A 58,303-nucleotide genomic window follows, 5' to 3' on the forward strand; every position below is an offset into this window, starting at 1 on the left:
CTTCTGGCGATGGGATTCAGGAGGAACCAGGCGAGGTTCAACTGATGCAAAATGAATGCGCTATACCTGACCCGATGTTCATCCAGAAATACCTTCAGTATTCTGGATTTGGCACTGGGCAGCTAATTCAAATAAAATAGTAATAACTTCCCTTCTTGTGTCACATTGGAAGGTATAATTTAGTGGTAAGTGGCCAGAGATTTGCTGGGCAACCTGTCTTTGCCTGCCCCACAGGATCACACTGGCCAGCTTGCTTCTCTCCCCTCAATAAAACATCCCCCCCTCCATGAGGCATGCCTCCTCTGATTATAAATTTAATTATTACATTTATTGGCCACCCATCTTACTATGGGGTTACCCTTACCACAGGTTAACTGTTGTCACTTGCCTGGAAACAGCACCTCTCTCCCTCTACAACCTTGAGGGCATTAAGCATGGCTGTTCTCTCAGGATGTTACTGACTAAGTTGTGTGAACTCATCAAACTGGGTGTGTAAGGGGAGTTCATTAGCCCCCAGCATGTGTGTGCATGGGTGCTGTATATTGTATTTTGATACTGAGTTTACAGTTTGAGCTGTAAGCAAACATTGTCTAGAGAGGAAGTCTGTCACATTTTCCTTCTTTAAATTTGTTACATCTCCCCCCTGGTATTTTGATATTATTAATCCTTTGTAAGCCACGCAGAGTTGGCCAGATCTGTGAAAATAGCTTTGGAGGACCATCCAAAAAGGATCTTGCAGTAGTCTACTTCTTGAAGTCTACCATTGAAATCCTGTTGCCGATTCCTTAAAAAACTATGCTGTGTATTAGATGTCAATGCTTTAACGAATTTATTTACAAAATACGGAGGATGACAATTTTCTACAAAGGGAAGCCTTTGATGTCTAGATGGGCACGTCACGCCCTTACTCTTAGCATGGCGAAGTTGTTTGTGGAGATCTCTTCCCTGCTCTTTTTTCCTTCTGCAATTGTAGCTATCACAGAAATCAAGCTTAGCCGTATATGAACGACAAAGGGCACCCTCAAACGAGCTTGCTTCCCGAGTTAAAAAAGAAAATGAGAGGCGAAGGGGTCGTTTTCCGTCCACGCCCTGCCTGAACTGACATGATCCTGGTCTACGAAGCGCGTCATCCACCAGCTAAGCGAGCTCCGCCAGCGCATGTCCTCCTTTGTTTCTTCAACCGGAACCCTCTCACCCCGCCACCCCAAATGGACTGCCTCGAAAGCCGGAGCGACTCGCTCTCTCTCTCGTCCCACCAGGCATTTTGTTTTTTCGTCTCCCATTGCTTTCCAACCGGGCTGATCCTTTTTTTTTTTTTCCAGTCGGCGATCGTCAAAAGCTGGTGGAATCAAAACGAGATCATCGTCACGAACAGGATTCGAACCTGTGCGGGGAAACCCCATTGGATTTCGAGTCCAACGCCTTAACCACTCGGCCACCGTGACTCTCGGGCCAGGGTTGCGTAGAGCTTCAGTTAGACAGATCCATCGAGAAGCTGGATTGGATTTTTTTTTTCTCCTTTTCAGAAAGTGGGGAAGAAAGAAGAGTACGCCGCGATTAAAACCTTCTTTTCGGGATAGGAGAGGTGGGAAGGCGAAAAGCTTTCCCGCCAGCCCCAGCCAAAAGAAAGCACCGTTGGTTTTTTTTTTCCTCGGCGGCTTTCCGCTCAACTCCTTCTCGCCTGCATGGCTTCTCTGCCTGCCTGCCTGGCGTAGTCGCAATACGGACTCCATTTTTGAACTTCACTCGCCTGTTCCCAATTCGTCCTTCTTTTAACTTTTTCCCCGCCGTCTTATTCTCCCCTTCCTCAAGCTAACCTTGTTCTGGTCTCCTTTTTGCACATGTCTTCAGATTGCCCCCACCCCCCATTGATCCATGTCTAAGGAAGCGTGCGTTAGTACTCGGGGAGAGCTCCTGCGCGTGTACAGAGTGCCTTTCTAATCGTGGTACGGTATATAAAGGAAATGACCTGACAGCTGTGGTTGTCTCATCTTTAGGACGTCCCCTTAGAAAGATTGCCCGTTCCTTCTACCAGAGCAAGGGAAACCCCGGTTTGTTGCAGTTGAGCCTGAAGAGATGCAGATAAGCAACGAAGGAGGACGTGTTCGTTTGGTGCTAAAACACTTTGAAGGGGGGGGGGGGGATGACGTTTTCTACACAAAACCAGACTGATCCTGCCCGGAGGCTTCCAAGGTGAAAAGGCAGGGAAGGCTCGTGAAAACAAACGGATTTGGGCGCCAAGTCTCACGAAGACGACTTGACACTTGCGATTGCGTCGCGCCGAAGGAGACCTTTTGGAATCGCACCCAAGACTTGGGGGGGGAGGTTTTCTTGGGATTGTCGCTTCCCCCCAAGCGATTTCCAGCTCATCATCTTTATGATACCCTAAAAACGTTTGGGATGATCCTTTTCCTTCTCGTCAGTTGTCACACGGTCATTTTTCAAAATCAATTCCGTATTTCTTTCTTGAGGTGGGAACAGAAATTCGCCGGCGATCCTTTCCAGACGCGATCGCCACAGCTAAATACAGTAGTTGGCTGTCCTGCCTTCCGCTCCAAAGCGGAGTGTATCGGAAGAAAGCAAGAATGGTAGAAAATGCAGGGTGGCGCCGATTAAAGCCTAAATGTAAGGAAACCGTCATGATTTAGCCCCCCCTGCCTGCGCGCGCGCCACACACCCGCCCTAGAATTAAAAGAATTAAAAGCACACAAAGAACAAACAAGTTCCTTTTATTAAATTAGCAACGGGCTGGAAAGAAGGCTGTTCCTTCACAGCAAGAGCATTTCCCGCCTTCCACTCCGTGTTAAGGCATCTTCGGCCCAGTAGGAGGCGAGGCGGGCGGCCAGGCTTTCTCCTCCTTTTTTTTGCCGGCAGAGGTCGCTGCTTCCGGGACTTTGGGAGTGCAGAGCGCTTGGCGCGGCCGGCCGGCAGAGGGCGCAGCGAAGCGCTGGCGACCGCGGTGGCGGCGGGCTAAGGGAAGAGAGCGGCGCGGCCCAGGCCGGCGGCGCTGGGAAAATGGCGGTGCGGAAGAAGGACGGCGGCCCCAACGTCAAGTACTACGAGGCCTCGGACACCGTTAGTCAGTTCGACAGCACGCGGGTCTGGCTGGGCAAGAACTACAAGAAGGTACCGGCTTGGGCCAGGCCTGGGCCTGCCGGTGCTCCTCCCCGCCGTTTAGGCGACACCTTCTGGAAGCTCCCGGGGGAGGGAAAGGGCGCTTCTCTTCCTTCCCATTCCCCTCCCGGCGCAGAAGCCAAACTGCTCGCCATCCTCCTCCGCCTCCCGGCCCGAGATGCCCCGCAGATAACCCACCGCCTTCTCCTGTCTTTCCCCCCACCCGCCCCAGCAAGATGGGCACCTTCGGGGGGAGAGGGGTGGCGGAGGAAAGAGGCGGGGGGTGGGTGGCGATGATGGCATTGCCAAATTGGGAAGGAGGACCGCGGACCCGAAGAGAGAGGCGAGATCCCCCTCCCCTGCCCGTAGATGATGGGATTTCTGTTGACCCCACCCCAATTCCCGGAGGGTCCTTTAAAGCCGCGGCCCCTCTTCTTCCAAAGTCCCCTTTTCGCTCCCTCTTACTGCTCCGTCCCGCTTTCCTCTGCCAAAAATAAAGCATCGATCTTTTGGCATCGACTCTGTCCTGATAGAATAGTAGATCCTCCTTTTTTTTTTTTTTTCCTTTTTGCAGAGGCGTCTGGTGGTTTGCAATGCCAGACTGGTTGCATTACAGGCTGACCTTTTAGCACCGGCTTGCTTCCACCTGCTGCCCTATTGTCCTCTGGATGCTAACCCTTCTTTTCCATTGAAACTTTCCTTCCACTTCGGCTTCTTAGAAGCAACCCCAATAATTGACTTCAGTGATTTATTTCCTAATTATAATAAGTGTGGCCTTTGGCCTGCAAAAGATTACAGGTCATGACGCGGCTTTCTTTTGGAGATGGATGGGAGGCTGTGCTTGTTCCTATTTTTCCAGGAGAAATTCTTTTAATCCTCCCTTTAATCTCCTTCACATAGTCAGCTTCGCTTTTGTGTATTTCTTTCAAGTGGATTCTTGTTTGCAAAAGGTGGTCACAATTTTACATCTGGGCCTCATTCTTGCAAGAGAATTCTTGGTCAGGAAGACAATTGGGAATTATTGCTTTTGTTCTTTAGTGCTATGTTCAGTTAGTTGCTCCTTTCATGTCTTCTTTTCAATCTCTAGTCAGGTGAAAGGAGCTGAAAGCTAAAACACTAGTTTTAGAATCCATGGAATTTATGTTGTAGACATGTGCATACATATATCCATTTCTGCCCATAAACAGTATGGACAGGAAGGACTCTGAATCATGTTATTAAGTTTGATAAGAGGCAGGTGAAAATACTCTCAGTTCTATATTATCCTCAGATCTCTTCTGTTTTGGTGACTGCAGCCTTTTTGCAAGCAGCACAGAATCTTGGTTCCCAGGCTTTTTTTACCTTCAAAGTGAAGGAGAGTGGCTAAATCATCAGGCAACATTTTTTTAGAGTGACAGCTTGTATCCTAACAGTTTACCATTTTCCTGGAAAATCGTATCTTTTGCCCATTTCCTTTCCCATTTGTATCCTAAATTGTTATTACTAAAATTAGTAACAGGCAGTCCAACATTTGGAAGCTAATATTTTCATTAAGTAAATTCCATTTAGGCATTTTCCCTATCAATATATATACATTCCTATTTTCTAGCCAAATGACTTTCAGGAAATCCATATTCTACTTATGAAGGAAAGTTGCAGATCTTTCTTAAGGATAATGCAATAGTGTACTGTTATATAACAGTGCTATATAATTGCTATAAGTAATGTTATTTTAAAAACATATTGGTAAAATACATTTATTTTTAACACTTATACTCCAGTATACACTTGAACAGAATAAATTTCTTTGAATGTGGATGAAATTCTACATAAATGTATACAGAATTAGTTTTTGGTCTAGTTATATTCAGTACCTGTTTTCTTTCCCATCTCCCAAATTAAAATTATGTCATTTTTCTTCAAAGAAGAAAAGAAAATTCCTCATGCATCATTTTCCCTAACTGACATACTTCCTTAAAAACCAGTAGGATAATAGACAAGGGTACTAAGAAGTAGAATTTTAAGCAGGAGGAATATAATAGGCAATTTGTCATTTGCAGTGTCTCCACACTGTGGCATTTGCAATGTCTCCACACCGTGCTAATCAGTCCTAATCCATTGGTATTCTAATATCAGAAGCTGTTCCCACTAACAAACCAGAAGAAAAAAACTTCCTTTCCTATGACTCCCAGATTTTGCATCAGGGTCCCCCAGTCCTTGGAGGGTATATTTATACAATTAATATGTAATTGAGGATATATGAAGGATTGCAAAAGGAAAATGTGTATATAGTTTTATATGACACTGGATTCTGTTTTTTCATGTCAGGAAAGATTTCTAAGAATTCATATGTGAAAGAAATCCTCTTTCAACTATTGAGAGATGAAATGAGCATTGAGTAACATGAACTAGCTTACATCAATGTCAGTAGCATCACCTGAGGCCAAAATAATGCCCTTTAAAAAAATAATGCTGTATCCCACATAATCTGATATAAAATTAGTTTCTAGTAAATTGGGGGATATGCTATCCATATTGTAAAATTATGACCAGTTTAAATTAAATAAAAATGTAATCAATAAGGTAGTAGGGGTTTTTCATTTTTAATTTTTTATTAAAGATATTTATGTTGATAACCAATATCCACAGTTCTATTGAGAACTTTAAATGTAATGGTTCCACTAAGATTTCTTAGAAAGTATATGTGTACTATGATTCTAAAAAGGAAAATTCTGGTGCTTTGTATGTAGATCTCTCAAGGAGTACTGTTTCTTCCCAATTTTTAATCCTAGCAGGTGAAATGGGACTTGGTTTTAATGTTTTTCTATATTACCGCGAGTTCCCTTTTCTCTATTTCCTTTCTCTTTTAAAATAAAGAAAAAAGTTCTAATCTCATTTTAGATTAAGACTTAACTCACTATTAGTAGTTTCAAGCCAAAATTGAAGGTGGTGGATGCTTTTTGGGTATTGCTTGGTTGTGACTTAGAAGCTACTAGGAAGACTTGGCTTGGATTTACCTAGCCTCAATTCTTTTGTTCCCCCCCCACAGTACATTCAAGCAGAACCCCCTACCAATAAATCATTATCCAACCTAGTGGTACAGCTGCTGCAGTTCCAAGAGGAGGTATTTGGGAAACATGTCAGCAATGCACCACTCACAAAGTTACCAGTAAGTGCCAAAGTTGTCTTAACTTTTAAGAAAACAATATTCAGTAATTTGGAAGATAATATTCAGCAGAACAGTAGTTTTTTGAGTAGTCTAATAAGAATTGAGTAGTCTAGTAAGAATTGAGTGATCCATTAGAATCTTCAGAATGTAAGACCTTTATATAAAAATATTCCTGTAAATATGGGGAGGGCACATACCAAACCTTTTAAACTGATGCTATAGAGGTGTTTATGTAAGGAAACATCACCAGACAAAATTTTGTTTCTAATTTGAAGTTACAGGCAAAAAATAGAATTTGAAATAGAATTTGAAAAATTCTAGAGTTACATTCTGTATAATTTATGGAACAGCTCTGAGATCTTCTACGTAGCATAATGGGGATTGCAGATGCAAACCATGTATTTTAATGGGAGTTCTTTGTGGAATAGCGTAGTGCATAGCTGCTAAGGCAGGCATAATACATATCTTATAATGCAGTCATGTTAATTGCAATCATGTAATGTTGCTCTTTAGAGAAACATACACTGTCTATTGTGTTCACACTCAGAACAGAACTGTTTTATATTTTGATCAAGGTTGACATATTTTTGATGCTAAAATTATTTTTGCTATACTTTCATAGTTCCCTTTACTTCTTTGCAGTTTACTTTTTAGATTGTTGTGAAAATACTATAGGAAACTAACTTTTCAAGAAGCAACCAGATGTCACTTTGAATCTGAGCTGAACCTTCTTTTCTTCCTAACACATAGTGATTAGGCATAGCAAAAAAGAAAGAAAGGAAAACATTGTGCAAATTCAACTTGCAAAGTGCAAGTTTGTGCAAAGTAGAATTGCTTTATTTTTTTAGGCAGAATCAGAGAAGAATCAAGGCCTGGCAATTAAAAAAATAAAATTAATTCTAGACTCCTTGGTTAATGTGGTCTCCCTGAACATTTTCCTTTCAGTTGTGTTAATTAAGCTTTGGGAAATAAATGCTCCATTTGTTTGAAGAGCAAAAGGCAATAGAAAGGGACAGAAGGGAGGAAAAGGAATGAAAATGTTGAAGAGAGAAAGGGAAAGGAGAATGAAAGGGAACTTTTTGGAACAGATGAAGTTGAATTAACTCCTTGTTTTGCTTCCTCTGCCTGTTATAGATTAAATGCTTCTTAGATTTCAAAGGTGGTGGTGCCCTATGTCACATTCTTGCAGCAGCTTATAAATTCAAGAGTGACCAAGGATGGTAAGTCTTCTATTTATTATTCTCATATGTTATGAAATAATAGCAATCTGTGTTTTTATAGAAGATCCTGTTTCAAGTAGAAATTAATGATGCAGTTGGAAAATTTTAACCTTTAAGAAGAAGAGATTCACTGTACTTGTGTTAAGAGTGTTGCATGATTGCTTTACATTCCCTTTCCTAAGTTGAGGTTATTGGCATGTCGGGTTGTAATTGAAATCATATATTTTGTCTTCCTGATGACCTCTTTTAAATGTCTTTATTGTTTATTTTATAGTATTTCTAGTCCACTTCCTTTAATTGGTAGGGCAAGGTCAAAGTTACTAAAAGCCCAGCATGCAAAATTAAAATAACTTTTTTTTAAAAAAAAGTCAACAACTTTCTGTGCCACAGCCCTACAGACCAAGAAATAGATACCATGTAGGCTTAAAACTATTTTCCTTAAAATTGACTATACCGTAGTAGCAGAACCTTACAAATCTGAATGAGCTTCCCATCCTTCTTCTTTTGCATTTAGGTAAATTTGGGGGCTGGGATAGGCTATCTGAGATATCTTCATAATCTTCCCTGCTTGTTCAGCAATTACCTCCTTTTACCTTAGTAGTGGGTCTTCCTTTTCTCTGCCAAGGCCATCTTCACTGTCTGTGTGTGGTTTACACCCCATGAATTTCTTGAGGAAGGGAACCTGAAGTAGGCCCTGTCTTAATGATTATATCAGACAGGCAAATCCAATTTTTACAAAGTGATGCCTAATGTATGCCAGTGCTGCACTGAAAGGGGCATAAAAAGTAATGACCATCATTCTGAAGTGTAATTGGAAACCAATTGTCAATCAGTGCAGTGACATCAGGATAAGATTTATCCTATCCTGGCAGGGTTGTTCTGTCAGGAGTCTAGCTGCTTAATTTTGTACAATCTGTAACTTCAAGGTCACCTTTGGGGTCAGCCCCACATAGAGCATATTACAATAGTCCAGTTGAGTGATGACCAGGGAATGTTACAACAGCATTTTGGTCCAAGTGAGGTTGCAATTGGTGCATTAACTGGAGTCACTAATTGCAGTGAAAGCAGGCTGCAGGAGAATATCCAAGTCATAAATTAACCCCTGCAAGGGGAATTGACTCCATTAAGAATGACTAGAGTAGCCAGTATTATTAAGTTGCTCAGATATCTGTTGACAAAATTGGCTGGATTAATCTGAGCTTCTTTTGCCCCATTTAGATCCTCTGGGCACTGATTTAGTGCTTATGATCCATCTATGGCTTGGCCCAAGTATTACTGTATGCATAACTATATATTATTTGCCTATTGATGACACCCTGAACTACTGAATGACCTCTACCAGTAGTTTCATGTAGATATTAAATAACATGGATGGAAGCACTAAGCTTTGCGATACTCCATGCTGGAATCCCCAGGGATGGCAGTTCTGATCCTCCCAACCATGACCACCCATTAGAACTGAACCCCCACTGAGGGTAGGAGTGGGACCAGCATAAAGTGTCCCCAACTCTCCAACCTTGCAAGTGATCCAGAAAAGTATCAAGGTCAGGGGCATTGAAGGTGAACAGGAGGTCTAATAGGAGGATCAAGTGTGGTACATTCTCCCCATCTAGGAAAGAAAAATTGTACACCAGATTTTCAAATCCTATCTCTGAAGTGATCCCATTAGTCCATTTCCTGTTCCAAAGTAAAGACCATACTAGGTGTATGCTTCCTCCGTGTTAGAGAGACAATTCCCTGTGACAATCCTGTGGCATTCATGGGTTAGCTTGAAACCACCTTTAGGGCATGGAGGTTTTAGTCCCCTTGAGAACTCCTTCAGTCCCAAATGCAACATGAGGTTCAGAAGGTTGTAGAGGGCCACAATTAGGCAGCAACAGCAACTTAGCCTGTGATGCAGTGCTTCCCGTCATCACAAGAGTCTCAAAAATTACAGCAACCTTCCTTCGTCCCCAGCTTTAGCATCATAGCTCTTATAAAACATAAAATCCAGCCAGTAATAGATACCAAGTATATATGTTTGGGCAACACCATATCATGATAGGAGGAATCTTATTCTTTTTTTTTTTTTTTTTGGTAAAAGTTTTATTGATTTTAACAACAAACAAAAACACATAAAACATAACATAAGACATAACATAAAAATATCATCATCCTTCATAAATTTACAGACAGTGTATCGGTTGGTTTACCACTCCTTTTTGTGCATCCATTCATAGTCATCATAATAATTATATTACATAATAACTCATATTATCAATCAACAATTATATATCCTAATATCATTATTAAACAATCATTTGACTATAATTTTACTAATTCATACTTAAGTGAGATAACTATAATTTAGTTAATTTATTTTATAACAATTCATAAAATCATACCAAATCTATCTTAATAAAATATTCTAAAAATATTACCAAAACCAAGAAAAAGTGTATATTCATTATTTCCTAAATTTCTAAATATTCTATTATTATATTGTATTATCTAACCATTGATAAAAAAGATCCCAAACTTCATAAAATTGTTTATCTTCTTGTTCTCTAATTTCAAATGTCAATCTACTCATTTCAGCACATTCCAATATTTTCTTAATAATTTCTTCCTCTGCTGGTATTTTCTCACTCTTCCAATTTTTAGCAAATACAATCCTAGCCGCTGTTAATACATTTACAATCAAATACTTCAAATTTTTATTATATGTATCTTATTCTTTATGTCAGGAATAGGAAACCTTTTTTTTTTAAAAAAAACAAGTTTTATTAATTTTTAAAACACACAAATTGTCATTATTCATTACATGTTTAAACCTTTTTTCATTGTCAATTTAACAAGTCAGATAAAATTATAATTCTGTTTTAAACCATTTCCAAACAACATACCAAAACCTCTTATTCAATTTCTCTTTACTTCTCTTTACTCTTATTCAATATCATTATTATTATTTCATCTGTTTCTTTCTGACTTAGTTACCATTATTCTCAATCTATATTTCTACAATTTTTAACTAATTCTCCCCCCAAAAAGACATATACACACAACACACAAAACATAAAAAAAAAAATCTTTTTGGAAAGTAACTTGGACCTAGGTATCTCTCTCTTCATGGACTTCAATTATATTCATGCTCATCTTACATATCATTACTTATTTTATTTACCATTCTAAGCCTTCTATATTAACTTCCCCACATATTTCACACTTCTTACTTCTATCTTAATCATCTTAATTTGAATCATTATATTTATATCTTTTGTCCATTTTTTATCATCCCTTTGTCTCATTCCTTATAAAAAAAAAAGAAAATAAGTTTCTCCTGAAATCATTAATCAGAGTATGATGCCTTTCTATCTCCCCCCTAAGTTAATCAAATTAATCTTTAAAATAATGTCTAATACCCAATCCGATTTTGCTTGGTACATTCTATCTAACTAATACATCCAACATAATTAAGTACATAATTAGACAATAAATCCAAATATTAAAAAAAGATACTATAATAAAAATTGTTATAATAACATCAATACCATAATCTTATTAAACTCTTTAATTAAAACAATATTCTAGACCTCCCCTATTATTAGATTTTAAAGCCAATCATTTTTAAACATTTTAACATTTTAATCTCTTATCAACTCTTAAATCATTACAATACTACCATCTCATCTTATGTACCTTGCAAAATCTTTTTTTTTTTAAAAAAATTTATACTTTATCCATTATCCAAAAAAAATTTCTTTTTTTCATTTAATTTCAAAACATTGTAGCTTTTCTCCACCTTTTCCCTTTCTTTCTTCTCCCAACAAACCATTCTACCCCCTTCTTCTAGCCTCTGCCTTGCCAGCTTCCCTTCTCTGTCGTATTCCTTTTCCCTTTTGTTTACTATCATCATATTGGTTTTGCACCTTATTTTTCCCTTTCTTAAATGTTTTTTAGATCTTAAGTCCTTAAGTCCTTTAATTTTCTTCTTTTCTCTTCTTTTCTTTTCTTTTCTTTCTCTCTTCCTTCTTTCTGGATCAAGTTCTGAGATTCATTAAAAATGGCTCCTTTCTTTCTTTCTTGTTCCTCTGCTGTCTTCATCTGTTGTAATGTTTGTTGATAATTAATAGCGCCATTTCTAAGAAAAGGAAAGCTTCTTCCACACCATCTTTACCATTTTTTTTGCTTGTTCATATTCTTTTCTTAGTTCCTCAACAGAAAGAGCCATTATAAATCTTTCTTTTCTTTTCCCCTTCTTTCTTCTTACAACAACCAGAATATTAAATAAAAAATAAAAAAAATAAAACAATCCCAAAGTTATCAGTCAGTCCAAACCAAGGCAGAGTTCTCACTTTCTCCTTCTGGGGTAATATCAATCCAAGAGAAAGAAAGTCCAAATCTGTTTAAAATCTTATTGCAATATATTCTAGTCTTCAAATCCTTAAGGCATCTGCTCCAACAAAGTCTTAGCATACAAATGTTTTCTTTTAATCCTCTCTCTTCCCACTCATCGCTTAAAACCAATTTTCACCTAAAAGAAATAGGTTTCTTAATATCCAGTTATTTATTCCGTAGGAAAAGAGGGAAAGCTATCCTTTCAGCACCTAAGCCGTTTTTTTCCTCTTCTGGCAGCCAGTAGAATGTCTTAGAGTCCTAGGAGCCAAGAAAAACTTTCTCCTCTCAATCACTTTCTCCACTTCCTCCTATTCTATGTCTTTTGGGCATTACACCGCTGCACCGTCCTCATGCCAGGGAGGAATCTTATTCTACCCGGCTGGGTTGGAGCCCCAAAACGGCTAGCGCGGCAGGGATCGCGCAACTTCGCAAATCCCTGCCGCTGCGCGAAGCCGACAAACCGGAAGTTCAGGAATAGGAAACCTTTTGATGATTGAGCCTAGTGAAATACATTCCTTAAAAAAATTAAATCTAACGTGAGAGATAGGTTGGGCTGAGAAAAAGTGATTTGTTCAAAATCATCCATTGAAATGTTTAGTTTAGTTTACTTTATTGTCATTGCACCTCGTACAATGAAACCAAACACCATCTTCAGTGCACATCATGACCATGACCATGAAAATAAACACAAACACACATCCTTCACCCTTCACACATTGAACCAGAAACCCCCGATACCACACTAACACTGCACTATACAGCAGAATTCAAAAGAGCTACTGCCTTGGGATAGAAGCTGTTTTTCAGCCTATTTGTCCTTGTTTTTATTATTCTGTACCGTCTGCCAGGTGGTAATAGTTCAAAAAAAGGATTCCCAGGATGTGATGGACCTTTGAGAATGTTTTGAACTTTCTTAAGGCAGCGGGAGCTATAAAGCTCTTCCAAAGAGGGGAGAGGGCAACCGGTGATCTTCTGGGCAATGACATTAACCCTCTGGAGTGCTTTCATATCTGCCACTGTGCAATTGGCAAACCATACAGAGGTGCAGTAAGTTAAGATACTCTCTATGGTGCAGCAGTAGAAGGTCACCAGCAGTTTTTCATTCAAGTTGTTGGACTTGAACTTCGAACTCCTCAGTACAATGCTATCTCTAACCTGGCAAATGTATCTTATTTGAACAGGGTTATTCTTGTGACACAGGTAGTAATTGGTAGAGTTAGAGTTCTATGGCTGCTTCGTTTAGGAGAGTATTTTATGATACGGGATGCACACTTTTATTTGCTTCAGGATTAGAAAGAACAGTCTTCATGTAGAAGTCAGTCTGTTATCCAGACTGTAATAGCAAGCTTGCTCTGTGGCCTTACTGGGATGTCCAGTCTCAGACATTAGACTTTGCGAAATGCGTCTATCCTGCCTACTTATAAAACAGGTTATTTACAAAATGTGAATTGTGCTTTTCATTGAAAGCTGTTTTTCCCCCCAAAAAAGGCGACGTTTTGATTTCCAGAATCCCTCACGGATGGACCGAAATGTGGAGATGTTTATGACTATTGAAAAATCTCTGGTACAGGTAAAGTGGCCTCTTTAAAAAAAAAACAACTTCAGGTAGTAAACTTTACTGAGTACAAAACACTAATTTTCTCTCTCTCTTTTTCTTTCTCAGAACAATTGTCTGTCCCGTCCTAACATTTATCTGCATCCAGATATTGACCCCAAATTGCAAGCCAAGCTGAAAGACATTGTCAAACGACATCAGGTGGGCAAGACATCAGAACAGCTTAGTGAGGGAATGGCAGACCTTGGGCCTCACCGCTTTCCATTTCTCTTGATATATATTGCAACCTTTTCCCGACTGAGCATCTTGCATATACAATGGGGTTTCAAGCCCCCAAACACCAGCAGTTTCCTGTTATTTACAAACATGGAAGAACATGATGTAGTTCTACTTCTAGTTGTACTTCAAGATATGAAATAATGCTGACTCATAGAGTGAGGTACAACTGCTGCTGACTCTCTGAAGAGAGGCCTTAATTATTTTTTCCTTTTGCGACTGAAGCAACAATTTATTGTCTAGTTGCAATTGCTCAACATTATTGTATTGGAAAACAGTAAATAATTAGCAGCAAAATAGGATGATACCTTAGAAATGAGGTATTGCTATATGTCAGGTTGTTTTATGAACTTGTAGTCTGTTCTTACCTGGCATTTTGATCCTGTACATAAGTTTGCAGTTCAATAACAGTTCAAAACTGTAGCTGAACAACCTCAGAAAGGTACTGGAGTATGCATTGTGTACTGTATTGCATCAGCATGGTTCCTCAGAAGAGTCAATGGCACAAACACTGAATATTCAAGATTGGGAAAGGTATTTAACAGCAAGGACTAGCCCTGTGGAATTGTGCTTGATTAGCTTACAGCAGTGTTGATGCTATACATGATTCATAGGCTAAATCAGAGCTGGGCAGTGTTCCATGAGCTAGGGAAGGCATAAAAGGGCTCCTGAAGGGATGAAGAGCATGAATTCTGTCATTCTGGTAAATGACAAAGGGTAAAGATTTTAAATCTTTTCAAAGATTATATCTGTTTTATTTAATGTCTTTTCTAAAGTGGTGGAAAGCAGGGTTGTCAGGTTTTGGTTGTATGAACCATACTTCAACACCACAATCAAAAGTAGCATTGAAGGCATTGATAAATCATTTTCAGTAGCAGGTGGCCCCTGTATGGTTTAAATTTTGAGGTTTCCATGACTTTGTTTCTTTTCTTTTTTTCCTTTTAGGGAACCATAACCGAAGATAAGAGCAATGCCTCCCATATTGCCTTCCCTGTTCCTGGTAGCTTGGAAGAAGGTAAGATTTCACTCTGATTTTGGCCAGAGCGATTACGAAGTTTTGAGTTTAAAACATATTTCTCAGTGGTTATTGGTTGTCTAAACACTGGTTGTTTACATACAACTATGCATCTCTTTAAACAAGTAGTACAGAAGGTAATAATATACTGTAGTAAACCTTCAATTTAACAGACGTTAAATACAACGGACAATTTATTCAGACTTCACCTCTATTTGATGCATCAAGATTTAAATTGAGGTTTTACAGCAAATCATGCCATTTAAAAGAGTCATGTAATTATGCAAATGACAATACATTGAGATAGATTATGTACTTTTGGATTTAATGAACAACCCTGACCATAAATAATCTGTTAAATTGAGGTTTTATTGTACTTTTTAAAAACGTTTTCAAGGATTTTATTTCCATTGGCTTTGTGGGTAAATGGAATAAGTACAATTGCAATGAAAGAAATTCCATTTTAAAATGACAGTGACCCTGAAACACTTGTCCATAAAGATAGGGAGCTTAAGTTATAGAAAAGGAAAGTGAAACACTTCCATTCTTTTAAAATTAAAATTTAAGCTCTTACTTTTGAGTGTTACAATATCTTTAGTGTCTAAGATGCATAACAATTTTTTTCTTTCCATATCCCACAATGTACATTTTGTTTTTATTGTTGTTGTTTAGCTTTGTCTCCTAATAATTGTTAGTCATGTCTGATTTAAGGACACTGTATTTTTTTCCTGCTGGCTTATATCTTGAATTTACTTCTAGCTTTTATTTATATATTTTCTTTTGTTCAGTTATTGTTCATGTCCTCTCCTGTCCATAACTGTTTCATATAAACACTATGGTAGTTGTCATGCCCCTGTTGGAATCTGATTCCGAGGGAGAGGTGGAACAGCTGACAGGGAGTGGGAGTGTGGCTCAGGTGGCTGTGGAGGAAACTGGGGAAGGGCACAGTCCGGCTGGGCATTCAGAGGAAGACCCAGGCCCACCCCCTCTTCATCCTAGGGTACTCAGGGAGGAACAGATAAGGGAACCATGTGGGTTACGGGGAGAAAAAGGCCCTGATTTCCTTAATTAGCTGCAGCTGGGAAAACAGGATAAAGAGGGTGTTTGTGCACAGCTCCTTGCTGGAAGCAAAGTGTGAATTATTTTGGTTTGTCAAGTCTTATCTGAATTGTGGTGTCCTCCCAACTGTGTGTGTTTCGTTGTCTTTTGAAGTCTTCAATTCCTTATCCTGCCCTGTCTCGTTAATTGCTGCAGCTGTGGTTTGTGTTGGTTTTTATTTATAATTTATATGTACTTTGGGTTCGGATGGAATTTCTTCCCTTTAAAAACTGTTCTTGGGAGAGTTTTTTCTCCAGCTGATGATAACTGGACATTGAGGGCCAAGTTGGAGGTATTCAAGGGACTTTACCTATTTTTGTGACATTGTTGCTTTTGTGCCATGCCCCATTGGGTCATCACAGCAGTAGATGGAATTTGTCTGTGATTTTATCTTGTAAAGAGCTAATACAGTAAATCTAAACCACCAAATAATAATAGCATTTCATATAGAGAGCGCATAGAGAGCAAGCAACAGCATCATTATAAAGATCAGTTTTCTGTATGGAGGGAAGATTGTGAAATATGGTTCTTGATGCTTAAGAATAATTCCTTAATATTTTGTGAAAATAGGTTGTCTTATATTATCTGAATATGTTCTCATAGAAAGCTGGCAATGAATAGAGTTGAATTGACCTCTTGCCCTGTGTCTATTAAGTGGGCATCTGTAGAAAAATGGTTTTTCAAGTTAATTCGGGGAGCATTGTTTTACCAAATGGTAATTCTTTGCTATTTTTTTAACTTATTTTAATATGCATTAGAATATTAGATACACTTACAAACACACGGAATCTGAAGATTACTTCTATGCATGATCCGGTTCGTTTGGGTATAGTCCTTCATTCCCATTTTGAAGAATTTGCCCTATTACTCTTATGAGAACTTGAGAGCAACAATGATGCATTTGATACATGTGAAATAAAGTGTCATTTATACTTGGGTAATAATCACTCCACTTTTTTTTTTTTTTTAGAAGAATGGGTTCGTCCAATCATGAAGAGAGACAAACAAGTTCTTCTTCACTGGGGCTACTATCCTGACAGGTTTGCCTCAGTCCTCTATAACTACCTTAGTTTATGGAGAGAAATGCATATGGGTAGTTTTTAGATTATATCCTTTCCTTTATTCTTAGCCACTACTTGTAAATGTAAAATAAATAAAGACCGATTGTAGCCGAGTCTTAATTTTTCCCTTACTGCTATAGTGAGGCACAATATATGACTTAACTGATGTGATTATGATGTGCAGTGAGGCTTTAGAATTGAATGTTTATTCACTATGTGCTTTTTTTTTACAGCTATGATACTTGGATTCCAGCCAGTGAAATTGAAGCCCCTGTGGAGGATGCTCCCACACCAGAGAAACCCCGTAAGGTAATGTGATAGGACAGACTTTGAGGTTGGACCATTGTGGCATTGTCACAGAAGAACTTCATCATCATCATCTTTTAATGACCCCATAATCCCTTACGGGGTGGAGTCTGGGCAACTGAAGAACTTAATGATGCTTGCAGAATTACAAGTTCCTACTTTTTAAATCAGAAGTGGGAAGTAACATCTTACCTTTTTCAGTTCAAGTCATCCGGTGATGCTCTTCTCTTCTCCTCACTCCCAGGTTCATGCAAAGTGGATCCTAGACACAGACACTTTCAATGAATGGATGAATGAAGAAGACTATGAGGTCAATGATGAGAAGAGCCCTGTCTCCAGGAGAAAGAAAATCTCTGCCAAGACTCTCACTGATGAGGTGGGATTTTTTTTTTTTTTTTACTAAAGCTTTTAGTCCTTTTTCTTAATAGTATTTGGGCTGAATGTTTTAAAAAAGGAAGGAACAAAGTCAACCAAAATATTAGTTCTCCCATCTCAGGAATGGGCAAGGGGCAGGGATTACCATGCTGAAGGTGATACCTTCAGCTGGAATGCAGACCAATTCTAGGAGATTGCCAAGAACGCTCTATCTGTTCCAACTGGCTGTTGGAATTTTTACAATACGTGAGGAATTAGGTAGATTGGTCAAACCTGGCAGGGCACTTGTATTTCTAAATTAGTATGTCCAGCATTTATCACAGGATTAGTTAGGCTCTAGCTCTTAAGTGATTCTATTAATTTTCTTTTGGATATTTAAAATGGTTCAGTGATGAGCACAAGAGATTCTTAATGTGGTTTAAGGAGGCAGTTCAAGGCTGCTGGCAAATTGTGTTGACTTCTCTCTTTCCAGGTTAACAGTCCTGATTCAGACAGAAGGGATAAGAAAGGTGGAAACTATAAAAAACGGAAGCGCTCCCCTTCTCCTTCCCCTACTCCAGAAGCAAAGAAGAAAAATGCCAAGAAAGGGTGAGGAGAAAGAAATGTTTTTCTTGAATATCAGGGTTTGAAACAACTCTATCCAGTTCCTACCATATATTTCTTAAAGTGCCTCACTTCTTAAGAAAAATGAGCCTGTTCTACTGTCTTATTCCTGAGGGCAAACATAGTTTCTTACAAGAGGCTGGTTTGAATTACCCAAGATTGGAGTATCCTCTCTATTTTAAATCCTTTCCTTGAACACACCAACTTCAGGAACAATTTTCAACAATGTTGCCAATTCTACACTGTGGATTCACTTCATGAAATCATTCATAGGGCATTTTCAACCCAGCTTTCTTTGCTTGAAATCTATAACAGAGTCTATTCTATTTATCAGAAATAGTGATTTAATGGTTTGATGTGGTATCCAGGATTGAATAATGTTGTTTATTGTATCTCTGCTTTTTGCTTGAGATTGACTCAGCCTCCCTTCCTTCTGAGGTCAGTAAAATGAGGACCCAGTTTGTTAGGGGCAATATGCTGACTCTGTGAACCGCTTAGTGAGGGTTGTAAAGCCCTGTGAAGCAGTATATAAGTGCTATTGCTATGCTATTGCTTTCCATCTGCAGGCCTTCCACACCGTACACCAAGTCCAAACGTGGTCACCGTGAGGAAGAACAAGAAGATCTTACAAAAGACATGGATGAACCTTCTCCTGTCCCTAATGTTGAAGAGGTGACGCTGCCCAAAACAGGTCAGATTTAAAGCTGTTTATGAATTCCATAACCATGATGGCTCTTTGTCACACTTCATATATTTGTTGGAGTTGTTTGGGGTGGCTTCTATCAATTATAGCTCCTTTAAAAACTACCATTGTTGCATCAGCGTGATGAGTAGAATATTTTCTTTTAATCAATACACCTCTGGTCCTTACAGCAGACAGTGAAAGGTAGACAGCTTGTAGTGCACATACCGTACACTTAATTTACAACAGTCCGCTTAGTGGCCATTTGAAGTTACAACGGCATTGAAAAAAAATGACCCATGACCGTTTTTCACACTTGCAGCATCTCCATGGTCATATGATCAAATTTTTATTCTTGGCAACTGATTCATATTTACGATGGTTGCAGTGTCCTAGGGTCATGTGGGTCACCTTTTGAAATCTTCTGACAAGCAAAGTCAACGGGGAAGCTAGTTTCCCTTAATAACCATGTTACTAACTTAACAACAGAAAAATAGAGGCATTAAACCTTGTAGAGATTTAAGACAACCAAAGCACCCCTCGGATATGTCAGACACTTTCAAATTTTAAGCCTCACGTTGAAGAAGATCACCATACTGATGTTAACACTTTGCCTTAAGGCCAAGCACAAAAGGGAAGTATAACTCCTTGGCCCTTCAGATTGATTCCTGGGGAAATTCTTTGAATAAAATATTCCTTCCTTGCTCTGTCTTCCATAGTCAATACAAAGAAAGATTCTGAATCTGCTCCTGTGAAAGGCGGTACCATGACTGATTTGGGTAAGGGATACTTTATTTTGTAATCCTTCTTTTACTACAAGAGTCTTTGATAGACTAATGTTTATGCAATAGGAAGATTAGATTCCTTCTCCCCCTCCAAACAATCAGTTGTGGACAGGTGTCATCTTATATCTTCTGATAAGAACTATCTATAAGATGATAAAATCAGTCCAGCTTCCTTTAAGCTGTCAGAGCAAAAACACATGGATGTTACATGATATGATATTTCTGGGTTTGGTTTCAGGGGGAATTTGCAACTCTTGGTTGATAATGTGAAAAAGCTGGGGTATGTAGCACAGGCCTTTTTGTCTATAACTTCTCTAAACATTTCTGCCCTGCCTTTCTACTTACAGTTTATAGTTCAGAGCAACTTAGAGCAGTTAAAAATAACAAAGGACAAAACAGTAATAAAGCAAGGCAGTTAAAAGCAAGGCAAAATCAAAATCAGATCAAATAAATATAGTAAATGAGAGCCATTTTGGCATAGCGTTATAGGTGACAGGCTACTCCTGCCTTAAGTATAGTATTAGCATAGGAAGAAGGCAAGGTTAAATAACTTCCCAAAATGTTGGTAAGAATAATTGCACATGGGCTGCACACACGCACGCACGCACACACACACCACACGTGCCCACACACATACACACACATATAAAGCATCCAGTATTAATCATTAAGTATTTCTTGAGTGTTGGATCGAATGAACGGGAAGTGTTGAGACGCTGTACTAATGGCTGTTTCTTGTGTTGTGTGCGTTTCTTGCTGGGATGTACATTCATTTCAAATTTGCTATTATATGGGCAAAATAACAGATGTTGGAATATTTATTTGGGACAGACTGTCTTCTGCAGTTTTTAAGCCAAGCAAAACAAACTCTTTAAGGGGTCAGTCACTCTACTCCTCTCAACCACGCTGAGGGGGAATGTGTGTCTGGAATCATACCAGCAGAGTGGGCTGCAAATAAAAAAAAAGTTGAAATGATAAATCTGTTTAATTTCAGTAAACCATCGGAGTATATAAGCAAGCAATAGGCTTTTTGGGCAGAATCTAGAAAATCACTTGGTAATAGTTTATGGCTAAAGGAGCTTGAGACTTGTTTTTCTCAATATCAGTCTCCCAAGTGACACAATAAATTTGAAAAGATCTACAAGAAGGATGTAGAAATAGATTTTAAGGAAGATAGGTAGCTCCCATTTGTGTTTCTGGGCAAGCTTCTTCAATCGTTTGTACATAAATGTCATTGGGGAATGCTGCTGTGTGCTCATTCAGATTCTTTTACCTTTGCTAAATTCGGCTTTGTTCTTGCCGATTCTCCAGATAGCTGTGGAAGAGCAAGTGGATAATGTAGAGTTTTCTATTTCTGATTTGGGGTGCTTGCTCTTCTTGTTTTCTAGACGAACCAGAGGATGAGAACATGGAGGCGGCAGGCAAGGTGAATCAAATGCTTCATTCTGACTATTGACTCTTGTTATACCTTAAAAAAACAGCCCTACTCTTCACACAGGGGCAGGTTGGGAAAGATAAACCGGTGCTAAGGGAACAAAAATGACCATTTACAGGTAGTCCTTGAATTGCAACGCTAATTGGGACAGGAATTTCTATCTCAGTGAAGTGGTCAGAAAGTACAATGCCACATGATCGCATTTCTTAGTGATGGCAATCCAATTTCATTGGTCATTAGGAAAGGACCCACCCCAATCCAAGCCATTCCTGGCTTGGTCCCTCCCAGCCTTGAGCCTCAGAAAGGTAAGAGGCTGCCTCTTCTGCCTCCTTTTCAACTCCCCTCCCCCCCACAACTTGTCTCTTCCTTTATCTTTGTCCTTTTGGCCACCCTGTACAGCAGCACTCCTTAGCAGCCAGCAGCAGCACTGGGGTTGAAACGGAGTCCTGGGACCTTCAGCAGTCTCCAATGCCTATCACCATCCCCAGGCCTCTACTTCAGCCCTAGTGCTGCCACTGCCAAGGAGTACCACCTCAACTCTGTTCCCTCAACAGCCACCTTAGCACCATAGTGCAAAGCTCCTGGCAACTGCTGGCTGCACCAGGCCTGCTTCTCCAGGCTACCTGTGCCATTCTCCAAGTAACCCCCACTGTTCTCTTAAGAAGCGCACTCTGTTCTCGTGATATTTCAGAATTTTTCTGAGGCCTTCCAAAGCATTGCAAGAGCAGCACGCGTGATCAGGAGGGAACAGTGGGCGTGGCTTTCTCATTAGCTTTCAGAAGGCCTCAGAAACTTTTCAGAGGACTTTCCAAAGCCTCCTGAGAATGGGGCACGTTATTTGGAGAAGGGCGCGAAGGAAGAAAGCCTAGCACAGAGACAGTGAAGGTCAGTTGGGCTGGCTGGGCTTTTGCGCCGTAGCACTGGGGTGCCTGGCAGAGATGGCGAGCAATAGGGTGAGAGGATTTGAAGCACCCTTCAGCTTGTAAGTGTAGGCGAGCTGCCAGGTGCTTGGAATTTGTACACCTGACTGCAGGACCACTGCTATAGCTATAGCTTTGAGAACCAGGTGTAAGTACCATTTATTCAGTGCTGCTGTAAATTTAAAGGGTCCCTAAACAAATGATCATTAAATAAGGACTTTCTGTAATCAGTAAAAGAATATTCAGCTTTTGCTAGGTCTGCTTCTACTCTTCTCCCTCCCCTCCCCCATACTCATCTCCTTTCTGCTTTTCTTAGTGTGATCCCAGTAGAAGTGACCCCCAATTCAGTTATACCCAGGCCTCATCATATTGACAATCCTTGGAGACTTGTAACACCACCCATAGTAACCTTTGCGTCTTCGTGCTCTCCTATGGCAAATCTCCCTTGATTTCTATCTCATTGCTTAGCCATTATTTTTTTTCCTGTGTGCCAGCCTCCCGTCATTTCTCGAACTGTGTCTGTAATGTATTGGAATTAAGACTTAACACTGAGAGTTTCGGGTTTGGATTGCTGCGTGGATGGAATTGTTCCAAGATCCCGGGTCCTCTGATTTAAAAAAAAATATGGAAGATTAGGGGCCACAGTCATAAGAACATGACAAGCATGCCCACCGCCTACTGAAGAGAATTCTGGTTTCAGGATGAAGAGGAGAATAATGCTGGGAACAAAGGAGAGCAGGCCAAGAACCCTGACCTGCATGAAGACAACGTGACCGAGCAGACCCATCACATTATCATCCCCAGTTACGCAGCCTGGTTTGACTACAACAGGTGCTGGAGTGCGAGCTTTTTGTCCCCGAGTTCCTCCAGCCTCCCCACCTGTTCTTCATATTTTATCGTGTTTCTTCCACAGCGTCCATGCCATTGAGAGGAGAGCCCTCCCTGAGTTTTTCAACGGCAAGAACAAGTCCAAGACACCAGAAATGTAAGCATGGTCTTATGCGCTCTGGTATCTCTACCAGGATAGCAAATGTTGCAGCGTCTTTCTTCTGCAAGGGTGAGAGTTCGGGGGACATTTTGTGCCTTCAGTGTTGTAGGAGTCGATTCAGACAGGAAAGGTTCTGCATTGGCCTTTAGAGGCATTTAGTAAGAGGACTAATGGAGCTAATCAGGTGGGAAGACTTTTACAAAGCGCAATGACTTGAGTTGAAAGTGGTTCTGTTTTCTTTTCTGTTTGTTGCATGCTCCAGCTACTTGGCTTACCGCAATTTCATGATTGACACATACCGGCTCAATCCTCAGGAATACCTGACTTCCACTGCATGTCGTCGAAATCTGGCTGGTGATGTCTGTGCCATCATGAGGTATGTTAGCTGAGCATACAGAAGCCTGGTAACAGTCTGCAGCAATCCACTTTAATTTTATCATTTGGTACATGCAGCTGGATTTTTGATCTTATGTCTTAACGATCACTTTACCATAAGATATGGGCTAAATATGATTTCCTGATCTACTGAGAAAGAAATCGTGGTTGGTGCATCTTTTTGAGCTTAACACAGTCCTCATTCTTACGTATGTGACCTAAAAGTTTTGGATAAAAACTCATATAATAATTCAGAAGATTTTTAAAATTAAAATATGAAACCAGAGATCTGGAACTAAGGGATAAGCAACAACAACAAAAAAATCATGGAACTTTGTTTTTATATAAGATTACTGCAGCAAGATTACTATATGTTTAAAGGTAGAAAAGTTCAGTCATGCCCACAAGGGCATTGTGGGGAATTGGAATAATTATTGGAGAAGATGAACTTGCAGAGACAGCTAAATTAATTTCTTTGCTTAGAGAGAGAAGAATATATTTATGGATACCTGGAAACCCCTTCTTGATGTTCTTGCATAAAATGGAAAAAATGCACTTGCGATTTGTGGTTTTGATATGAAAAAAACAACAGAACAGAGTGAGCTTTTTTTGTAATCATAGAATAAGAGATAATTTCGTAATTGTACTTATATTTGCTGTAAAGGAAATTTTAAAAAAAATATTCAATTTTTCTTTCTGCAGTCGTTTTTTTCTTCTCTGTTATAATTCATTTGTGTTAATTTGTTTTAGTTTTTTGTTCTTTGTAAGACTTTTAATAAAACTTTATTTTTTTTAAAAAAAGTTCTTAGATGGCTGATGTCTTAATCCATAGCTCTTTTGCCACAGATTTGATCTAGAGCTAAAGATTCCTTTTTTCATTTTCCTTGGTTGCAGAGTCCATGCCTTCCTGGAACAGTGGGGACTCATCAATTACCAAGTAGATGCTGAGAGTCGACCAACACCGATGGGACCACCGCCCACTTCTCATTTCCATGTTCTGGCTGACACCCCTTCGGGACTGGTGCCATTGCAGCCCAAAACACCCCAGGTAATATCCAGCCACCTGAAGAAGAAATTTGAACACACATCATTTTTTAAAATTTATCTGCATTGTTAGAATTTCCGTAGCTATAATTAAGAATGAATGGCTCGCAAAGCATGTTAAAAGAAATATATAGACCTCGGCTGAGAATATATCGACATTTAAAACATCTGCTAAAAATAAACCAGAAACTATATTAAATGAGAAAAATCAAAGGGGAAAAAAAATTCTTCAGAAAATAAATGTCAGAAAGTTGCAAAGGAAGTATCTGAAGGAGATTTCATCCTAAAAGAAATCACGTGTTTGTGCATGCTGGACATCTTTAATAACTTTGCTTTCCCAGATTAAAATAATGTAAATGAGAGAGGGCAACAGGACAGAATTTTGCTTACACTTCAGGGTCGTCAGAGTGATAGCGATACCAAGACTGGACGAAAGGGCAAAGAGATTGAAGACCTTGTCACAGAGACAGTGAAAGGGAAACCGGAGCTGGTAAGAGAATTCCCAGTGGAGGCTGGTGTTTGTGGGAGTCCAAAGAGGAATGACACCTGGATACTTTCCTCTGGAAAACTGTGGAACTCCATGCAGCCAGAAACTGAATCAGGTCAATCTGCTGAGTTTTTAAGGATGAGCAGGAATGGAATTGTTCCATTTCTCCCTATGTAGTTTGTTGCCTGTAATTCCCTTATAGGCTGCATCGCTGTATGTTCATTGTTGCAGGCCCAGGAAGATTTGTAATGGGTCACCGAAGACCCAAATAAGAGAGATGCTGTCCCGGATGAATTGCTAGAAATTCCAACATGTCTGGGTGGGCCTAAGATTGACATATGCTGTGCTGTAGCTTGGCCCCACCAAATAAGATCTAGAGGTGGATGCCTGCTTGTTCTCCTTATAGGTGGTAGTGATCTTTCAAATAGCACTTCAGAGGTCTTGAGAGTCGGGCTTTCTTTACATCACATGAAGCTTGTTCATCTCTCTTCAAAGCAAACCACAGCTTCCCAGCAGATGTTAAACTTCCCAGACAAGAGCAAGGAGAAGCCACCGGATATGCAAAACTTTGGACTCCGCACTGACATGTACACGAAAAAGAATGTTCCTTCTAAGGTAAAAGAGGAAAGACAGTGGATGTTTTTCATGCGTCTGTCCACTGACTAGTCAGTTCTGACACACACGTCTTTCCCCACAGAGCAAAGCTGCTGCCAGTGCTACTCGTGAATGGACAGAACAGGAGACCCTGTTGCTGCTGGAGGTGAGTGAATGGAAGCAATTCAAATTGCCCATTAAAAATGTGCTTCTGACAATTGCTCCTAAACTTTCTTTAAGTATTCCTTCTTCTCTCGATTTTATTCCCAAATCTTCAGCTTGTTTTCATTCCCAGCAGCTCAAGTATATTGGGCATCGGCTTCTTATTTTCTGGCGTGGAAATGTTAATTTTAAAATTCGATGAGTAAATTGATAAGTTTTTGTTTTCTCCAAGCCATTGCACTTACCTTGCAACGATGATATTTTAAGTCTCGATTTGTTTTATGGGTTTATTCCATGTCTTTCAGAAGATTGTAAAGACATTAAGGAGCCATTGCACATCAAGGAGAAAGCCTCAGTTGTTTAAAAATAACATACGAATAAAATGTCTGAGGATCCTTTTATTGTTACACAGAAATTGGGATGAGGTGTAGACAGTGCACTTAAACAGAAGCAAGTCACATAAAATTATTCGAACATATTTAAACCAAGAATATGGAACTACTTTTTCTTTCAGTGCCATGTTAGGAGTCATACATACCCCCAGGAAAATAAATCCTAATAATCAGTGGCTTAAAAATAGTTAATGAAATTATTTTCCAATTGTGGATTTAATAATGTTCCCCTTACATTGCAAGGTAACAATATGATAACAACTTTGGAAATTTCTGGGAATGGATTCTTCCCTGTCACCTAGTGTGATAACACTTCTGATTCAAACCACAGCTGCAAATTGAGGAAGGGGCCTGGTTCAGTAGTTGGAGAAAATGTTAAACATGGAAAAAGTATAGTGCCAAGACTGCATTTTCACCAAACCCTGGAAAGTCACTACAGGTAGTCCTCGACTTTTGACCACAATTGAGCCCAAAATTTCTGTTAAGTGAGACATTTATTCCCCCTTTTACGATATTTCTTGCCACAGTTGTTAAGTGAATCACTGCTGTTTGTAAGTTAGTAACCTGGTTGTTAAGAGAATCCGGCTTCCCCCATTGACTTTGCTTGTCAGAAAGTCGCAAAAGGGGATCACATGACCCCAGGACGCTGCAATGGTCATAAATACGAGCCAGTTGCCAAGCATCTGAATTTTGATCATGTGACCCTGGGGATGTTGCAAAGGTGGTAACTGTGAAAAACATAAGTACACTTTTTTTCAATGCTGCTGTCACTTTGAACAATAACTAAATGAACTGTTGTAAGTCGAGGAACACCTGTAGTAATCTTTGTAGACAGTATTAAGTTAGGTGGGCCAATACCAATTGTCTCCTTTATTCCTGCAATTACCCACACCAGGATCAGAATCCATTATTTGAAGTGACTTTGAAAAATACACTTTTTGTTATATAGTTAGAGAGGCATAGCCATTTCTGCCAGCTGGCTCTATGACAGCTGTAAAGAGAAGCTAACCATTTCTTAACTTTCAGTTAGAGTTCCAGGACGCTATGCAGAACATAATGAGATAAGTTAATTAAACACAAGCCACCATTTCAGATTGTAATGGAAATTCTTTGTCTTAATCACAATCTCACGAATGGTCCAAGTACAGCCATCACGTTGAACATTTTCAGTTTGGAGAGATGGTGGACATTTTCATTTTCATTGACTCTTTTTTCCTGCAAGAATTTAAACGTGGGAAGGATTTGTGCTTAAATAAATAGCCACCCTGTAATTTGGGATATTGTGTAATTGTACACAGGCGACGTTTTTGCATCTCCAACACATGAAAAAATGTAGGAATCAGGCGCTCAGATTCCGGAAGGGTCCCTGAATAACTTCTCACCTGTAATCTGTACTCTGGTGTTCCTGCTCATTGCTCCTGTTCTTTGTTTGTATCCCAAGTGTCGCCATTTCTATGAATTGCATTTTAGGCCCTGGAGATGTACAAGGATGACTGGAACAAAGTGTCCGAGCATGTTGGCAGCCGTACTCAGGATGAGTGCATCCTGCACTTCCTGCGTCTTCCCATTGAAGATCCTTACTTGGAGGATTCTGAAGCCTCTCTTGGACCCCTGGCCTACCAACCAATCCCCTTCAGCCAGTCAGGCAACCCTGTTATGAGCACAGTGGCCTTCCTGGCTTCAGTGGTGGATCCCCGCGTGGCATCTGCAGCAGCCAAGTCAGCCTTAGGTAACGAATGAGGGCATCCAAAAGCAGGCTGTGCTTGGAGAAGGAAAGGATATTAAACTCGGGATGGGGCTGGATTGTGGGGGTCGTAGGGTGCCTATAAAAACACCCTAAAGGATAAAATGCCATATCGCTATCCAACAGAATTCTGTGAAATTCTGTCCAGCCTGTATTTTCTAATACTTGACAATGCAAGGGTTTTTTTTTTAATTGATTATGCGCAATCAAATAAATGTCAACTCTTAGATAATTTTTGTTCTTGAGGATTAGAACTAGAAAGCTGGAATTTTAAGAAGGAACACTGCGGTTTTTAGGATATTGTGTTCTCAGTCAGCTTCCTGGGACCTATTAAGAAGAAAAGGGTGAACAGGTGTTAAGTGTCAGATTATGGTATTTATATATTGGGAATTTCAATCCAAATCATACCCGTTGATTTGGTTTAGTTTTAGTGTAGTAGAGTTGAGTTGATTTAAACCAACTAAATCATCAGTCTAAATCATGATTAGATCAGGAGTTTCCTTGTTTTATTACGTAATATTCCTTACCTTGAATTCCAGTAGTACATTTTTTAAGCCTCTTGTTTGATAAAAGCCTTTCTCTGAACCCAAGATACTAGGCTCCATTTTTAAAATGTTATCTTGTTTTGTTTTGTTTTGTTTCATTTTGTTATTTTAATTATTGCATTTTACTTGATCGTATTTTATCTTATTTTTACCTGTTGTGGCTCAAATCCAGAACAACCATATGCTTCAGAAGTTTCTTTTTTTATAGCTTGGCTTTTTTGCAGCATGTAATTAAATTGAAATATTGTTCATAAATATTGCATGCTAATATTTTCAGTGTACATGTTTTATAGGTGTGTGCTCAAAGCCAAATATATGAAAGAGCATAGCGTGTGTGCTTTAGTCCTAAATGTGTAAAAGTCCTGAAATCTAGAAGGTGTGCCCATTGGCCCCCAGGGCCTGGTGTGCTGAGTACTTTAAATATGTGATTTACTGCTACATTTGAACTCCTGGTCTCCATGGATTTCTGCTTACTCCAGAGTTCCTTGCAATCTACAATTCCTGCCTTGGGCATTTCCTACTAAATGGGAGTGGCTCAACAAAAATCCCCTACTTGTTGTATACTTCCAGGCCTCTTTTCCCCCTCCTATATTCTGCAATGCTGTATTATGCCATTGGGATGAATTCAAGGCTGTCTTTTGCAGAGGAATTCTCCAAGATGAAGGAGGAGGTGCCTACAGCCCTGGTAGAAGCTCATGTTCGCAAAGTGGAGGAAGCTGCTAAGATGACAGGCAAGGCAGACCCGGCATTTGGTCTGGAGAGCAGCGGAATTGCGGGGACCACGTCCGATGAGCTGGAGAGAATAGGTGAGGGGGGCGAGCGGGGCGCCTTCCGCGCTTCAACCCGTGAAGCGCCCTCGTTGGACCTCGCCCAGTATGCAGTGGGGACTAAGAAGGGGGCCGAGACGCAAGAGAACAGAGCTGGCCTGGCTTCCGGCCTGGAGCTCACACTCAATCGCCTGGCACAGGGTAAGGGATTCCCCTCGTCATTCATCTAACCCCTCACCCTGTCAAACTGGGCATACCAAGGGCAGAAAATGGAGGGAGAAGGCTTTTGTAGGCAATTCAGGGTGTGAAAGTATAGATTCTGAGGCATTCCTTCATGGCAGGCATTGGTTTTTTGACAGAGGGAAGGGCAGACAGAGGCCAGCATTTAAATGTTTTCCTCTTCAAGGAGCGTAACTGTAATCCTACCTTGGCCTTAAGGGCCAGCAGTTACGAAAAGAACTAAGTCAGGCCATATTCTAAGGAGCCTCTTTGTTTTTGGGGGGGAAAGTTAAAATATGTCTAGTTTTCTTATAGCTCTTAGAATTTACCTTCCCTAATCCCTTCATCATTGAAACTTTGAATTTTTGTTGGGTGTGGGTAGAAGGCATATACAGAGATCCTAACAGTGGTTTCTTTTCTGTTGTCCCATTTTTCCATCTTTCGTTCAGAAGAGAACTGCCCAGATGAAAACCGGTCAGAATCTCAACCGTCTGAAGAGAAGAAGGAGTTGAAGGTACAAGAAGGCATGAGAAAAACCGAAAAGAATTACACGGCCAATTCAATCCCTGAAGCAAGTTTTATGAGCCATAAAATATACCAAGAAAGAGGAAAACTAAAAGAATCCTCTTGGGAGGGCCATTTGTGGATCAGATTATTATGTCATTTGGGGACCAATTTTTATTTTATTTATAAAATGTTCATTTGATTGACCTTTTATTGCAAAATTCCCAAGTTGTGCTGTCCAAGCCACTGAAGTAATTATTACAGATTTTCTTCTCTGTTTTACAGACATTTCTAATTCCGTTGTATGAGGCAAATAACCCCCTTACTGTGGCAGCAGGCCTGTTCTAGAAAGGAGTAAGAATCTTTTAGTGGAAGTGACAATTTTCTGAATTGAGCCTTTCTCTTAATGCAGGAACAAAGGGAAGGAGTTCTCGAGGAAGAAGCTAAGGAGAAACTTGGAGAGGTGCCTAGGAAAGAGGACGATAAAAGCAAGGAGGCTGACGGTGAAAAAGAAATGGAGAAGAGTGATGGGGACACTTCGGGTAAGTGTCATTTTCCAGGAAATGAAAAGGCTCTAGCTTCATAGGAGTCCAAGTTGAGTTGGCAGGAAGTGGCCTGGAGTAATGAAGACTCACCCAGAAATAATTTCTTTTCATTGCAATAGAGCAGGTCGTAGAAACCTAAATTTGGAACACATAAGGGCTCTTGTCAATAAATTTCAAGATTGTGTAAACGGTGGCATTGATGATTGTGGAGCATCCAGGGATAGAGAGTAGGCTAGCAGGGCAATGTTTTGCTTCTCGCACCTTTTTAATTTGCAAGCATCTGCCACCTTCCTCTCTGTTGCCGTGTCACTGTGTCCAGATATGCAAGGCTGACCTCTAGGCCCTGGAAGATCATCTCCCTTGCCCATTAGATCATTGTCCTTTCCCATAAAACATTTCTCTCCTGCACAGCTGATGGAGAAAAGGAAAAAGAGCCAAAGGATGGCCAGGAAGAGGGACCCAAGGACCTTGCAGAAGCCGAGGGTGAGCGGAAGACCAAGGTGGAGAGGGACATCGGTGAAGGTAACCTCTCTACTGCAGCAGCTGCTGCTTTGGCTGCCGCAGCAGTAAAGGCGAAGGTGAGTTGCTGGGGAAGGCTGGGTTCTGCTCTCTGGGTAGGCCAGGCCAGAGCACCTTATAGCAATTGGAGATCTAAGCCAATTAAAAAAACCAAAAGACTTGCCCCTCCCAGCCTCAGGTTTTCACTGAGGCTACATCAAAATAACATACTTGAAACACTGATGACTCACAGCTGACCCATCACAAGGCCTGTTACAAGACTCTCACTTGACACACCCACACCCACACCTGAGGCCCTTATAAGCAGAACACTGACACTGAGATCCCCTACACTCTGCTGAAGATGTTACCTAGCCTGGGGATGAAATGTTTGGAAACCAACCCACAAGCTGGGAGAACGAACCTTCACCCTCATCTTACACCTGAGCTACAGATATTCCCCACTATTGCAAAGACTTGAAATACTCAGTATTCTACTCCCTAATGTTTTTATTAGTATGTTGAACTCCAGAATGAATGCTGTAGCATACAGGTCTGCGTAAATAAATAGAATTTCCAATAATTGCTGGCTGATAAATAAAACAGTGGCTGGATATTCTGTGAATCTTAATTGCATGTACTAGACTTTCTTCTCTGGCTTATGGGGGTGGGGGGGAATTCTGTGGCATATGATGCTGTCAGAGCTCAAAGATGCCCTCTTTATTTTGGCAGCATTTGGCAGCAGTAGAGGAACGTAAAATCAAGTCGCTCGTTGCTTTGCTGGTGGAAACCCAGATGAAGAAGCTTGAGATCAAATTGAGGCACTTTGAAGAGCTGGAGACCATCATGGATCGGGAGCGCGAGGCAGTGAGTACAGCTGCATCTGATTACTGTTTGTTTTGCTTCCTCCGATTGAACATTGCTTCTGTGCATATATGTTCATGGGTAAAAAAATTACTACTGTTACTACTTCTTATAGTACTGCTACTACTATGTTAATGTATTATATTAATTGCAATAGCACTTAGACTTCTATACCACTTCACAGTGCTTCACAGCCCTCTTTAAGCCATTTTACAGAGTCAGCATATTGCCTGCAACAATCTGGGTCCTCATTTTACCCACCTCGGAAGGATGGAAGGCTAAATCAACCTTGAGCCCAGTGGGATTTGAACTGCCAAATTCCAGGCAGTTGGCAGTCGGCAGGAGTAGCCTGCAGTACTGCACTCTAACCACTGCACCACCGTGGCTCATATAGTAATACTACTATATTACCGCTGTTGCTGTTAATTTCCTACTTGAAGCTGGAATAACTAGTTGGTAGTGTAGTGACCATTTATTTTTGCTGACAGTTCTGGTTCTTACCTGGAGTGATCCATTTTATTGGATCTTGAAAATAGCCAACTGGGTATGTTGCAAATATTGAAAAGACTGGATAGTGGGCTAGCTTTGAAAGGAGAGGACGTGATGAGAAGAAGCTTCTTGAGCTCTTTTGTGGGACGGACAGGTTTATTTGTTTGTTTATTTGTTTGTTTGTTTATATTCCATATTTAGGAACTGCCCATCTCCCTCATAGAGCAACCGGGTGATGTGCAAATGGTTCACGTATCCTAAACTATTTAGAGGGGCACTAAAACTCAAACCCTAAACTTGAATTGCACCCAGAAACATTAATGCATCTGAAATGTTATATACTCTCTTAAGCCCTCTTAAAGCTCAACCAGCTGTCTTTTCAACCCAGTAAAGCTTCCAAAAGGTCTTCAAGCATAGTCCCATATAGATGGCATTAGTAATTGCTTTGGCAAGTGTGCGTAGTCCAGAAATAGTAGCAGCTGTTAAATCAACCTAAATCCAAGGAATATGTCTTGTCCACATTACTCAATTGTTCTACATATCATAATGCTGGATGAAAGAATACCCCAAAGTTATGGATTTGCTGCTTCAGAGGGAAGACTAGATCCAGGGATTTGGGGTGGGAATTGGATACATGTTCGAGTCCAGACGTGCTTTATCCCCCCCTAAACCAGGAGAATGTCCATTTTTCTAGGTTTGATTTCAGTTTCTAAACAGTCACTTCATCTTCTCCAAGAGTGCCCTTTGACTAGGTCTGGCAAAGTGTCTGCATATCACTGACAATTAAACTCTGGTGATTTCTCCCAGTGGTTTCATTTAGTCATTAAATAATATGAAGGACAAAGTAGATCACTGAGGGATTTTATAGTACAAGCTTTCTCCAGTATCACTATCTGGGACCTGTTTTTTTAGGTTTCCTATGGTGTATTTTATCAGCTCTGCATTTCCATGTATTTCAGACGGGATAGCATGGTATTGAAAGTTGTTAAGAAGTTCAGCAACATCAACGGGATATATTTAGACCCTCATCAGGAGAGTGATTAACGCTACTCAGGGTTGCACTGAATCTGAAATCTGATTTTCTGGATCCATTTTTAAATGGTTGGCGTGACCATGATATCATCATTTGATCACTTTTAAACAAACAAAAAAAAAAGATATGATTCTATTCGGCAATTAACTGTAGCACTTTCAATCTTCAGTGACCGCTGTATAAGCTCAGCTCCAGTGTGGCAACACTGAAGCTCCAATATGGCTCTGGTCAGGTCAGCTTCAGGGTTGACAGGCTGCTCCCCTCAGTTGAAGAGGACTTCCTGTGAGACAAAACACAAAGAGAGAATTAGTCAGAGCCCACCTCAGCCCCCTCTTCCTCCCCGTGGAAGTCCCTTAGGTATTCACATGTCCATACACACATAGACATGGATATCTATACACACGCAAACATACGTTCATCGTTGTGGCCTTCACCATTCCATCAAGTGAGACAGTTTGGGGCCTGACGGTGAAATTTTGCAATTATTTAAGGTTAGTTAATGGGATAAGAATATGGTTTCAGATAGTGACAGGAGAAAACAGATGCATGACCCTTTGCTGATTTCCTTCTAGTTGGAGTACCAGAGGCAGCAGCTTCTGGCTGATCGTCAGGCTTTCCATATGGAGCAGTTGAAGTATGCCGAAATGCGTGCTCGCCAGCAGCATTTTCAGCAAATGCACCAGCAGCAGCAGCAGCAACAGCAGCCACCGCCACCGCCAGCGCTGTCTGTGGGATCACAGCCCCTTCCTTCTTCAGGAGCTCCTCTGGCACCTACCGCTCACTCCATGCCCATCTCCCAAACACCCGTCCCAGCTGCCAGCACAGTAGGACCGCCAAGCAGTATGGCCCAAGCTGAACAGATGGGGCAGTCTGTGTCAGTTCAGCCACAGCAGCCGGCAACTGGCACTTCTCAGACTGCTCCAAGTCAGGCGGGACAGCCTTCTGCAGCTTCCCATGGTAAGCAAGAGGGCTCCACTCTCTGCGGGCAAAGTACAGTGGTCCCAGAGGCTCCAGCACAGCAATGAAACCCCCAGTATTGTGTACTTGCAGTTCCAGATTCATTCCTCTGTTTTCCAGATTGGAAACTTAAGACCCATTTGCTAAGCCTTGGAGAAGTTCTCCAGTCCAAATGGATTGTACTGGGGTGGATACATTAATTTAATGGAGTAGACGGATGAAAGCAGCTTCAAATAGGAAAAGAGGATAGCAAGTGGAATATAACATTGTAATTTTGAATTAATCGCTAAGGTATATTTATTAGAACAGGTTCCAGAACTGGGATCAACTTGAAAGGTACTACAAAACAAATTGTGGTTTTCTGTCTAGGTTTCTTCTAACAATACAGACACTAGTTTGGGTTAGGTGGGGATCCTGACCACCACATTAGACATTTTGAAATTCATATGAATGATGAAGGGTTAATTCGTAGCTGATTGAAATGGCTTTTTGGAGTCACCTCCAATTTGCCTGTTCCCAAGATAAAGGCGAATAACTATTTTAAACAAAACAATTATTTGTTAGATACTAATGTGAAGCAACACTTGACCAGATCAGATTTTCATTTCTTCGATAATATACAAATTGGGCCCGAGTTGCACATTAAAGAGTATCTTTAAAATGAGAAAGTAACCATTTATATTGCATGGCTCTTTGTAAAACCAGTGAGTTTTATTTCTTGGGAGAACTTTCCATTTTTTTTCTAAATAACAGTACTCCTATTCTGAGGAGAGTAATCTCAGTGAAGGTTAGGATGCTTTCCTGCCCATCAGATATCCAGTTTCTTGAGGCTCATGCATTTGGCCCTGAAGCATCTGGTAGAGTTCCCAAATTAGGGTGTGCTTGGGGTTTGTTAGTCTGTGTGTCTAAGATATCTGATTGTATTCTTAGGTCCCCAAAGCAGTGCAATGTTGAAATCCCAGATGGATGATAATCTGTTATGTCAAATCTTTGCTTGCTTGCATTTAGTTAGCAGACTCAATGCATTCTTTCTCTTTGTCTCTTCTGAAGCCCAGCCTCCGTACCCCAGCCAACAACAATCATCCCAGATTCTCCCGGGGGCGGTCCCAGCAAGCGTTCACCCCGCCATGGCTGGTAATATCCCCTCAGCTCTGCCTTTTGGAATGCCTGCCTCCATCCCATTTAGCATGGCTAGTAACGTAACAGACTCCATCGGCATTAACTTCCCTGCTAACACGCCCATCCATCCAGTGCATGGTAACCTTGCGTGCAGCATGGCTAATCCGCCCATCATCAACGTCTCTAGCGCCCTGCATCCTTCTGCCACCCCTCTGCCTCATGGTTCTGCGGCTGCCCAGAGCCCAGCTATTGTGGCAGCAATGCAGGGCAACCTTCTTCCAAATGCTGGTCTTGGATCAGGTGAGAGAACAGACCCAGAGATGTTGGTGGGATGGGAGAGGGAGAGAGATTACACTCTGCGCTTGGGTCATAATGGGATCTTTTGACTGGGGCTTAGTAAGCGAGGTGAATCCAGTCGTGGCGTTTTGCGTGACTTGGGACATCCAGTTGTGGTTTATCATTACCCATTGCAGTTTATTAGGAAACTGTGATTAAATTGATTGTTGTCAAAATTTGACATTGAATACTCTAAAGTGCTATGACGAGTTGGTGGCCTTGAGGTGGCTTCATTGTGGAAGTTTCCCAACCTAGATTCTTAGGGCAAAGGGAATGGTTGCATATTGTAATTGTATGGTGTATGGGTATTCCTTCCCCATGCCTCACCCCCAAATAGAGATGATGTCCACTCTGGGAGAATATCTGATATAAAGGGATTCTTACTACATAAATGTGTACTAGAACTAATTTGGGTTTGACCTGGAAAAAAAAAAGAATGTTTAAAAGAGTTCACATCCTATCTTGGATCTGAGAGAAAGGCTGAGCTAACTTTTTGTATCTGGGGGCCCACTAAGGGTAGAGTTGGGTAAATCAGCTGACTTGGTAGAACTAAAAAAAAATTGGGCTAGTTTTGTTTTTTAAAGGAGGTTGGGCTACTTGGTTAAGGAATGGAAAAAGCAATGAGTCTCATGAAGTACCTAAAAAGGGGAAATTTAACCCAATCATATTGGTTTTAAGAGGTTTTTTTGGGGGGCGGGGGATAGTCAGGCCTTAAGCATCCATAAACCTAATTCTTTCCAATCTCTCCAGGTGCAGATAACGGTTAGGATACTGGCATGGCTGCATGCTACCGGTAGTGCCCAGCCCTGCAAGTTAAATTAGAGCAACTTAAAAACAGCTGCTGGATAGTACAAGGAATAAGGTGGTTGGTTGCTATTGCTGTTCAGTCTTTCCGGTAATTAAAAGCCTATGTTTGATGCACAAAGACCAATTATGACAGCAAGGGACAAGTTGTATTTACGGTACTTTTTCTGCTCCATGTCTTTGTAAAGCCTTCTGTAATTTATCCTATGTTTCTCCCTTTGCCCCAGATCAAGGACCTTCACTGCCACCGGATTCTATCACTCCCAGCCCCAGCACAGCTACGCCAGTCCCACCCTCACAATGAGAAGCTATGAGCTCTATTCTTGTGGATGCCCCTCACCTTTCCAGAAGGACAGGAAACCCCAAATCGTGTTAAACATGGATTCTGTTTGGGTGGGTTTTTAAATGGTTTTCAGAACCAACGATCCAAGGAGGAAGAGAATTCGGCTCCACTGATTTCCATTCCCCTGTGTGTCTCAGCTCCGTCTCCCGTTTCCATTTTTATTTTATTTTTTGTATCTAGTCATACCAAGAATTTTTATTTAAGGAGTTTCTAATTGGTGGGGGTGGGGTGAGGGCAAGAATCTATCTCCAGAACAGACAGCCACTACTATTTATAGAAGGCTTTGATTTTAAACCTCTTGAAAGGGGAGTGTAACTCCTTGTATGTGTCTCGCTCTTTTTAAAAAAACAAACAATAAAGAAAAATATAATAAATACCTTCCATCTCTTAGCAGGAAATATGAAATCTCTTTTGAGTTGGGAGATAGAGTGGCATTCTGCAGGGCCACATGCCATATTAAGATAGGTTTGCTTACAGCTTAGTGCGGCATATGAAGTCAACCATTGTAGCTTGAAAAAAATGAACTGCAGTTTAGCACTCCAGCAGAACCCAGCCGACTTGGGAGACGTGAGTTTAGTACATGCTTCTCTAGGGTTCTTCATAGCCTGCTTCTGAAGCAAAATCCATGAGGCCACATGACATGCCCCAGTGATTAGGAATCGTTGGCTTCAGTTCAGTCTCTTATGCGAAGAAGTTACTCAGAATGTGTAAATACAGATAGTCCAGTGGTGGAATTCAATTTATTTTACTATCGGTTCTGTGGGCGTGGCTTGGTGGGTATGGCAGGGGAAGGATACTGTAAAATCTCCAGTCAGAGGTGGCATTTGCCGGTTCTCTGAACTACTCAAAATTTCTGCTACCGGTTCTCCAGAACTGGTCAGACCCTGCTGAATACCACCTCTGAGCTAGTCTTCATTAAATAATTGCCTCAGTTAGCCACCGTTCACAAACCCAATAAACAGTAAAATCATTTTTTGACATACTTACAATCAAATTTCTGTACCTCACACAACACATACCAAACCAAGTAACGCTGGCATTGCTGTATGAGAGAACTGTATCTAAATGCAAGGGCAGCAACTACCAATATTTGTAGCCTTGTGTTCTCTTTCTGTCCTATGGTTCATTTAGCAACTGTTTCACCACAATAGTTTGGGTGTGTGTGTGCTAAACAAGGACTGTCTGTTCTTGGGTTATCAGGACCAGCTGGACAAGTGTTTTCCTATCATATGAGAATATTCATGTGCAATCTCTAACTTTGCTGCATCCTCTTTATTTTCTCTTGGCTTCGGCTAACAAAACTAGAACAATTTTGCTGCTTGTACAGTGACAGAACACCTTTTGCTTTAGAATGTAGCACACGAATTTTCATTGAAAATTAGACTGGTTTTCATATTGGAAGATTTCACAACAAGGGAATCAAGTTTAGAAACAGCTGTTTTAAAAACTAGAGTACTTGAACATTTGCCAAGAATGTTCTCTAAAGAAGAGTCTTTATCTTGACTTCACCACTTAATATCCAAATTAATCTGGAGTAAAATTAAGAGTATACTACCGGTCTGAGGTAACAAAAACAGTGGTGAACTCTGAAAGAAAAAGAAGATTAAAAGCAGATTTTTTAAAAAAAAAGTCAGCAAAGGAAGAAAGTGAACAAATACAGAGTACAGGGCTGTCATATTTTGGAGCTAGGGAAATGTAGTTGGTGCGCTATATTTTTATTATATTCATTTGGCCATTTCCCCCTTTCCCCCTCGAATTCCAGTTTTCAGTGTGATCAGTCTTGACAAACATTTACAAGAATGAAAGTATTTTAGCTGCATTTGTATGAGATGGGAGGTTCACGTGGGTAATTGTGGATCATGTTTTAAGGAGTTGCTGAGGCCCTAGAAAGGGTGCAGAGAAGAGCAAGAAAGATGATAACGGGTCTGGGGGTTAAATCATTGGATAAACAGCTAGGGGTCTAGATATGTTTAACAAAGAGAAGGCCAATACTTGGAAGGGCTGTCACAGGGAAGAGAACATTGATTTATTGTCCATATTACATGAAGGCAGCACAAGAAATAAATGGGTGGAAGCTCCTCAGAGAGAGATTCAACGTGGGAATGAGGAATTTCCTTACAGTAGAATGGTTTTTCAGAGGAATAACTTGCATCCCACAGTTGTGGGTGCTTCATCACTAGAGGTTTTCAAGAAAAGATTGGACAATTATTTGTCCGGGAGGATATAAAGACTCCTGCCTTGGGCCAGGGGTTGGACTAGAACAGGAGTCTCCAACCCTGGCAACTTGGAATTGGAATGGCTGGGGAATTCTGGGAGTTGAAGTCCGCCAGGCTTAAAGTTGCCAAGGTTGGAGACCCCTGGACTAGAAAACCTCCAAGGTCTCTGTTCTATGCAGTAAATGTTAACACCTTATTTTGATAGGCTGGAATTTTAGGCTTGGAAAAACAAGCATGGACAAATGCATTTTTATATAAACAGCTTTGGGATATATTTCTAGTTCATCAGGTGTGTTATTCAGTTGACAAGGATGGGAAATTTAAGTGAAAGCCATCTTTCCTACTTATGGGGAATCACTTTTTTTATAACAGTTCCTCTAAAATGAGTAATGGTAGGTTACCAACGTAGTTACTGTTGCTTGAGAAAACCACTGGGTGACTATTATTTTAGAGAGAATTCAAACACTTTAAAATGTACCTTTTCTTAGCACTAAGAAGGATATTTAATTTGCTATTTATTTACTTATCAAATTTATATGCCTCCCATCTCAACTGTCCAAGGTGAGATTGTCTTATTCTTCCCAGAGAATACAAACTTCAATTGAACCTTGGGAAAATTCCTACATTACTAATGTCAATATTCTGACAGGGTTATCTAATGCAGAAATTCAAATTAAAGTATTCCCAGGAGATAAGTGTCCAGTCTTTGTTTGAATGTGTTGAATGAGGCCAACTATTTATCGGGGCCATTGGTTCCACTTGGTTCAAACTTTTTTACCCTTAGGATATACTTTTCTAATCTATTGAAAAATATTTGTCTTTGCCACAGCTAGATTTTTAGGATTGCAAACAAATCTTATGGTGAGCCTGTTTATCTGACAACATGATTAATGGAGGCTTTAGGAGTGGGAGGGAGCCCAGTGAAAACTGCTTTCTTTCGTTAGAGTTAGACAATGTGATTTGAGCCTTCAAAGATTCCTTTTTATTATTTAACATACCTACGATTATGACAAATTTTGAAGCAGTTTGGGATGCATATAGTCACACTTTATTAATAACAGATAAATGAACAAATTTTATTTTACATGAAATACTTATTTAGAAATAAGTATGAATGGGTGATGGGAATATGGGAAGATAAACCTGGAAGACAAGGTTGTGTGAGTAGAAAGCAAAATTTTTTTTTGCAGTTTTCTGCAGATTCCAGATGCTCTAGTGGGCACTCCTGTTCTATACCTGAATAGATTTTGTTACTCAAGATGATTTGTTGCCTCAAATTAGGATTCTGAAAATTATGGTCTGTATCCATCTTAATATGGATGAGCTACTGCGCCAATTACATAAAACTGACCTAAACACAGATAGGCTTTAATGTCCTTTTGAACACTTGCCATTAAGCAGCTGTTTGAATATCCACACGTAACCATCTTAATGATTCTTACTGTAAAGAGTGTTAATGGAAGTGCAGCATATACACACAGGCAGATTGTACTGAAGGCCAAATACTTTTTTCATAACTGAGCTGACAGGAGTGGATTCCCCCCCCCCCCTTTTCTTTTGCCACTGGCCAGGTAGAAATAGAACATGTAGCCAAATAGTCTGGCTATGTCAATATTCTGTGGAGGGTTGCAGGATGAGGATCAAAGTGCAGGCAATTTTTTTAAAAAATGAATCTTCTATGCAGCTTCTTACTCGTGAGGTAGGTGATGTCTCAGTCTCCCACTTAACATAGGCTTGCTTCTGTGATGCTAGCTGGATCTCCCTGCTGACTCAGAGCAAGAATCCATGTTGAAAATAAGTTGTTTCTGCTTTGCTCTAAGGAAGGCATTGCAGAATTGAGTTGGCAACCTTTCCTAAGAGATGGTGGTGATGACGAACGGGTAGACGAAGCTGCTACAGTCTCCTTTCTCATTGAACTCCTTCCTCAGCTTCCTGCTCAACATGCTCCAGCGCTCTTGCCTTTATTTGGTCCTGTAACGGGTGTAGTTAAGAGGTGCTACTATCTGTCTCATTCAGCCACAAATATCTTCTTTTCCTTTTAAGAAAGACAAAGCCATCTTGCTTGCACAACCGAGTTCAGTGCCTGAAAGGGGCATCGATTACATGCCAGATTTTCCTTATGCTAACGTAATTCCTATGTTAAAGCAGCTTGTGCAAATGAAAACCAGAAAGCGGAAGGAATTAGCACAAGGCCGTGCTGGAATAATATCTCGACATCTACATGTGCTTCTAAGGAGATTTTTTCAATTATAGCAGGGGCCCATTTTTTATGACCACAGCACTGAATATGTTCAGCGTAGTTATTGTTCCATTGCATTTCATTATTTTCTTCCTATTTGTCCTGTTTTATTAAATAAACTGATCAAACCGGTCAGTCCTAGAGATCAACCCTGCTTTTTAGAAGGCCGGATCCTGAAGATGAAACTCTAAATACTTTGGCCACCTAATGAGAAGGACTCACTGGAGAAGAGCCTAATGCTGGGAAAGATTGAGGGCAATAGAAGAAGGGGACGACAGAGAATGAGGTGGCTGGATGGAGTCACTGAAGCAGTAGGCGTGAACTTAAATGGACTCCAGAAGATGGTAGAGGACAGTTGTCCATGGGGTCACGATGGGTCGGGCATGACTTCGCAACTAGCCATGATTAAAACATTTCAGTCAACCAAAAGCTGAACTGTTTACGAATCCTCATAAGGGAGGCAAAATTTCAAGCCAGTTTCATGGGCTGTTTGCGAACTGACTAATGAATGATGGGCAAGATGATCCAGGAACTCGGTCTAGAGCTTTTGTTACCTGCATGTTCCTTTTATTGCTTGTTTCTACTCTTGGCAAGATTATTTCAAATGAATGATTCACTGCAGATGCAAGAATACAGGTAGTCCTCAACTTACAACCACACGCGAGCCCATTTCTGTTGCTAAGTGACATGTTTGTGAAGTGAGTTTTGCCCCATTTTGCAACCTTTCTTGCCCTAGTTAAGTGAATGACTGCACTTGTTAAGTTAGTAACCTGGTTGTTGAGTGAATCTGGGTTGCCCATTGACTTTGATTCTCAGAAGGTCGCAAAAGGAGATCACATCGCCCATGGCAAACTGCGCTCGTCATGAGTTAGTTGCCAGGCGCCTGAATTTTATTCACATGACCATAAATAAAGATGCTGCAATAATCATAAGTGCGAAAAACTAGTCATAAGTCACTTTGTTTCAGCAGCATTGTAATTTTGAATGGTCACTAAATGAACCGTTGTTTGCACTCCTCTTCCCAACCAAATGAACCCCAGTTAACTTTGATGCTTTCCCACCCACCCAAAAGGACAAAACTGACACACGGTAGTTCCAGAACAGTTTATTAAAGCAACTGGGAGGGAGAATCAGCCACACACTTCTCAAGTACTCAAGTGACGCAATACAAGCCAGGCAGCCTGGGGTCTGCTGTTACTCTGGAGTGCCCCTTCTTTATGGGTCACTCTTTGCTCCCGTTACTGTCCAAGAACTAAACCGAGAGGCTGGAGAGGAGGGAACCAAAAAGCAGTTTTATACATAAGGATAAAAAGGCACAATCATGTGATGGATAAACTGGAGGAAAGGTTTCGGAGAAGAAGCTGGAGGTCACCTTCAGCCGCTGAGGACCATCCGCACCAACTCTGGAGAAAGAGAGAAGAAAACAGACCAGTGTGAGACTCCACTGGTTAGTCAACATGGGGGCCAAATTAATCCCACCGGGGGAGGGAAAAATGGGCTTGTAGGAGAGGTGACAATATTCTAATGATGTTAAGCTTCTTTGAAAAGAGGTTGCCTTTTGGTCCTCCCCAAAGACTCACCGACAAAAAGACATGGTTTTCTTTTTCTCCCCCCCAGGAGTCCAGTTTGAAATCTGTATCCTGCCAGTAACCCAGATTAGGAGGGCAACCTATCACCTTCCCTGCACTGAGATACAGGTTGTCCTCAACTTACGGACCACAACTGGAGGCCCAAGTTCATGTTGTGAAGTGAATCGCGGAAGCTGTTTAATTACTAGCACGGTGTCGAAGTCAATCCAGCTCCCCAATTTGACTTTGCTTTTCAGAAAGGTTGCCAAAAGGTGATTGCACGACCCCGGCGGGACACTGCAACCATCCTAAATATGAACCAGCCTTCAAGCATCTGAATGTAAAACTTGTGACCGTGGGGATGCTGCAATGGTCTTGAAGTTACTTTTTCCCCAGTTGTGTTGTAACTTTGAACAGTCATTGAACAAACTAAGTCGAGGACTGCCTGTGCTAGGGCTCTGCCTACAACCTATGCAGGTTTCCCACCCCCCACTCCCATCCATTGAACCACAGAACTACCACCACCACCACCACCGATCCACCACCCTCCCCCCCAGATCTGAAACTAAAGCAACAAAGTAAGAAGGCAACATGGGCAGAGAAGAGATGAGATTACAGCTGCTTCTATCACTATAGGCCAGGCATTAAGAGTTCTGGAGCTCATCCTAGGAAAGTCATCTGCTTCTGGCAGAGAGGAAGAGTAGTTGGAGAGGCACTCAGCTACAGCAGAGGAGGACTCAGCTTTCTGGCTGAGCCTACCTAGGAAGAAAGCGGGCGAGGGGAGGGAGGGAAAAAATAAAGGCAGGCAGGCGGCAGCTACAGCACAGGGCTATAAAGAAAGACTGTTCACTCGACCTTCAGCTGAGGTGGCCGGATGAAGGCTGAAAGAGCTGGAGGGCTGCCAATCCAATTTTACTATATACTATAATCAAACAGCGGATCGTGGGCTGATTCCTACTTTCTCCCTGCTTCTGAATTAACGGAAGGAAGAGTCGTAGAGAGCTATTTTGAGTCTCATGGCCAATCCAAGTTCAGGGCAATTTTAAATCAGTATGAGCATGTCTGCATGTCCACACCTACACGTAAATGCTTTGTTTCCTAGGAGGAAAGATGCAGAGTCCTTCCCTACTGCTCATTTATACATACCCCCCGTGCCAAAAACCCAACCTTCATTCCTATTCCTTTTTACAGCCTGTGGAACATCCAGTCTCATCTGCCTCATGAGGAGAAATATCTACATCAGGGCTGTCAAACTCCCGGCCCACGGGCCTGATGTGTCACTCACTGGCCATGCCCACCCCCGGTTTAGTGAAGGAGAAAAAAATCCCGGTACGTCATGTGGCGCCGTAAGCTTGACACCCCTGATCTACATTATCAGATAAATCTGAATGTTTCGCGAGTTGTACAGTGAATTCCCCAATAAAGAACTCATCTCCCCTCACCCACCTCCAATGCACTCCTGTTTATATAGACCCATCTCTTAGGGCAGGGGCCCTCAACACCAGGCTGTGACCCAGTACTGGGCCGCAGTCCGTTTGGACCCAGGCCATGGAAGTGGTGGGGGAAGCACAGTTCTACTTGTCCACAAAGCCAGAAAGTTGGGGAGCACTGACTTAGAGTCATGGAAGACATAGTCTGGCTCTCACACCAATGAGAGTGCAGGGCGCTCTGTCAGCATGGCCGCCTTGGCTCACACAATGCATTCCGCTTAACTTCGGGTGCTTCATACATCAATGTGTTGTCTTCGTAGTTCGACATTACAGTTAGGCCAGAGCGAAAGTTATTCAAGGAGAGCGTGAGATTTGGGAGAGGTATAGTCTGACCGTCAGGAAAACAAAAACTAAAGCTATGAAGGTTAGCATTTTGGAGTTTCTGATGCCGGTTGAGAAAAACTGGCAGGGATTTTTGTATGTGGGAAAACTCGGTGGTATCGGTCCATGTGCCCGATTTGAAATCAGAAGCAGACTGAAATACTGCCGAGACCCTAACCCCAGCAAATATTCCCTTGAGATGAGCTCTGGGTCTTAATTGTGTGGCATGCGCACACACACACACACACTTTCCCAGGCCCTGAGCCAAAGAATTACAGAAAAAGCCAAGCTTTGCTTGCTAAATTCACTCTTTGGAAAGATGGAAAAGAGGGAAAAAGGGGAAGGCGGCTTCCCCAATTTGGGGCCCTTTCAATGTGTTGTTTTTCACAGTCCAGATTTTTCAGGCCAACATTGAGAAATGTTGGGAGTTGAACGCTAACATACCTGGGAGGTACCAAGATTGGGGCAGGTGGTTTAAAGCCATGATTATGGTTAGTCTGCAGAAAACCAGAAGGAAGTGGTGATGCAAAGGGAAGGAGGGGGAAACAAGACCGTGTTTTTTCAGATTGTGTAAGGCCACTGCATAGGAGAACTAAGCCTTATTCTGCTGACTCAGAGGACAAGGCCGAACCCCCTGAGTTTAAATTTATAGGAGGATCAAATTCAAAAGAACACAAGAAGAGCCTTTTTAACAGTATGCTGAATCAACAGTGGCATCAATTACACAGAGAAGGGGCGTGCCATTTTCCCCCAGGTATCATTTGGCCTTTGAAGGGCATGATGCAGGGGCACACTCCAACAACATAGGCACAGCCCACACGAACAGCTGGCTTTTCCCCCAACCTCTGTTTGATATGACTTTCAATTACAATGAAATGCAGTTTGGGAGATAAGTTCCTCAGGAGCCAAGCCAACTTTGGTTAACTGGAAACCTAACCATAGGGAGTCCTTGAGTTAATGGAGACCTTTGAGGCCATAATTTCCGCTGCTAAGCAAAGTAGTTAAGTAAGTTTTACCCCGTTTTATGACCTTTCTTGCCACAATTGTTAAGTGAATCCTTGCAGTTGCTAATTGAGCAACCTGGTTGTTAAGTGAATCTGGCTTCCCCATTGATTTTGCTTGCCAGAGGCTCGCAAAAGGTGATCACATGACCCCGGGACACTGCATAAATATAAACCAAAGCGTCCACATTTTGATCATGTGACCGTGGGGATGCTGCAACAGTCAAAAGGGTGGAAAAACAGTCACAAGTCCTTTTTTTTTTTTTTTTTTTGATGCTGCTGTAACTTCAGACAATCACCAAATGTATGCTTGTTAAGTCGAGGACTATCTGTATTGGACACTCCATTAAGAGCCCCAAGACTACAGGCTAGACTAGGGATTCAAACAGGCATCCCAAAAGAAGGAAATTGCAAGCTATTTCCGTACCATGGCAAAGGAAATCCTCTGATGGTGATATACCTTCACTAAACCTGTAGTTCAGTTTTATTGATCTTAAAAGGTGTAATTCAACGTTTGGAAGAGCTCTGGGGCCTTATGCTTAAACCTTTAGGAGGCTGCAGGCATGAACGGAAGATGTTATAGATTTCCTACAAAACAATGGAGACTGTTGGACAAAGTTATTTCTAAGGATCACAATTTTGAAATATCTCCTCGGAACCATCTTAAGCAGTGATCCCCAACCTTTCTTATGCCACGGCCCGGTATCCCCAACCTTTTTTATGGCGCGGCCCGGTACCGGCATTAGCTGGGCGCAGCCATCTTTTTTTGATGAAAAAGTGCTTCCGGTGAGCTTTCTACCTGGAAAAGCTCACCGGAAGCACTTTTTCATCAAAAAAAGATGGCGGCGCCCAGCAAACCAGCAGCCCGGTAGGACTTGTTCCACGGACCGGGACCGGTCCGCGGACCGGTGGTTGGGGACCCCTGATCTTGAGAACTCTAATTAATTGAAACCATTAAACTACCCCCCTCCCCATCCTCCAGATTTTTAAAAGGCATTTCAAGGATATTAAGGATTTTCTAACGTGGTCACCAATTGCCCATTTGCTGGAGAGCGACCCATTTCTTCAGGCAGCTATCGGCTGAGGGCATCTTGGGAGCCATCGCACAGAGGAAACCCAGCTCGTATGTATTAAGACATGGAAGAGGATGGTACAGGACCCTTTATCATCTACAATGGCAGCTCAAGGCATATTGATTACCCCCAGATCCAGGCCTTGAGCCCTTTTACCCTTCCAAAGATTAAACAAATGTTTCCCCTTAAAGCTGCCACGGACAGTCTGAGGTTACACAGGCACAGTCTTGCTTTAACCCAGTCAGAGCTGCCTCATTTTCCTAGCCACCTTTGCTTAGATTACACATAGTCAGCTACATGCAGAGACATGCTAGAAGTTGGGGAGAAATGGAGGAAAATGCTGAACAAGAGAAATTGGGAAGGGGAGAAAAAAAGTAGAGCGCAAACATCCTTTTTTTTTTTTCGGGCAACAAAAAAAAAAGGGAGGCTGTTAAAAAAAAATAGAATAGGTTTGGAGGAGGCGTACCCCATTTGAATTCACCCTGATAAGATGTGTCTCACAAATGCTGTAGAAAGGAAAAACATCAAAATTGATCAAGCAAATTAATAAAAACAGACACATGGAACACAACACGCAACACAAGGGGCCACTGCAGTCTCTGCTGTACTTATGTTCACAGTCAAATGCAGCAGACACAGCACAAGGTTACAGGGAGTTTTTGAGGCAAGGGAGTTATTTGTACCACAGGCAAACTAGCTTGACTCGCACATCACCTACTTCCCCCAAGTTGCCCCTTCTTAACAAGCTAACAGTCCCAGATCACTTGAGTTCCACACAGGATATGTAAACTCCCACAACACAAAGCAATGGAAGGCTGGCATAGCACTGGCCCCTTGCTAATATGATACGTAAATATATTGTTTGAAACCACTGCTTCTGAACCTTGGCACCTCTAAGACATGTGGACTTCATCTCCCAGAATTCCTCATCCAGAATAGCAATAGCACTTACGACTTCTATACCGCTTTACAGCCCTCTCTAAGCTGTTTATAGAGTCAGCACACAGCCCCCAACAATCTGGCTCCTCATTTTACCCACCTCGGAAGGATGGAAGGCTGAATCAACCTTGAGCCTCGTGAGATTTGATCTGCCAAATTGCAGGCAGCAGCAGTAGCCTGCAGTACTGCACTCTTAACCACTGTGGCTTATATTCAACAGAATGGGTGTTGGTCCACACATCTAGACAGGTGTTGTTGTTTTAACAGTGAGACAGTTAGCATGATTGGCAGCTCCTTCACTCGGTGACCAAAGACCACCAACTTCTCCATATTGTTAAATATAGTGATTTACCATAGAAGGAACAGACAACCAACTGCCCTCTACATCTTTTGGACCAATTCCCACTAGCTCCAACCAAAAAGCAAGAAATGGGGGAGAGGCATTCAAAAATACTTGAGTACTCCAGATTGGCCACCTTCTCCCTTGACTTTACCTGAACTTCCTTCTACATCAATAGGAAAGAAAAAGTGTATTTACACTATGTGAGAAAACACACACGCTACTGAAAACCTTGCAAAGCATTCCCAATCCCAGAGTTTTCCGTCCAGCTCCCCAGAGTAAAGAGATATCAGGTCCTCTGAATCAAGAAAGGCAATTTCAAGGCCAAAAGCATGTTAAGATTCCTGGGCCTCACCTTCATAGTTGATGCAGCCATTACTGTCTTCATGGCCAGCCACAAGCATCTCTACCTCTTCTTCTGTCATCTTCTCCCCTGCAGAAAAGAAAAAAAAAAAAGATGGGTTTAGAAATGGTTTGATATAGATCTGGTCATTTAGCAAATGCACAGCGGAAGCAGTAATTTTAAACTCAATAAAGAAGAACAACCAACACCCTCAATCAACATCTTCAAGTTCCTTTTCTCCATCGCCTCAAGATGTGTGTTGAACTGACTTCCCTCAGAATTCCCAGCAAGAACAGCTAGCTCAGGGGTGTCCAACCTTGGCAACTTTAAGACTTGTGGACTTCAACTCCCAGAATTCCTCAGCCAGCTTTGCTGGCTGAGGAATTCTGGGAGTTGAAGTCCACAAGTCTTAAAGTTGCCAAGGTTGGACACCCCTGAGCTAGATGGAATACAGTGACATCTTACCTAGGGTGACAAGAACATGACGGATCTCTGCTCCCATAACTGTGCCATTTCCCTCCTTGTCGAAAACCCTCAATCCTTCCACGTAATCCTCGAAGCAGCCCTGATCCTTGTTCTTGGCGATGGTTTGCATCATGGGCAAGAACTGTTCAAAACTCAGTGTTTTCATGTTCATTTCTGAGGGCAGGGGAGAGAAATGGGGAGACATGTTAGAGAGACCGTGAATAAGATGCATCTCTCCTTTATGATGGAATCCAAATTACACCTTCAAATCTCAATATTACACCATTTTGAAGTAGGATCTGGATGTCTTTCTTCCTCAATTTAATTTAAACTCTGCATGAAAAATAATAGTTTAAACTAGGCTGGAGATTTTGCTCATATTGCTATAGCAATAGACCCAAAAGCAAGACTGAGTTAATAACACCCTCTAAAAAGTAAGATTGAGTTTTAACACCAGGGAAACAAAGGTAATGATAACAACTGTTTAAAATCAACAAAGGAAATTTAATTAGTTTGAGAATTTATCTTCCTTGGATCAAAAATTGTTCACAATGGCAGTTTTACTCCTGAAATCAAACACAAGACCACCTTAGGCTGCATTGCAATCAGTCTGATTTCAAGAAAGCTTCTTGTTCATCACAGGTGTTCCTAAAGATAATAATGCTGGATGGCTCTAACTGTGGCTATATTTGGAAGCTTTCAGATGACCAACTTTGGAAGATGGTCAAGGCAGGGCAAAGGCAGTAGAGAGCACACTAAAGCAGGAAGAATGGCAGAAAATAAGGCCAGTGGGCCATAATATCTGCATCCAATCCTTTGATGATAGTAAGGTTTCCAAAACTTGAGGTGCCTTGCCTCTGCACCCCAAAAAGGATTCCTTCCCCTGCTTTATACTACTAAGTTTTTCTGAACATCTGGGCCAAGTCACGGTAAACTTCTACCAATACACTTTCAAACACAATGCTTAGAAACGTATTTTAAGATCCAAACTGGACTGTATCAAGTTGGCACCTCCAACCTGGCTCTAAGATCTACACCAGGGGTAGTCAACCTTTTTATACCTACCGCCCCCTTTTGTATCTGTTAGTAGTAAAATTTTCTCTAACCGCCCACCGGTTCCATAGTAATGGTGATTTATAAAGTAGGGGACAAAACCCCTACCGCCCACCATGAAAGCTGGAACGCCCTCTAGTGGGCGGTAGGGACCAGGTTGACTACCACTGATCTACACCATCTTCTAGATAAAAGGCAGCCTTTAAGGCAAGAATGGCAGCACTTTCTTCCATATCTCACTCCAACTGATATAGTACAACATGCGCTCACCATCGCTCTTGGGGTTTCCCAGAACTTTCATGACTTCAGCATTGGTGGGATTCTGGCCCAGGGCCCTCATCACATCTCCACACTGGCTATACAGGATCTTGCCATCGCCAGTTCGGTCAAAGAGCTGGAAAGCTTCCTTGAACTCTGCAGAAGGTCACAAGGAAAGAGCTAAGGCAAAATGAACATCTAAGCAAAGGGAAGGGAAAGAAAGCAGCGCCTCAGGTATCCCTTTCGATCCACAGAAAGCAGAAGCTTAAGGTCAGGAGCGATATTTTTCTTCCTTTTTTTAATCCCCTCCTCCCCCCAAACCATGCTAGAACTTGACATAACTCACTTAACACCTTTAAAATTGTATGCTTTTTGCAGTGAACACAATGAGAACCTCAAATCAACACACCCTAGCTTATCTCCCAACATACCCTATACTAGAGCTTGAAAATCTACTTGTGTAGTAGATGGAATGTTAAACTAAGATTGGAGATTGCCCAATTCCCTTTAAACATGAAACCCAGTCTTAATCTCTGAGCTGCTCATTCTCTGCTTCACTTCCCACACAAAATTATTTTAAGGAGATGGAGGAGGATGAAACAGCTCTATATCCCATAGTTTATTCCTTGGAGCAAGACCAGGATAAAAATGGAGCAGATGGGTCAATGCCTACGTGCTCTTTGCTAACTGCAGTGAGCACTCCCTGAAGAATACAAGCGCTTTGCTAAATTAGATCCATTTCTACCTAGTCCAGCATTTTCTGCAAGAACCAACGATGTCCAAAGGAAAATTGACTAGCCATTTCTATTCTAGGGTTGGAATGAAAAACGGAGAAATAGATCAAGTGATTTACATGGCATTTTATGCCACTTGTGTTGCATGGTTCTAAAATCATGTGCTGGCCACAGTAAATCTGGAATGTACATGTTCACCTGTATTAAGGTAAAGGACAGTGAATTTGTTGTTGTGCATTCCCATTGCAAATGGTCAAAAGAGTGGCAATTCATAAGTTTGAACAAAGCCCCAGATCTGGACACGGGGAGCCTCAGTTCTATTTATTTGCTATAACTCAGCAGTTACTTGTCATCAATGTGTTTGAGATTTTGGCCACATTACTACTAGTCCATTGGTTACGCTGATTGGGCCTGAAGGGCACTGTAGTCTAAAATAATGCTGAACTTTGCAATAAAGGTTGATTGATTGTATTCCAAAACATCTGGACTGATCCAACTTGGAGAAAGCTTTCTTCAGTCTCTCCCAGCACGTGGTTTTAGAACCATGGAAAGCAAGTGGCATCATTTACATGCCATGTAAATCAGATAATTTATCTCCTCGTTTTTCATCCTGACACCTTAGGCACCTAGACAGACTAGTATATGGACAATTGGGGGAAACATCAATGCTGCTTCTGCCTGTATCTCTGAGTCTGATCTTATTATGTTTCAAATGCAGGCAAGAAATGTTTTCTGATCATTCTTACTGGCATTTATAGGAGTGCAATCTTCCCTACTGACTATTGCTTGTAAGTACAATTATATTGCCAACCTTTACCTCTATCAGATACGTCCAAGATGGAAGAAATGGTAGCAGCGCAGTCCCTCACTGCTGTTTTCATTTTAAAAATGCAAAAAAGATGTTGTAGGATCCAAATCAATATACAGGTAAGTCCTTGACTTACAACAGTTCATTTAGTGACTGTTCAAAGTTACAACGGCACTGAAAAAGTGACTTGTTTTTCAGAATTGTGACCTTTGCAGCATGCCCATGATCGTGAGATGAACATTCAGATGCTTTGGTTCGTACTTATGACCGTTGCTGTGTCCCAAGAACCTGTGATCACCTTTTGCAACCTTCTGACAACCAAAATCAATGGGGGGAAGCCAGATTCACTTTTAACAACCAGGCTACTAAGTTGTCAACTGCAATGATTCACTTAACAACTGTGGCAAGAAAGGTCGTAAAATGGGGCAAAACTCACTTAAATGTCTTGCTTAACAACATACATTTTAGGCTCAATTGTGGTCATAAATCGAGGACTATCTGCATTGTCAAAGGGCTTTTTAAAAATTACACAGAAAAGTCTTGCTTTCCAATTAATTTTTCATAGTGCTAAATTCCACACATCTGAATCTTTCTTTAAAATGTGGGCAAATGTGTAATACAACTGTGATGCTTTTTTAAATGCTGGAAGAATTCTGGGTAGCCTATCAAAACCCTTCTCTAAGGGTATCCTTCACAGAAGTGGTATCCTTCACTGCTCATCCTTAGATCCAGTCCACGATTCTAACCACTCTGGGACACTGCCATTTGTTAGTTGTCAAAGATCCAGAAAAAGCAGAGTAGTAGTTGAGGCCCATCAAAACAAGCATGACACAACACAAGACCACATAACAAAAACCCAAGAGTTTCCTTCCTATGCAAGGTGACACTTAACCGACTACTTCCCCATCTCTTAATTATTTTCACTCAAGAAAAATTAACTATGGAGGTGGGGAAAATCAAATTAAACACTTTGCCATTTTCTTTCCTGCAACTAGAGTTGTTGTTTTTTTTTTTTTTTTTTGGGGAAGAATAGCGATGGGAGATGAGTTGTAGCCAAAAACCTTTCTCAACATCTAAAAACTTGACCTTCATTTAGTACCCTTACAATAAGGCTAAAATGTCACTACCTGCCACGGCCTGCTTCTTCTTCAAGCAGGATCTTGTTTCTCCAGGCAATTGAGATGAAGAAACAGAAGCCTTAAAGAAAAGCTATAACAATGAAATGGTAGCCTGAAATCTTCAGGAGACTTTAAGACTTGTGGACTTCAACTCCCAGAATTCCTGAGCTAACATGACTGAAGGAAAAATTCTGGGAGTTGGAAGTCCACAAGTCTTAAAGCTGTCAAGTTTGAAGACCCCTGACCTAAGACATGGATCCAGGCTCACAATTATTGGTCATACAAGCTAAAGCAGCCCTCCTCACCTGTGTGGCAATGCTAGAGACTATTAATGCATCAGATATCCTAGCTTATTTTCAGGAATCAGGCGGAGGATATTTTCCAGGTAAGATTTTCTAGACAACTTCAACCTCCAGAATTCCCCAACTAGTAGTGCTGGCTGGGGAATTCAGGAAGTTGAAGACCATACCGCTTAAAGTTGCCACAGTTGAGAAACACAGATCTGGATTCATTAATTGAAGATGCCAGCTGCAGACATGTCTCACTAAGCTATATTCTGTCCCTACAAAGCCTTTATATTGTTAAATACCATTAAACGTTATCCTTGCTTTTGTAAAGCAAACTATCAAAATGGCTCTTAAGTTGCATGTAAAATTTTGTAAAAAAAATTTGTTGCCACAATTAATACCAAAGGATTCTGACGGATCCAATGCATTCATTAAAACAGTACATGTTTTTGTCATCTTCCCCCATCCCGTAAGGATGCCTTTAGTTAATAGGAAGGCTAGTCTGGAAGAAAGGCAAGTCCTACAGTGTACAACTAAAGTGAGCTTGCTAATACCGTGCATTTTTTTTTAACGCAGGATCTTCCATTTGAAGCTAATTTCCTCAATCTCAAGTGCCCAATCAACAGGATACTCTGAAAAAATGACTGTTCCTTAGTGGTGCTTTTTAATTAAAATGGTGATATTGCTTTTAAGGAAAGTAACAAATCCCTCCCCCCAAAAAATATTTTATGTTTTTGTGTTGACTGGTCTTGGTTAGATAACAATAAATTAAGCACATGAAAAAAACATCTCCCATATTTAGGTGAAATCAAATTTAATCCAAGCTCAAGAATCCTTTGCTCCATGTGACAGCTGTGCTCTCAACAGGCCGATGCATAAAGCATGCCTGGCATCAAACAAAAACTTCAGAGGGATCAGACTTTTCTGGGCTGGCAGGACCTCGCTCCAAGCACTGGGGTGGGGTTGGGCAGCTATTCCTACTAAGAGAATCAGATTTATTTCAGTGGGAATGTGAATCACCAACTGCAAGGCTGGTCAGCCGTGGCTGCTGCCCTTAAGAGTTTTCAGCCAGCCTTGCAAAGGAATCTGCTTCCAGATTGGAATGTATTAATGCAAGAGCTGCCAACCCTTCCTGCTCCAAAATGAGTTTCTTGTCCATATAAGGAAACCAACAGAGGCGGATATCCCGGCGCCCATCTTTCCCTCTTCTTTGAAAGCACCTTCTCCTCCAAAGGGAGGAAAAACTAGTTGTTCAAAACCTGCAGGGTTAGGGACCTTCCCCCCCACCCCCAGTAGTAGCCAAACACGCCTTGCAAAAAAACTCAGCAGCTTCTGTGGCCGGCCAAAAAGAGGGGGGAAGGGAGGCGAGGCAATGAGTTGTGTGCATCCCGCCTTGTCCATCTGCATAGCCGAGGATTAAGCCAGGATTGACCCTCCTGAGTAATAGGGAACGCTTCAGACAAGCTAGCTTCCACACTCTGGTTCTCCCGGCCCAGCTTTCCATGCAGAAATCCATCCTCTAACGTACCACTTGGCTAAAGAAACAGAAAATGGAGGCCACTGGGCGCGTCCTTAACCAGGAAATACATCATGCATGAGCCATGCAAGGGAGGTATAATTTTTAAACAAAAAAAAACGCGATTCCAGGTAGCAAGGCAGAGCCGGGTCCTGGCTTAAATCTTGAAGTCAAGGGAATGAGAAGTCGGGGGAAGAGCAGACTCGCCGGTTCAAAAAGAGCTGAGAAAGAAACCCGGCCTACAATGCACAAGTTACACACACACAGAAGACCGCATTGATAGATGCAAAGCCCGGGCGCGCGTTAGCATACGAGCAGGAAACGGCGTTAAGGAACGCGGGGTGGTAGTGGAGATGCTCTTTTTCCTTAAACTCACCATCGAGAAGCAATGATCAAGGGACCCGGGGGAGTGGTGGGGGACAAAGGAAAAGGAAAAAGGCTAGAAGAATCAAAGGACGGGAAGAAAAAAAGAATTGTAAGCGCAAACTGCCCCCCCCCCCAAGCCTTTTTTTCACCCTTAAGACTATGGGGGGGGGCGGGGAAGGGAAAGAGAAATGGTGTCTGTCTCCCCCACCTTTATCCCCACCTTCCACCTTGCAATGATTAGCCCAATGCGGGGGAAGACAAAAAGGAACTTACCGGCGGTCTGATCTTCTGAAAAGTCACACTGTAAATCGAATCCAGGAAAAAAGAAAAGGCGTATTATTTGAGGGGGAAAGAGGAAAAGGAAGCCAGCCGATTTCTTTGCCCAAAACTTTGCCCTTTCCACTGCATTTCCCGCCTTGCTACCGGGCTTTTATTCTTCAAGGCCCCGGAGGGCCAAAAAGAGCTGGAGCCTTAGGTTTCTAGTCCACACCCCCGCTCAAGTAGGAAACCCTACATATACAACATACAAACTCTGCAACGGCTCCTCAAACGGCCGTCCTACAATCTCAGCCGGCCTCCAACTTGGCCACTCAGCCCGTTTTTTTGCAAAGCACTCACCATTGTTGCAAGCAGCTGAGCGTCGCTCCGATCTTTTCCCTCCTTCCGCCCGGAATGTGTGCGAGCTCGGCCAGGGAGTGGCTCTTCAAGTCACCGCGCGGGTCTTCGCCTCCGATTGGCTGATGCCAAAAATGGAGGCGAGGAGGCGGTTCAAACGTTATTGCTAAATTCTAAAAAGTTGCGTCTCGTAGCCGAAACGGGGAGGCGGGGCTTTCCCACCCTCCTTCCTGACGTGAAGGAGGAAAGAGAAATACGGTAGGGGCGACTTGGGCCCACGGGGGAGTTAGACTCTCGCGTGTCGTCGTAGAGGCCGCTGAATGAGGTTGTTGCATTGCACATTGGGGATTGTAGTTTTTCTCTCTTTACAACGGACGTGTGGGGGGATGGGACTATGGTACCTTTATAACTTGTGGACTTCTGGGAGTCGAAGTCCGCAGGTCATGAAAGAGCCGTAGTTCCCCACCCCTGCTTTAAAACAAGGGGGCCCCCTCAAAATTGCTGGATTTACTCAAATCAGCTGTTTTTGCACATCACCAAGGTGATTTAGTCAGTCCCATTCTCTGGGGTCGTAGGTACCACTGGCTAATTGAAATTATGGAGGACTTTTGGTTATTTGGTGGTTATAATTTTCACTTTTGTGGCCCTTATTGGATTATTAGTTTTTGCATTGAGTATTGCTATATTGGAAATGGACTGAAGTCTAGATTGAAGATGCTTGTTTCACAGTTCTTGCTTCTACCGTGTAGAAGAACTCCTTTTAGAATTAAAATTTGCTTCACCTCTTTGTTTTTTTTTAAAACAAACTTTATTAATTTTACAATTAAAATAAACAAACAACACATACACATATGTAGAAAAGAAAAGAAACAGTAGAGAAGTAAAAGAGAAGAGAGAAAAAGAAAAAAGTAAAAGAAAAGAAAAATCAAAAAGTGATTAAAAACAATTTTATCCTCGGCAGTTTTTGGGTCATTATTTCTATCCTTATTTTATGCCATATTTACAAGTAATCCTTAATGGGAATATATAATTACCACTACAATTATAGCTTATCCTCTTTTACGATGTTATGTAGCCCATCTTTGGTCTAACCATTCATACCAGCAGTTTCAGCTCTCATAGTACATCAATGTTTACTGCTTCACCACTTCTAATGTTCCAAAAGCTACTGTAAATATGATTTTTTTCTAAAGAGCATTTGACTGAACTATTATCACCCTCTTTGTTTTACTTTGAATATTTACACTGATTTGATGTTTTATTTGGTTTTGTTATGATTTATTGTTAGCACTATAATTTATCCTTGTACTGTTATAAACATGATTAGCAGATTGTTTTAATTTCTTTATATCTACTACAGACTTTTTTCTATGATTACTTGTGAACAGCATGAGTCCATACAGATTCAACAGTACTATATGTAAGTATTCAGAAACCATTATGTAAACAAAGTGGACAAGTTCAAATAAGTTCAAAGATCCCCCTCCTTGCTCTACATAAAAAAATAATATATAATTCAGTTTTGATGCCATCTCCTGCTTTCATACACCTTTACCTGACATGCAATAGACCACTCAGCTCTAGCCAATGTTGATGCTGGAATATTTATATCAGCCCTTTGAAGTAGACCAGATCAGAAAACACACTCCACAGGAAATCAAAACTATGCTTTTTGAATTTGGCTATAACAGAAGCTTGTAAATCTGATTGTGTTTGTCCTGTCCTGCCTCTTACACCTCAGGGAGTCAGACAAGAGCCAGCCCACTCTTAGTACAGATAGTCTTCAACATACAACTGTAATTGAGGATGCCCATTATGGTTATACTTTGTGACCATCAAGCAGGTCATCCATGTGACTGACCCAATTATATGACCTTTTTTGTGATGCTCATAAAGTGATATATGACTGAGTGAACACCGCAGTCCATTTGTTCATTATGGAATGGTTTTGTTGAAAACTGCTGGTAAGTAAATGCTGGTTTGTGGCAAAAAGGTAATAAAATGTGTAAATGACTGTGGGACACTGCAAATGGCTACTCATTTATTTGTAAAATTTATTGGCCTCCCATCTTACTTCAAGGTAACTCTGGGCAGCTTACAATCATAAAATAAAAAATGTACAAATTTAAAAGATGCAGGCTGGGTGCCAAACCCCTGATATATGGTCATGTGGCCGTTGGCGTTGGGATGGTCATCAGAATTTCAGAACTGGGTTGTAAGTATCATTGGGATGATACATTCTAACTTTGAACAGTTGCTAAGTAATACTACCTGTACCTCCTTTCCCAGGACTTAAGGAATGCTTCTTTCCTCTTTGTTTACACAATGGTTTCTGAATACTTGCTTCAAGGCCTTCTTTCTCACTCTTTAATCTTTAGTGAACTGTTGTTACACACTTCATATGTTGAATATAGAAAGCCATCTTTATACATGCAGATTTCGAAGCTGGGTTATTGAGGTTAGGACTACCACATCTGCATTGCAGAAAATGCAGGCAGCCATAAGAAAGTTTAATTACTGACATCATCTAATGGTGACATCATCTAGTGGCTTTTATAACCTTCTAGCCATAGAATAGGCAATTAAATATAGGTATTGTGTAAATGATAACCTTTATCCCCTGGAGTTCTGAATGCCAAGCAAAAATCAGAAAATTATTGGCTGCTTTTTCCAGATAAAAGCAATTTAAGAAAAGGAGGGAGGGAGAGAGAGAAGAAAAGCTTGTTCCCTTTAGACATATACAGATGTCTCTTGTTAATTTTCTACCCTTGTTT

At 41.3% G+C, this 58,303-nt stretch overlaps 2 protein-coding genes and 1 non-coding gene across 17 annotated transcripts; 1 reads left to right on the forward strand and 2 right to left on the reverse strand.

The window, feature by feature from the left end:
* Positions 1–1,363: 1,363 nt before the first annotated feature.
* Positions 1,364–1,445, reverse strand: TRNAS-CGA (transfer RNA serine (anticodon CGA)). The gene has a single exon. It is a non-coding gene; the product is annotated as a tRNA-Ser (tRNA).
* Positions 1,446–2,956: 1,511 nt separating this feature from the next.
* On the forward strand, positions 2,957–37,169 carry SMARCC2 (SWI/SNF related BAF chromatin remodeling complex subunit C2). Of its 14 annotated transcripts, none has more exons than XM_026680041.2 (29): positions 2,957–3,126; positions 6,143–6,262; positions 7,397–7,482; positions 13,348–13,429; positions 13,523–13,615; positions 14,636–14,705; positions 16,774–16,843; positions 17,098–17,173; positions 17,415–17,546; positions 18,018–18,133; positions 18,715–18,839; positions 19,550–19,609; positions 21,004–21,041; positions 22,671–22,801; positions 22,884–22,955; positions 23,221–23,334; positions 24,228–24,381; positions 24,775–24,867; positions 25,360–25,479; positions 25,562–25,624; positions 27,483–27,741; positions 28,946–29,269; positions 29,737–29,801; positions 30,204–30,333; positions 30,748–30,914; positions 31,567–31,701; positions 33,793–34,177; positions 35,228–35,596; positions 36,664–37,169. In XM_026680041.2, the coding sequence occupies exons 1-29, from the start codon at positions 3,016–3,018 to the stop codon at positions 36,738–36,740; spliced, it is 3,837 nt and encodes a 1,278-aa protein (XP_026535826.2). In that variant the 5' UTR covers positions 2,957–3,015; the 3' UTR covers positions 36,741–37,169. The 14 variants fall into 14 exon arrangements, with proteins under 14 accessions (XP_026535826.2, XP_026535831.2, XP_026535827.2 ...); XM_026680046.2 differs by having other exon boundaries at positions 35,228–35,311; XM_026680042.2 differs by having other exon boundaries at positions 29,740–29,801.
* Positions 37,170–42,324: 5,155 nt separating this feature from the next.
* Positions 42,325–55,841, reverse strand: MYL6 (myosin light chain 6). 2 transcript variants are annotated; one of them, XM_026680052.2, is made up of 7 exons: positions 55,533–55,679; positions 55,188–55,215; positions 50,098–50,241; positions 48,775–48,948; positions 48,322–48,399; positions 47,154–47,193; positions 42,325–42,637 (listed from the first exon to the last, which is right to left on the reverse strand). In XM_026680052.2, the coding sequence occupies exons 1-6, from the start codon at positions 55,533–55,535 to the stop codon at positions 47,165–47,167; spliced, it is 456 nt and encodes a 151-aa protein (XP_026535837.1). In that variant the 5' UTR covers positions 55,536–55,679; the 3' UTR covers positions 42,325–42,637; positions 47,154–47,164. The 2 variants fall into 2 exon arrangements, with proteins under 2 accessions (XP_026535837.1, XP_026535836.1); XM_026680051.2 differs by lacking the exon at positions 47,154–47,193 and having other exon boundaries at positions 55,533–55,841.
* Between the last annotated feature and the right edge of the window lie 2,462 nt (positions 55,842–58,303).

This window comes from Notechis scutatus, chromosome 2 (assembly GCF_049901735.1).
Source record: "Notechis scutatus isolate UNSWTSFEM ecotype Mainland chromosome 2, rNotScu1.2, whole genome shotgun sequence".
NCBI lineage: Eukaryota > Metazoa > Chordata > Lepidosauria > Squamata > Elapidae > Notechis > Notechis scutatus.

What these genes read in the sequence shown, in the direction of transcription:
- SMARCC2 (XM_026680041.2), top strand. Translation starts at nt 3,016, where the DNA reads ATGGCGGTGCGGAAGAAGGACGGCGGCCCCAACGTCAAGTACTACGAG. An exon ending in ACTCAATCGCCTGGCACAGG is followed by an intron (nt 29,270 to 29,736) that starts GTAAGGGATTCC and finishes TCTTTCGTTCAG; the next exon opens with AAGAGAACTGCCCAGATGAA. An exon ending in AAGAGAAGAAGGAGTTGAAG is followed by an intron (nt 29,802 to 30,203) that starts GTACAAGAAGGC and finishes CTCTTAATGCAG; the next exon opens with GAACAAAGGGAAGGAGTTCT.
- MYL6 (XM_026680051.2), bottom strand. An exon ending in TTCAGAAGATCAGACCGCCG is followed by an intron (nt 50,242 to 55,187) that starts GTAAGTTCCTTT and finishes GACCTTCTGCAG; the next exon opens with AGTTCAAGGAAGCTTTCCAG. An exon ending in TGGCTGCATCAACTATGAAG is followed by an intron (nt 42,638 to 48,321) that starts GTGAGGCCCAGG and finishes CTCTTTCTCCAG; the next exon opens with AGTTGGTGCGGATGGTCCTC.